General features: G+C 50.4%; 1 long non-coding RNA gene across 1 annotated transcript; it reads left to right on the top strand.

Moving 5' to 3' along the window:
* Positions 1-19,699: 19,699 nt before the first annotated feature.
* Positions 19,700-47,159, top strand: LOC140456822 (uncharacterized). The gene is made up of 3 exons (XR_011953159.1): positions 19,700-19,905; positions 20,301-20,411; positions 46,458-47,159. It is a non-coding gene; the product is annotated as an uncharacterized lncRNA (long non-coding RNA).
* The last annotated feature ends 24,930 nt before the right edge of the window (positions 47,160-72,089 follow it).

Genomic DNA, 72,089 nt, shown 5'->3' with positions numbered 1-72,089 from the left:
CCCATCTCCTTCCCCCTTCTTCCCCCATCCACTTCACCCCTATCTCCTTCCCCCTTCCTTCTGCCCCAATCTCCTTCCCCCCATCTCCTTCCCCCTTCCTTTCCCACCTATCTCCTTCCCCCTCGATCTCCTTCCACCATCTCCTTCCCCCTTCCTTCCCCCACTCTCTTTCCCCCATATCTCTTTCCACCTTCCTTCCCCTCCTATCTCCTTCTCCCTCATCACCTTCCCCCTTCCTTCCCCTATCACCTTTCCCCTTCCTTCCCCTCCTATCTCCTTCTCCCCTATCTCCTTCCCCCTCTCCTTCCCCCCATCTCCTTCCCCCATCTCCTTCCCCCTTCCTTCCCCCTTCTCTTTCCCCCATCTCCTTTCCCCTTCCTTCCCTCCCATCTCCTTCCTTATCCCCCATCTCCTTCTCCCCATCTCCTACCCCCTTAACTCCTTCCCCCTATCTCCTTCCAACTATCTCCTTCCCCCTTCCTTCCCCCCTGATTTCCTTCCCCCCATCTCCTTCCCCCTTCCTCCCCCCTCTACTTCCTCCCCATCTCCTTCCCGCTTCCTTCCCTCCCATCTCCTGACCCCTTCCTACCCCCCATCTCCTCCCCCCCATCTCTTTCCCCCCATCTCCTGCCCCCTTCCATCCCCCATCTCCTTCTACCCTATCTCCTTCCTCCCTCTCCTTCCCCTATCTCCTTGCCCCCTCCTTCCCCCAATCTCCTTCCCCCATCTCCTTCCCCCTTCTTTCCCCCCACCTCCTTCCCCCTATCTCCTTCCCCCTTCTTTCCCCCTCTCCTTGCCCAATCTCCTTCCCCCTTCATTCCCCCATCTCCTTCCCCCTTCCTTCCCCCCTATCACCTTCCCCCTTCCTTCCCCCAACTCCTTCTCCCCTATCTCCTTCCCCCTTCCTTCACTCCCATTTCCTTCCCCCCATCTCCTTCCCCCTTCCTTCCCCCTCTCCTTCCCCCATCTCCTTTCCCCTTCCTTCCCTCCCATCACCTTCCCCCTTCCTACACCCCATCTCCTTCCCCCTTCCTTCCCTCCCATCACCTTCCCCCTTCCTACACCCCATCTCCTTCCCCCTTCCTTCCCCCTATCTCCTTCCCCCTTCCTTCACCCCTGTCTCCTTCTCCCCTATCTCCTTCCATCCCTCTCCTTCCCCATCTCCTTCCCCTTTCCTTTCCCCCCTTATCTCCTCCTCCCCTATCTCCTTCCCCCTTCCTTCCCCCTATCTCCTTCCCCCCATCTCCTTCCCCCTTCCTTCCCCATCTCCTTCCCTCCTATCTCCTTCCTCCCTCTCCTTTCCCCATCTCCTTCCCCTCTCCTTTCCCCCATTTCCTTTCCCCATATCTCCTTTCCCCATTCCTTCCCCCATCTCCTTCCCCCCATCTACTTCCCCCTTCTTCCCCCCATCTACTTCCCCCCTATCTCCTACCACCTTCCTTCCACCCCAATCTCCTTTCCCCCATCTCCTTCCCCCTTCCTTCCCCTCCTATCTCCTTCCCCCTTCCTTCCTTCCCCCCCATCTCCTTCCCCCTACCTTCCTCACCTATCTTCTTCCCCCTCAATCTCCTTCCACCATCTCCTTCCCCCTTCCTTCCCCCACTCTCCTTCCCCAATCTCCTTCCTTCCCCCTCCTTCCCTCCCCCCTCCTTCCCTCACCTCCTCTCCTTCCTCCCCCTCTCCTTCTTTCCCCCCCTCCTTCCCCATCTCCTTCCTTCCCCCCCTCCTTCCCCCTCCACCCCCAATCTCCTTCCCCCCTCCTTCCCCCCAATGTCCTTCCTTCCCCGCCTCTCCTTCCCCCTTTCCTCCCTCCTTCCCCACCTACTTCCTTCACCCCCTCCTTCCCCCCTCTCTTTCCCCCCTCTCCTTACCCGCCATCACATTCCTTTCGACTCCCCCGTCCTTCCCCCCCTCCTTCCACCATCTCCATCCTTCCCCCTCTACTTCCCCTTCCCCCAATCTCCTTCCTTCCCCCCTCTCCTTCTCCCCTCCTTCCCCACCTCTCATTCCCCACCTCCATCCTTCCCCACCTCCTTCTCCCCCTCCTTCCCTCTCATTACCTTCCTTCCCCCCATCTCCTTCCTTCCCCCACATCTCCTTCCTTCCCCCACATCTCCTTTCCACCCTCCTTCCCCCCCTTCCCCCATCTCCTTCTCCCCTTCCCCCCATCTTCCTTCCCCCCATCCCCTTCGCTCCCTCCTTCCCCCCTCCCCTTTCCCCATCTACTTCCACCCTCTCCTTCCCCCTTCCTTCCCCCTTCCTTCCCCCCTCCTTTCCCTTCCTTCCACACCTCTCCTTCCCCTCTCTCTTCTTCCCCCCTCTCCTTCCCCCTTCCTTCCCCCCCTCCTTCTCCCCTCTTTCCTTCCCCCTTCCTCCCCCCTCTCCTTCTCCCCTCTCTCCTTCCCCGTTCCTTCCCCACTCTCCTTCCCCCCTCTCACCTTCCCCCTTCCTTCCCCCCTCCCTTCCCCCCTCACTCCTTCCCCCTTCCTTCCCCCCTCTCCTTTCCACCTCTCTCCTTCCCCCTTCCACCCCCCTCCTTCCCCTCTCTCTTTCCCTCTTCCTTCCCCCCTTCCCCCTTCCTTCCCCCCTTCTCCTTCCCCCTTCCTTCCACCTTCCTTCCCCCCCATCTCCTTCTCCCTTCCTCCCCCCTCCTTCCCCCATCTCCTTACCCCCATCTCCTTCCCCCATCTCCTTCCTCCCCGATCCCCTTCCCCCATCTCCGTTCCCCCCTCCATCCCCCATCTCCTTCCCCCCATTTCCTTCCCCCTTATCCCCTTCCCTCGTCTCCTTCCCCCTTATCTCCTTCAACCCCCCTCTCCTTCCCCCTCTCTCCTTCCCCTTCCATCCCCCTTCCCCTCTCTCTATTCCCCCTTCCTTCCCCCTTCTCCTTCCCCTTCCTTCCTCCTTCCTTCCCCCCATCTCCTTCCCCATTCCTTCCCCCCTATCTCCTTCCCCATTCCCTCCCCCATCCTTCCCCCATCTCCTTCTCCCTTCCTTCCCCCCTCTCCTTTCTCCCACTCCTTTCCCCCTCTCTCTTTCACCCTTCCATCCCCCCTTCCCCTCTCTTTATTCCCCCTTCCTTCCCCCTTCTCCTTCCCCTTCCTTCCTCCTTCCTTCCCCTCCATCTCCTTCCCCCCCTCCTTCCCCCCATCTCCTTCCCCCTTCCTTCCCCCCTCCTTCCCCATCTCCTTCCCCCCATCTCCTTCCCACCCATCTCCTTCCCCCCATCTCCTTCCCCCCTCACTTTCCCTCTTATCTCCTTCCCCCCTCTCCTTCCACCTATCTCCTTACCCCCTCTCCTTCCCCTATCTCCTTCCCCCTTCCTTCCCCCCATCTCATTACCCCCCTATCTCCTTCCCGCCTCCTTCTCCCCCATGTCCTTCCTCCTTCCTCCCCCCTTCCTTTCCCCCCTTCCCCCTATCTCCTTCCCCCTTCCTTCCCCCCTCCTTCCCCCCATCTACTTCCCCCTTCCTTTCCCCCCCTCCTTCCCCCTCTCCTTCCCCCCCTCCTTCTCCCCTATCTCCTTCCCCCTTCCTTTCCCCTCTCTCCTTCTCTCCTCTCTCCTTCCCCCTTCCTTCCCCCCCTTCTCCCCTCTCTCCTTCCTTTTCCTTCCACCCCTCCTTCTCCCCTCTCTTCTTCCCCCACTCCTCCCCCTCTCCTTCTCCCTTCTCTCCTTCTCCCCTCTCTCCTTCTACCTTCCTCACCCTCTCTCCTTCTCCCCTCTCTCCTTCTCCCTTCCTTCCCCGCTCTCCGTCAGCCCTCTCTTCTTCCCCCTGCCTTTCCTCCCCTCTATCCTTCCCCCCTCTCCTCCCCCTTCCTTTCCCCTCTCTCCTTCTTCCCTGTCTCCTTTCCTTCATTTACGCCCCCACCCCACCCCCCCCCCCGCCTTCTCCCTTCTCTCGTTGCCCCTCTCCTTCTCCTCTCTCCTTCCCCGGTTCTTCCCCTTTGTCCTTTCTCTCTCCCTCCTTCCCACCTCTCTCTTTCTCCACCTCTCCTTCCCACTTCCTTCCCCTCTCTCCTACCCCCTTCCTTTACGCCCCTCCTTCTTCCCTCTCTCCTTCACCCTTCCTTCCCCTCTCTCCTACCCCCCTTCCTTTAACCCCTCTCCTTCTCCCCTCTCTCCTTCCCCCTTCCTTCCCCTCTCTCCTTTTCCCCTTTCTCCTTTCCCCTTTCTTCTGCTCTCTCTTTCTCCCCCCTTCCTTTCCCCTCTCATTCTCCCCTCTCTCATTCTCCCCTTTCTCCTTCCCCCCCTTTCTTTCTCCCGTCTCTCCTTCTCCTCTCTCTCCTTCCACCTCCCCTTCCCCTCCCTCCTCCCCACTTCCTTGCTCCTTCTTCCCGCCTCTCTCCTTCTCCCTCTCGTTCTCCACTCTTACTTCTCGTCTCTCTCCTTTCCTCTTCCTTACCCCCTCTCCTTCTCCCCCTCTCCTTCCCCCTTCCTTGCCCCTCTCCTTCTCCCCATCTCCTTCCCCCCCCTCTCCTTCTCCCCATCTCCTTCCCCCTTCCTTCCCCCTCTCCTTCTCCACTGTCTCCTTCTCCCGTCTCACCTCGGCCCTTCCTTCCCCTCTCTCCTTTACCCCCTCTCTCCTTCCCCCTCTCCTTCCCTCTTCCTTCTCCCTCTCTCTTTCCCCATTCCTTATCCTCTCTATTTCCCCCCTCTCCTTCCCCCCTCTCCTTCCCCCGTGTCCTTCTCCCCTCTCTCCTTCCCCCTTCCTTCCCTCTCTCCTTCTCCCCTCTCTCCTTCCCCCTTCCTTCCCTCTCTCCTTCCCTTCTCCCCTTCCCCTCCTCTCATTTGACCCTGTCTCCTTCCCCCCTTGCTCCTCCCACTCCTCTGTCCTTCCCCACTCTCTACTTGCCCCCTCTCTCCTTCCCCCTCCTTCCCTCTTCCTTTTCCCTCTTTCTTTCCCCATTCCTTATCCTCTCTCCTTCCCCCCTCTCCTTCGCCCTCTCCTTCCCCGCCGTCTCCTTCTCCCCTCTCTCCTTCCCCCTTCCTTCCCTCTCTCCTTCTCCCCTCTCTCCTTCCCCCTTCCTTCCCTCTCTCCTTCCCCTCTCCCCTTCCCTCCCCTCTCTTTCGCCCCCATCTCCTTCCCCACTCTCTACTTCTCCCCCTCTCCTTCCGCCCTCTCCTTCCCCACCTCTATGTTTCGCCCTCTCCTTCGCCCCCCTTCACTCTATCTCCTTCTGACAACCCTCCTCCCCCTCTCTTTCACTCCCTGTCCATTCGCCCTTCCCCCCTCTCCTTCCACCCTTCCCCTCTCTCCTTACCACACTCTTTCCCTCACTCTTTCCCCCTCTCTCCTTCCCCCCCTCATCCCCTCCCTCCCTTCCCGCTCCTTCCCCCTCTCTCCTTCCCCCAACTCATTCTGACATCTCTCCTCTCCACTCTCTGCCTCCGTCTCTTTGCCCCTCTCCTTCCCCCTCTACTTCCCCCCTTTCCCCTACTCACCTTTGCCCCCTTCCCCCTCTTCTTCCCCCCTCTCCTTCCCCCGGTCTCCTTCCCCCGACTCTCAAACCCCTTTCTCTCCCCCCCTCTCCTTCCCATCTATTCTTCCCCCTCTCCTTACCCTGTCTCTACTTTCACCCACGCTCTGTCCGCCCCCTTCCCCCACTCTCCTTCCCCCCTCTCCTTCCCCCCTTTCCCTCCCCACTTTCCCTCCCCCCTTTCCCTCCCTCTCCTTCCCCCTCACCTTACTCCGTCTCTACTTTCATCCCCTCTCCTTTCCTTTTCCTTGCCCCCCTCTCCTCACCCCCTCTCTCCTTCCCCCCTTCCCCAAATCTCCTTGCTCCCTCTCTCCTTCCCCACCTCGCATTACACCCCTTCCCCCCTTCCTTTCCACCATCCCACCTCCCCCTCCTTCCCCCCTCCCTCCCCCCCTCCTTCCCTGCTCCTCCCCCCCCCAATCTTATCCCTCTATCACTCCCTCCTTCCCCCACTCTCTCTCTGTGTATCTTGTGTTCTTTTACCTCTTTGTCTCAAAAATCACCTTATGCTGCAAAATATTTCCTTCTCCCCCACTTCAAATACCCACGAGTCTCATTGCTGTGTGTGGGACGGTTTTATTTGTTTAAAATATCAACAAAAGAAGCTGGAGAGGGTTTGAGAGAGGGGACAGAGAGAGAGAGAGAGAGAGAGAGAGAGAGAAAGAGAGATCCCCTCCCAGATACTCAGGGATTGGGCCAACCTGGGTCTTATTTATGGGATTATCACATTTGGTCACCCTTCTTGCAATGTAGGCCACTCTGCAGGTGGTTTGAGACACAGCAAGATCCCACAAGTAGTATAACTCTGATATTAGAACAAGTCTTTGGGTAGAGTTTCTCATTTAAGGTTTTAATTCCCTCTTTGGGGGAGTCCTGTCTGTCAGACACTCACTGGGGATTGATGTGTTGGTGTCAAATCCCAGGGCCCCAGTTATTTTAACCCCACTCTTCAAACCTGTTTTAAAACCAACAGGGCCACAATCTGACAGGAGCCAATTAACCAGAGGCCCCTAAAACCCGGGGTCCCCAAAAGGAGATTAATCCTTGAGGTAAATAAACACAGAATCCTGCCCACACAGTGCAGCTTATCAACCAGGCCTCAGGCCTCAGACCGTGTCCCCTCTGGAGAAAGCTGTTGTTCAAAGGTCTCCTGATCCTAAAGTTTCTCTCTTTGAATCTTCAAGTGGCCCGTGGGAGGAAAGAGACAGCATTAGTTGAAAGGAGGAAAATCATTACAGAATGATTGCATAGCAAGATCCCAGATTTTCCTCTCTCAGTGACACAGACAAACTCTCAGCAACATCCAAACACAAATATATCGGGCGATGAGCTGCATTTTTATGCTAAAGCCTTGGAAAAACTTTGAAATGATGGATTAGCTGATTAAAACACTCACTGCCTGCAATGGTAGCATTGGGGGAGCTGGTGCACAGCAAGATCCCACATGCTACAATGCAGCAGCAGCTAATGACTCTGACCATTTCCCCCCTCTGTGATGCTGCTTCAGTTTAATTATTTCCTGTCACCTCAGAATCAAACATTGCAGCAACTTCACAATCTCAAAATGCCTCTCCCTCTCTCTCCCCTTCTGTTTCCCCTGCTCTCTCAATTTTTTAAACGTTTCTCTCACTCTCTTTCTCTCACTGTTGAATTTTCTCATCGTACCCTCTCGACAACCCACATCACTCTGACTTTATGAGAAGTCTTCAGAGAGGGTCACAGCATTTGGGTTTTAATTCCCCCCTAGGGCAGTCCTGCCTCTCAGATCCTGGGAATTGACATACTTCAGTCCCAGGCTTCAAACCTGTTTTAAAAATGACAGGACCACAATCTGACAGGAGCCAGTTACCCAGAGGCCCCTAAAACCCAGGGTCCCCCAGAGGAGATTAAACCTCGGGGTAAATAAACACACAACTCACGTGGGCCCCCACGGGGTGCAGCCTGTCAACCAGGCCTCAGGCCCGTGCTCCCCCTCTGGATGTTGTTCTTTCCTGGCCTTGAACCTTTTGGATCTTCATGTTGCAGATTTCCAAACAAAAGTTCCTCAGGATAAAAGAGAGAAAAGATCACGTGAAAGGGGAGCGAGAGCATTTTGAAGGCAAGCTTAAAATCTCAGGTTTAAAATCAACCTATCCCCAATGCACCAAAATATCTAACACAGTCAACAGTGGAACATGGTGTGGGAGCAGAACTTCCCAGGGATTGGAGGAGGATAGTGAGGGAAAGGCATCAGATTCTCACACTCTGCAGTGACCTGGGATCAATTGCCTTTTACTGAAAACAGTTCCCAACTTGTATGTGCCTGTAGCTCCCTCCAGTCTGAAACCCTCATTCCCCTCTATCCTGTCTCCTGTCTCTGAGCCAATGGGGTCTTCATTCTGTTACTGACCCTTCAGTCCCACTGGGATCATTTTTTCTCACCTTCTCTCATCCACGTGAAGGAATTGGACCCTGACAATTCCATTTACACTGTCTCCCATCAATCTTCATAGGATCTATATCACAGAGGTTAGACAGTGTTCCCAGCAAACACTCCCAGGGCAGAGGGAGCACAGGGTTCCAGACAAAATAAAGCTCCCATTAAACTGTCCCCATTTAAATCCCCAGGGCAGGTAGAGAATGGGGTCAGATACAGAGTAAATCTCCCTCTACACTGCAGCATTTCAAATTCCCAGGCCATTTTGAGCTCGGCGTTAGGTACTGATTAAATCTCCCACTTCCCCCATCCTGTTCACATCAAACTCAATCAGGATAGCTCCATCACTGGGTTAGATACGGAGGATGTGTCTGTTTGGATTTCAGCCCCAATCCAGTTGGTGATGATCACGACCTTGTTAAGTGTGTTTGGGAATGGGGATGGAGCTGCTGGCAGGGTGATGGTGGGATAGTGGGGAGCAGAGCTGTCTTCCAAGCAATTGACCTAGGTTCGATTCCCGGCCATCACAGTGTCACGATTGGTAAATAGTCTTTAAAAGGAAAAGCACTGGAATGAAATGAGGAAATAAATCTTTCATTCTGTGGTAAACCGGATCTGTCAGATTGCTCCTTGTTTTTCCTGGCGATGGTTCCTGTGAATTGCAGTGTGGAACCGGGCAGCATTGCTCGGCATCTCGAAAGCTTTCCCCTCTGCTGCTTCCCATTTCTTATTGAAATATTGGTTGCAGCACAAAGATGGGTTTGTTTTGTTCGAAAAGTGAGAGACTGCTCCCGTCAGGAACCTGAAATAATTACAGAAGCCGCAGGAAACACTGAACAGTTCCAACAGCTTCTGTAGTGGTGGGGAGGGAGTGTTAATGTGTCAAACCTACACAAGGATAAAATAAACTCCAGCCACAAAACAATCAGAAATCCTGACTCTGCAAACATCCTTGTAAATCTTTTCTGAATCTTTACAAGTTTCACCCCATTCTCCCGATAGCAGAAAGACCAGAATTGTGTGGTTTATGGAATGTTACTATATCCGAACAGTTGCTGTTTATAGTTAAATAATGTTCATTTCGTTCAGGTTTCCAATCGAGTTCGGTTTGTCCAATCTTTCTTCCTTATGTTTGTGTCCCAACGATAGTGTGGAGTAAAGTGTGTTTTGATTCAGGCCTGGCAGTTTGACCAATCACATTGGAACGCCTTACACTTCCCTTCAGGAAATCAGGAAAAGGGGTCGAGACCATTTCCTTAAGGCAGAGGAGTTTGGTCTGGTTCATAACATCCTCAATGTCATCAATCCATGTCCCTCCAACCCTGAGCAATGATGTTTACAGATTAATGGAGGATACACAGACACATTAATCGGGATTATCTTGGACAGGAGTCATTTGGGAATGATATTCCTCAGACCATCAACTCTCAGCTCGGCCAAGGATAAAGGCCAGGAATCCGGCACAATTGGGAAACAGCCCATTTCCCGGGAGACTGAGAGGTCACTAACAGAGTGGGAGCTGGAGAGTCAGGAACAGAATAACAGGGACAGTCCGCTCTGTTCACTGAACCTTCACCCCTCAGTGAATCCAGTGTCAGGAATGACTGCTATTAGTCAGACTGACAGAATGTGATCAGATACACACACTGTCCTTCCACATCATCAATATCTCCCAGCTCCCACCCTGTCTCAGCTCATCTGTCCCTCTGACATCTTCAATATTTTAATCGGGGCAGCATGAAGTGCCGTGCTTTGAGCTGAGCTGTCTTACCTTCTGTACTCTCTCTCTAAACGGCTCCAATTCCCCCCTGATCCCTCTCCCGTTTAAGATGCTCCTTGGCATCTGCCCCAATGAATGAGGTAGACCCTCACCTGACCCAATATCCCCTTCGTTGGGTCCACATCTACTGTATTTAATACAATGAACTGCAGATCCTGGAGAGCTGACAGATAACACAGAAATTACTGGTGGGATTTAGTGGGAGTGGCCTCATTTCTGGGAGAAATCCGAGTGAACCTCTAGAGTCCAGGGATTGTCCTTCAGAGCTGAAGGGATCTGATGCTGATGCTGTCAGACCTGCTGAGCTCCCCCAGCAGTTTCTGTTTGGATTTCAGTCCCAATCCAATTGGTCCTGATCACGGCCTCGGGAATACCTTGCCAATTACTGGGAAAGGGTTGGACATGTCTCCTTCCCAGCAGTTAACCCGGGCTCGAACCCCTGCCATCTCACTGTTGCACTTTGAAAGCAATCTTAAACGGGGAAAAACGCCGAGATGGAATGAATGAGATTGGACTCTCCGAGGTTTCCCAAACATGGTCACATTAGGGGGGACAGGGTGGGTCCCACCTGCTATTACATTCTCAGAGCTGGATTACAGGATTAGGGCTCAGGTGCCTGACTGGGATAGTTCAGCTGAGACAAGATGTTCTGTAGAAATTCCCCAAGGTTCCTTCCAGAGCAGCTTCCAGACCCACGGCACTATCATGTGGAATGCTGAACACAGCAGATACACGGGAACACCACCAGGTGACAATTCCACATCAAGACACTCCCCACCCTGGCTTGGAAAAACATCTCAGTCCCACAAGTGCCATTGGTTGGAAATCCTGGAACTCCCTCCCTTACATCATTGTGGGTTTATCTGCCCCAAATAAATGGCAGCAGTTCAAGGCAATAACTCACCGTCACCTTCACCAGAGCAATTATATCTGAGCAATCCTTGGGGACCCAGCGGCAATGACCCAAACACATTAATGAATCACAAAATAAAGCTCAGTATTTGGGAACCGTGTACTCCAGGGCTGAGTATCTGAATAAATTGGGTCTATATTCTAGAAAATTGAAAGGTGATTTCATTTGAATATCTCAGATTGTGAAGAGGCTTGAGAGGGGAGATGCTTAGAAATTAATCCTGTGGGTCTGGGAATCTGAAACACAATAACACTGTCTCAGGGGTTACTGGAAAAGCTCAGCAGGTCAGGCAGCATCTGTGCAGAGAAATCAGCGTTAATGTTACAGCATCTGCAGGTCATTCGGGTTTGATTCCCACCCTCTCAGGGTAAGGGGCAGGTTATTTGGGACTGAGATGAGGAGACAGCGCTTCACTCTAAGGCTCTGTCAGACCTGCTGAGATTCCCCAGCAATTTCTTGTTTGGATTTCAGCCCCAATCCAGTTGGTGATGATCACGGCCTTGTTAAGTGTGTTTGGGAATGGGGAGGGAACTGGGAGCTGGGAGCAGGGTGATGGTGGGATAGTGGGGAGCAGAGCTGCTTTCCAAGCAGTTGACCCGGGTTCGATTCCCGGCCATCGCAGTGTCGCGGCTTTTAAATCAGTTTCTAAAGGAAAGGCCCCGGGATATAACCGGATCTGTCAGATTGCTCCTTGCTTTTCCTGGCGATGGTTCCTGTGAATTGCAGTGTGGAAACGGGCAGCATTGCTCGGCATCTCGGAAGCTTTCCCCTCTGCTGCTTCCCATTTCTTATTGAAATATTGGGTACAGCACAAGGATGGGTTTGTTTTGTTCGAAAAGGGAGGGACTGCTCCCATCAGGAACCTGAAATAATTACAGAAGCTGCTAGAAACACTGAACAGTTCCAACAGCTTCTGTAGTGGTGGGGAGGGAGGGTTAATGTGTCAAATCTATAAAAGGATAAAATAAACTCCAGCCTCAAAACAATCAGAGTTCCTAAGTTTTACAAACATCCGTATAACATTTTTCTGAGCCATCAATTCCCCTTAAACCCTTCCAATGTGGAATACCATCTTTCTGACTCTCACTTTGAGAGATGTCCCTCACTGAGCTCCTCCACCATTCTTTCCATTTCACTGGGGACCCACTATCCACAGTCTCCAATCAAATGACCTGAACTCAGACACACAGAGATCTTAAAGAGTGACACAATGCAGATAGGAAGTTGATTTCATTTCTGTTTCTGAGTCCAATCTTCACTCAGTGAGACAGAGTCAGGTATTCAAGGCTCCAACAAGAGCTGGATTCTGTTTCTGGTGATTGTCTTCATTCAGTGAGAAGGAGGGCCGTGGGCCAGAAGGAGCTCATCATTGTGCTTCGGGTTGTCTGCTCAGTCTGCAGCATTGCAGGCCATGGGAGCAGGGCAGTGGGAAAGGTACCTCGTGTGGACTGCAATAGGACTTTCAACACATTGTTCCAGGTCAGTTACAGAGCTGCAGGAATTCTGAATGAGGATCGGAAAAATGCATTGATTGAAGGAGGAGGATTAAGGAAACAGGATAAAGCTGATGGGATCAGCAGGATTTCTCGGTCTAACTCTGTACCATACTTTATTTTCTGCTTCATAAATCTACAATCAGGAGCTCAACCCACTCAGAGCAATATAAACTCGGAAACAAATCATTCAGTCCAACACATCCATGCTGAACTGATATCCGATGTCAATCTCATCCTATTTGTCAGAATTTGGCCCATGTTCCTCTGAACCCTTTTTAATTCCTACACCCACCCAGATACCTTTTAAATGTTGTAATTGTACCAGCCTCCACTACTTCCTCTGGCAGCTCATGCACACAGTGCCCTCTGTGTGAAAAATGTTCCCCTTAGGTCCCTTTTATGTTTCCCCTCTCAACGTTAACATGTACCATCTGCTTCTGGTCTCACACACCACAGGGAAATCACCTTGACTTTTTACCCTATTGAGGGTCCTTCATGATTTTGTGAACCTCTATAAGGTTACCCCTCAGCCACTGACACTCCAGGGATAATAGCCCCAACCTATACAGTCTTACCCTCCAGCACACACCCTCCAACCTTGGCAACATCCTTGTAAAACTTTTCTCAACACTTTAAAGTTTCACAACATCCCTCTTACAGGATGGAGTCCAGAATTGCACATTATATACCAAAGGTGGTCGAACCAATACCACAACATGACCTCCCAACCCCTTTACACAATTAACTGAGCAATAAAGACAAAAATGCCAAACGCCTTCTTCACCATCCTATCGAAATGTTAGTCCACCTTCAACAGTCTATGAAAAAGCACTCCAGGTCTATTTGTTTCACAACATCCCTCATACCTTGTCATTCAGTGTGTAAGTCCTGCTCTCTTTTGCTTCTCCAAAATGCAGCACTTCAGACTTATCTAAATTAATCTTCATCTGCCACTCCTCAGCCCAGTGGCCCATCTGATCGAGATCCTGTTGTAATCTGAGATAATCATCTTCACTGTCCTCGACACCTCCAATTTTACTGTCATCTGCAAACTTACTAACCATTCGTCCTATGGTTACATCCAAATCATTTATATAAATGACAAAACAACAGTGGACCCAGCACCGATCCTTGTGACACACCACTGGTCACAGGCCTCCAGTCTGAAAAGCAACCCTCCCCCACCACCCTCTGTCTTCTACCTTTAGAAAAAAGAAGTGTTGCAAGTATCAGTTAACTGGAGATTCAGATCAGTGCGTCACGAAATGAAAAAAAAATGCAGGGAATCATTAATTGGAGAATTCATGCAGGTGCCATTTAAATTCGAAGTGGGAGAATTGGTGCAGTTCCAGGATGTGTGCAGGATACGGAAATGGGGGAAATAGCCATAAATAGAGTCATACAATCATAGAGATTTACAACACAGAAACAGATCCTTCGGTCCAACTTGTCCATGCCACAATTAAAGAATTCTGGCAGCGCTCAAATAAATTGGAGAATCATTGCAAGGAAGTACTTACTGGGAGAATTGGGGAAGGGCTGATCGAAATGTGAGAAATGTAACAGGGCATCAGTTAATGGGAGAATTGGGGCAGTGTAACACGAAATGGGAGAATTCGGGCAGGACAATACTTGATGGGAGATTGAGAGTTGGACACCCCTAAATTGTTCGAGGATATCAGTCAGGATGAGGAGTGGTGTAAGGCAACACTGTGAGGAGAACTTGTTCCAGACTTCAGTAATTGGGGAAAGTGGTGCTCAGCAACACTGAATTGGAGAATTGGTGTGGGGCATCAGTAAATGATAGACCTGGTGCAGGGTGCTGATAACTTCGAGAATTGGAGCAAATGGGAGAACACGGGCAGTGAATCAGTAAATAGGACAAATGTTGCAAAGGATTAGTGGTCCAGATGCAATACAGTGCACCACGAAATGGGGGAGTTGGTGCAGTTCACCACTAAAGGGAAGATATGTGTAGGATCGGTAATTTGGAGATTTCATGCAAGAATCGCAAGATTAGAGAATTCTGGCAGCAGACTACTAAATGAGAGAATTTTTGCAGGGAAATACTGAATGGAAGACCTGGTGCACAGTGGAGCTCAATTAGAGAATGGGTGCATGGCACCAGGAAATGGGAGAATTAGGGTAGCGCACCCTTAAATGGTAGAATCAGCTCGGGCATCAGTCAATGGAAGGATTAGTACAGGGGTATGAGTAAATGGGAGATTTGGTGGGAATCAATAAATGGGATATTCCGTGCACAGTGCCATTACATTAGAAAATTGGTGGGAGTGTCAATATATTAGAAAACTGGAGCACAGTTTGTCTAAATTGGGGAATAGGGGCCAGAGAATCAATAAAAAGAAGAAATGTTGCAAGCATCGGGAAATTGGAGATTCAGTTCAGTGCATTACTGAATGAAAACAATTCAGCAAGACATCCGTATGTGGAAGAAGTGTATCAGGGAACAATTAAATGGAAGGAATTGATACAGGATAACAATAATTGGAGAATTCATGCAGATGCTATTAAATTCTAAATGGGAGGACTGGGGCAGGATAACGTCAATGGGAGAGTTGGTGAAATTCCCGAATTAGTGCAGGATTGGGAAATGGGAGAATTGGTGCAGGGAAGTAGAGCACTAATTACAGCCTTAGAGATGTACAGCACGGAAACAGATTCCTCAGTCCAACTTGTCCACGCCCAAATTTAAGAATTCTGGCAGAGCTCCACGAAATTGGAGAATCATTGCAAGAAACTACTAAATGAAAAAAAAACTGGGAAAGTGATTATGGAAATGTGAGAATTTGCAACTGGGCTTCAGATAATGGTTAATTAGTGCAGTTCAGCACTGAATGGGTGAGTCGTGCTGTGTTGCACTAAATGGGAGAATTGGGGCAGGACATTACCTCTTGGGAGATTTAGAGTAGCGCACCCCTAAATTGGGCGAGGGCATCAGTCAGTATGTGGATTGGTTTAAGGCAACACTGAATGGAGAACTTGTCCAGGACGTCAGTAATTGGGGGAAATGGTGCTCAGCAACACGGGATTGGAGAATTGGTGTGGGACCTCAGTAAATGAGAGACCTGGTGCACAGTGGAGCTAAATTAGAGAATTGGTGCATGGCGACAGTAAATGGGAGAATTAGAGTAGTGCACCCTTAAATGGTAGAATCGGGCTCGGGCATCAGTAAAAGGGAGAATTAGTACAGGGGTATGAGTAAATGGGAGATTTGGTGGAAACAATAAATGGGAGATTGGTGCACAGTGCCATTACATTAGAAAATTGGTGGGAGTGCCAATATATTGGAAAATTGGAGTAGAGCCTGTCGAAATTGGGGAATAGGGGTCAGGGATTCAATAAAAATAAGAAATGTTGCAAGCATCGGGAAATGAAAAAATATCAGCAGGGCATCCGTACGTGGAAGATGTGTATCAGGGAATAACTAAATGGAAGGAATTGATGTAGGGCAACAATAATTGGAGAATTCATGCAGGTGCCATTAAATTCTAAGTGGGAGACCTGGGCCTTGTGACTCCACCTCACAAGGACTTCAGTTGCTATGAAGCACATTCAGAAATCCTGAATGTGTGAAAATACATTTATAAATACAAATCAAGCCTTAGTAATGAATAAAGGACCCAAGAACAGGGAAGGAAATGGACATCTATCGGTCTCATCTCACGGGAGAGAAATCAGTGGGTAAAAACTGTGTTTTTGATGTGATTGCTACCTGAATAATTAAACACCAGTTCAATTAAAAAGACAATTCACATCCAATGAAGTGAACCACTGCCGACAGAATGAACACAGTCCAATTCTGGATACAATAACAGCAGAATACGATCACATGTTACCCCACTGGAATGTGTGTGTGTGTCACCATAGTCTTCCCAGACCATAGGGGCTGATCTCTTCATTACAGAGAGAAGCAACTCATGGTGATTTGACCAGAGGGCCCTCAGACCTCAGGCAAGGGAAGAATTTGAGAACGAGTGTCCTTCATGGTAATCTTAAACTGGCAATGGGAACCGAACCCACGCTGTTCACATCACACTGCTCTGTAAACCAACAATACAACCAACTCAGCTAAACTGGACTGTCACGTGTGGGGATGAATAATTGAATCCCTCGCTACACACAGTGCAGGTGAACGGCTTCTTCCCACAATGTGTTTGTTGGTGTTTCATCAAATCATTACTACTCATAAAGCTCTTCTCACAGTCAGCGCATTGACATGTTCTCTCATTGATGTGAACAAAGCCATAGCTGCTGAGATTGGAGAACCGAGAGAACCCCTTCCCACACAAGGAGCAGGGAAAAGGTGGGAATGTGTTGGTGCTCACTGAGTCCAGATGACTAAGTGAGTCCCTTCCTACACTCAGTGCAGGCGGACAGTCTCTCTCTCTCTCTCTCTCTCTCTCTCTCTCTAGTATGGCCACACTTGTGTATTTGAGGCTTTGCTGATTTAATAAATCCCTTCTCACACACAGAGCAGATGATTAGTCTCTCTCCAGAGTCAACTCAACAGTTGACATTAGGCTGAATTGGGAAGTTTATTCATTCCCAAACAGAGCAGACAACGCTTCTCTCCCGATGATGAAGACGTTTGTCTGACATTAGGCTGGATCCCCAAGTGAATACCTTCCCACACGTGGAACAGCTGAATACCTTCTCCCCCATGGGAACAGGTTGATGTTAAATTATGACCATTAAATTTAAGACCTTTACACATCTTAAAGTTTCTTTTTTTCCCACAATCAGGGGAAGGTTCTCTTGTCAGTGTGAACCCACTGGTGTTACATGAAGCTGGATGACAGAGTAAATCCCTCCCAACACATAGAGCAGGTGAACAGTCTCTCCCCAGAATGTCTGTGTCGATGAGTCTCCAGCTGGTCTGGGATTTGCAATCCTTCTCACAATCCAGACATTTCCATGGTGCTGATCTCCTCAGATATCTCCAAGTTGGATGATCTGTTGAATCCTTTTCCATAAACACAACATATTTATGGCTTCTCTGTCTGTGGATTTTTAAAGAATGTTAACTCGATAATGTTAAATAATTTCTGCAGTCAGTTCAGTGGAACACTCACACTCTTGTGTGTGTGTGTGTGTGTGTGTCTCTTTACCACTCACAATGTTTTTGTGAAATCTTTGCTGACAGACATACCAGATAAACACATTCCTTTTATGTCCAAATGAATTAAGTGACTCTGTTGGATCTTTATTTCATGTTTGATTTGACTCACTCATCTTCAATTCTTTCAGTCTTTTTCTCTGTGAAATTATCTTCAAACATTATCACAGTCCATACAGGGTAAAATCTCAGAACAAACAAATCCAATTTCAAAAAGACATTGTTCCTCTATTCTATACCGCACCCAAACAAATGATCCAGTCACATCAAAAGATGCAAAAATCCCCATCAAAAGCAAAAAGGAACCTTCCTGAATAAATCAGGTTGTTGTTACAACATACATGAGACAATGTGTGTCCTGAGGTGCAAACATGTTGTGGGATGTACCTCGCCAACTGATGGACAGCACAGCCCCCTATCCAGAAGAATATTACACAAGAGATTTGCTGCGACTGTATATCAATGGGGAAGAAAGGGAATGGGGAAGGTTGTTGGCAATCAAGAGTGCTGTTTTGTCCCACCTGTTGATGAGCTTCTTGTGTTGTTGAAGCATCATTCAACCAGGCAAGTGGAGAGGATTCTGTATCACACCTGACTTATGTCTTGTAAGGTGGGCAGGCAGGAGGTGAGTTGAGCGCTGTAAGATTGTTTTGCCTCTGCCCTGATCTTGTATCAATTGCATGGCTACTCCTGTTCAGTTTCTCATCAATATTACACCCCCGGAATGCTGTTCATGGAGGATTCAACAATGATATTGCTGTGGAATATCAACAAGGGATACTCAGATATTCTCTTGTTGAAGATGGGCTTTGCCAGGCAGGGATGTGATACAGCTGTAACTTACCATTTGTGCAGATTCTAGATGCTGGCCAGGTCTTGCTACATATGGATGTGTTGTGTTTGAGAAAATGTTTAGCTCAGGTTGAGGTTCAGGTTGTAAGATTGTTTTCAATGAGAACAAACCTACCAGCTCAGCGAGCAAACTTACAACCTGAACATATGGATATGCGCTACATCAGTATCGGAGCAGTTGAAATTGATGCTGAATATTGTCCAATCGTCAACCAACATCGCCACTTCTGAAGGGGAAGTGATTGACGAAGCAGCTGAAGATAGTTGACCCTGAGACTCCACCCTGAGGGACTCCCCTCGAACTAACAAGGCCTGGATTCTCAAGGTCCACCTCCTTCACAAGTGGGACATGACACGTCTGAACAGGTTGGTTAAAAATGTCACCTGCAGAAAACTCCAGGGATTCAAGTAGACTGCTGTTTGTTTCAGAGATCACCTGAGGGTGAAGCTGTTATAAAGCTAATGCCCAGGACACTGCACCACCCGGGCAATGGGTTCTGAAGAAGATGCACACAGGACTGGAATGGTTTGCTCTGTTTCTCTGTCCACATCTCCTGCCAGACCCACTGACTTCCTCCAGCACTTTCTGATTTGATTTGGATGTGAGGCACAGTTAGTAAGTTTGCAGATGACACCAAAATTGGAGGTGTAGAGGACAGAGAAGAAGGTTACCTCAGATTACAACAGGATCTTGACCAGATGGACCAATGGGCTGAGAAATGGCAGATGGAGTTTAATTCGGATAAATGCAAGGTTCTGGATTTTGGGAAAGCAAATCTTAGCAGGACTTATATACTTAATGGTAAGGTCCAAGGGAGTGTTGATGAACAAAGAGACCTTGGAGTGCAGGTTCATAGCTCCTTGAAAGTGGAGTCGCAGATTAATAGGATAGTGAAGAAGGCGTTTGGTATGCTTTCCTTTATTGGTCAGAGTATTGATTACAGGAGTTGGGAGGTTATGTTGTGGCTGTATATGACATCAGTTAGGCCACTGTTGGAATATTGTGTTCAATTCTGGTCTCCTTCCTATTGGAAAGATGTTATGAAACTTGAAAGCGTTCACAAAAGATTTACAAGGCTGTTGCCAGGATTGGAGGATTTGAACAAGAGGGAGAAGCTGAACAGGCTGGGGCTGTTTTCCCTGGAGTGGCGGAGGTTGAGGGATGACCTGACAGAGGTTTACAAAATCATTAGGGGCATGGATAGGATAAACAGACAAAGATTTTTCCCTGGGGTGGGGGTATCCAGAACTCGAGGGCATAGGTTTAGGGTGAGAGGGGAAAGATATAAAAGAGACCTAAGGGGCAATATTTTCATGCACAGAGTGGTACGGGTATGGAATGAGCTGCCAGAGGAAGTGGTGGAGGCTGGTACAATTGCAACATTTAAAAGGAATTTGGATGGGTATATGAATAGGAAGGTTTGGAGGGATATGGGCCGGGTGCTGGTAGGTGGGACTAGATTGGGTTGGGATATCTGGTCGGTATGGACGGGTTGGACCGAAGGGTCTGTTTCCATGTTGGACATTTCTGTGACTCCAGTCTCAGATTTTCAGCATCTGCATGAATCACCCTCAGGCCCCGCCCCGTGACGTCACACATCAGTGTGCGCATGCGTCCACGGTCCCGGCCAAGATGGCGGATTTTCACCTCGAAATTGCAAAACATTTAACCACACGTTATTTTTCAAGGTGCTCGCTTCTCTCTGGAAGGGTTTATTCTCGGTCCGAATCCCTCTGTCCAGCTCCTGCAGCCTTGCCGTCTGGAAAAGCGCGTCTCTTCCCGTTTCCCACGGAGACAGACCCGGCACTGCGGCTGCGCCGCCCTCGCCTGTAGTGAGTATAGAGGGTATTCACCATCGCGGGGAATGCTGGGTAGGTACTCCGCCATTGAGGAGATTAACACAGAAGATTAATTCTGTTCATTAATAAGTTTCTCTTTCCTGTATTCCAATCTTCTGCTATCCAAATAATCTTTGGAAGAACACAATTAGCGGTTAGATAAATATCTTAAAATTTGAAGCATCTATCAAATCTCCCAAGTCATCTCTACAACATAACCTTGTCATTAAAATACTAATTCTCTCAAATCATTTGATCAATTCCCGTCCTCAACTGATGGTGGTAGATTTTGGAAACTCCTTCAATAGGTGGATATTTAACACTCAAGCCAAGGGCTGGTTTATTCTGAATGTCTCTCAACATGTTTCTTTTGTCATCTCATTTTACAGAGAAGTGGAATTCATGAAAACGAAGTGTTTGATGCCAGTCCTGTGCTAACTTCTCAGCTACAAGCTTCAGCCAGGGAGTTTACATTGAAGTACAATCACATTGATTCAGAGGTGAATGTTTTTGAACATTCATCTATAATTCAATTGTAAACTTGTTTTGCTGTGGTTCATTGGATAGGCCCTGGTATGATCCCCTTACTGTGGATCTGAATGCATACCCATGCATTATTCTGTTTCATCCCTTTCCTTCATGACAATCTCTTTGCCATTGTCCAACCTGCACTACCTTTAATAATGAGTGTTTTGACTTTCTGTGACAGTTTACTGTTATTCTTCCAGTCATGTTCAAATGAGGGTTTCATCACTGCAGGTCCCTGAGGTATGTGCTGTTAATTTATTCCACTCGTATGTGTGGCCTCCCTCACAAACATCACTCAGACTCACTTTATGCTCCCTCTCACACGCACTATTCCCTTCCCTGCTCGTACCACCCAGCCTCCTCCAGAGGCTTTCATATTCTACTGTCTGAACAGCCCTCCCTATGTATATCACCTTGGGGGAACATCACAGCCGTCCCGATCAGTTTAAACTCCACCAGCCACTCCAACCCTCCCTATCACTGTCACTTCCTCCAAACACTCCAACCATCCCTATCACTGTCACCTCCCCCAGACACTCCAACCCTCCCTATCACTGTCACTACATCCAAACACTCCAACCCTCCCTACCACTGTCACCTCCTCCGGACACTCAAAACCCACTATCACTGTCACTTCCTCCAAACACTCCAACCCTCCCTCTCACTGTCACCTCCTCCAACCACGCCAACCCTCCCTGCCACTATCACCTCCTCCAAATACTACAACCCTCCCTATCACTGTCACCTCCTCCAACCACGCCAACCCTCCCTGCCACTATCACCTCCTCCAAATACTACAACCCTCCCTATCACTGTCACCTCCTCCAAACACTCCAACCCTCCCTATCACTGTCACCTCCTCCAAACACTCCAACCCTCCCTATCACTGTCACCTCCCCCAGACACTCCAACCTTCCCTATCACTGTCACTACATCCAAACACTCCAACCCTCCCTACCACTGTCACCTCCTCCGGACACTCAAACCCCACTATCACTGTCACTTCCTCCAAACACTCCAACCCTCCCTATCACTGTCACCTCCTCCAAACAGTCCAACCCTCCCTATCACTGTCACCTCCTCCAAATACTACAACCCTTCCTATCACTGTCACCTCCTCCAACCACTTCAACCCTCCCTACAACTGTCACCTACTCCAACCACTCCAACTCTCCCGATCACTGTCCACTACTCCAGTAACATCAACCCTCCCTCTCACTGTAACCTCCTCCATATACTCCAACCCTCCTTATCACTGTCACCTCCTCGAATCACTCCATCCCTCCCTATCACTGGCACCTCCTCCAGATACTCCATCCCCCCATGACTGTCACCTCCACCAAACACTCCAACCCTCCCTATCACTGTCACCTCCACCAAACACTCCAACCCTCCCTATCACTGTCACCTCCAACAAACACTCCAACCCTCCCTATCACTGTCACCTCCTCCAGTAGCATCAACCCACCCTCTCACTGTAATCTCCTCAATATACTCAACCCTCCCTATCACTGTCACCTCCTCCGGACACTCCAACCCTCCCTATCACTGTCACCTCCTCCGGACAGTCAAACCCCACTATCACTGTCACCTCCTCCAAACACTCCAACACTCCCTACCACTGTCACTTCCTCCAGTCACTACAACCCTCCCTATCACTGTCACCTCCTCCAAACACTCCAACCCTCCCTATCACTGTCACCTACTCCAACCACTCCAAACTTCCCTATCACTGTCACCTCCTCCAAACACTCCAACCCTCCCTATCACTGTCACCTCCTCCAACCACTCCAACCCTCCCTACCACTGTCACCTCCTCCAACCACTCCAACCCTCCCTACCACTGTCACTTCCTCCAGTCACTACAACCCTCCCTATCACTATCACCTCCTCCAAACACTCCAACCCTCCCTATCACTGTCACCTACTCCAACCACTCCAAACTTCCCTATCACTGTCACCTCCTCCAAACACTCCAACCCTCCCTATCACTGTCACCTCCTCCAACCACTCCAACCCTCCCTACCACTGTCACCTCCTCCAACCACTCCAACCCTCCCTACCACTGTCACCTCCTCCAGACACTCCAACCCTCCCTATCACTGTCACCTCCTCCAAACACTCCAACCCTCCCTATCACTGTCACCTCCTCCAAACACTACAACCCTCCCTACAACTGTCACCTACTCCAACCCTCTCTATCACTCTCCACTCCTCCAGTAACATCAACCCTGCCTCTCACTGTAACCTCCTCCATATATTCCAACCCTCCCTATCACTGTCACCTCCTCCACACACTCCAACCCTCCCTATCACTGTCCACTCCTCCAGTAATATCAACCCTGCCTCTCACTGTAACCTCCTCCAAATACTCCAACACTCCATATCTCTGTCACCTCCTTGAATCACTCCATCCCTCCCTATCACTGGCACCTCCTCCAAACGCTCCAACCCTCCCCATCACTGTCACCTCCTCCGGACACTCAAACCCCACGATCACTGTCACTTCCTCCAACCCTCCCTATCACTGTCACCTCCTCCAGTAGCATCAACCCACCCTCTCACTGTAACCTCCTCAATATACTCAAACCCTCCGTATCGCTGTCACCTCCTCGAATCACTCCAACCCTCCCGATCACTGTCACATCCTCCAGACACTGTAACCTTCCCTATCACTGTTGGCACCTCCAAACAGTCCAACCCTCCCAACCACTGTCACCTCCTCCAAACACTCCAATCCTCCCTACCACTGTCACCTCCTCCAGAGACTCCAACCCTCCCTATCACTGTCACCTCCTGCAATCACTCCATCACTCCCTATAACTGTCACCTCCTCCAACAACTCCAACCCTCCCTATCACTGTCACCTCTTCCACACACTCCAATCCTCCCTACCACTGTCACCTCCTCCAGACACTCCAATCCTCCCGATCACTGTCTCCTTCTCCAAACACTCCAACCATCCTTATCACTGTCACCTTCTCGAAACACTCGAACCGTTTCTATCACTGTCACCTCCTCCAAATACTACAACCCTCCCTATCACTGTCACCTCCCTCAGACACTCCTACCCTCCCTATCACTGTCACCTCCTCCAGACACTCCTACCCTCCCTATTACTGTCACCTCCTCCAAACAGTCCAACCCTCCCTATCACTGTCACCTCCTCCAGACACTCTAACCCTTTCAATCACTGTCACCTCCTCCAAACAGTCCAACCCTCCCTATCACTGTCGCCCCCTCCAAACACTCCTACCCTCCCTATCACTGTCACCTCCTCCAAACACTCCAACCCTCACTTTCAGTGTCACCTCCTCCAGACACTGCAACCCTCCCTATCACTGTCACCTCCTCCAAACACTCGAACCCTTTCTATCACTGTCACCTCCTCCAAATACGCCAACCGTCCCTTTCACTGTCACCTACTCCAACCACTCCAAAACCTCCCTATCACTGTCACTTCCTCCAAACACTCCAACCCTCCCTATCACTGTCACCTACTCCAACCACTCCAAAACCTCCCTATCACTGTCACTTCCTCCAAACAGGCCAACCCTCCCTATCACTGTCACCTCCTCCAAACACTCCATCACTCCCTATCACTGTCACCTCCTCCAACCACTTCAACCCTCCCTATCACTGTCACCTCCTCCAACCCTCCCTAACACTGTCACCTCCTCCGGACCCTCAAACCCCAATATTACTGTCACCTCCTCCAAACACTCCAACCCTCCCTATCACTGTCACCTTCTCCAGACACCGTAACCTTCCCTATCACTGTCACCTCCTCCAGATGCTCCAACCCTCCCTATCACTGTCACTTCCTAAAAACACTCCATCCCTCCCTACCACTGTCACCTCCTCCAGTCACTCCTTTCCTCCCTATCACTATCACCTCCTCCAAACACTCCATCCCTCCCATCACTGTCACCTCCTCCAACCACTCCATCCCTCCCATCACTGTCACCTCCTCCAACCACTCCAACCCTCCCTATCACTGTCACCTCCTCTGGACCCTCAAACCCCACTATTAATGTCACCTCCTCCAAACACGCCAACCCTCCCTATCACTGTCACCTCCTCCAACCACTTCAACCCTCCCTATTACTGTCAATTCCTCGAGTAACTTCAACCCTCCCTCTCACTGTAACATCCTCAATATACTCCAACCCTCTGTATCGCTGTCACCTCCTCGAATCACTCTATCCCTCCCTATCACTGTCACCTCCCCCAGACACTCTAACCTTCTCTATTGCTGTCACCACCTCCAAACACTCCAACCCTCCCTACCACTGTCAGCTACTCCAACCACTCCAACCCTCCCTATCACTGTCCACTCCTCCAGTAATATCAACCCTGCCTCTCACTGTAACCTCCTCCATATACTCCAACACTCCGTATCTCTGTCACCTCCTTGAATCACTCCAACCCTCCCTATCACTGTCACCTCCTCCAACCACGCCAACCCTCCCTGCCACTATCACCTCCTCCAGACACTCAAACCCCACTATCACTGTCACCACCTCCAAACAGTCCAACCCTCCCTATCACTGTCACCTCCTCCAAATACTACAATCCTCCCTATCACTGTCACCTCCTCCAAACACGACAAAACTCCCTACAACTGTCACCTACTCCAACCACTCCAACTCTCCCGATCACTGTCACCTCCTCCAGTAACATCAACCCTCCCTCTCACTGTAACCTCCTCCATATACTCCAACCCTCCTTATCACTGTCACCTCCTCGAATCATTCCATCCCTCCCTATCACTGGCACCTCCTCCAGATACTCCATCCCCTCATGACTGTCACCTCCACCAAACACTCCAACCCTCCCTATCACTGTCACCTCCTCCAGTAGCATCAACCCACCCTCTCACTGTAATCTCCTCAATATACTCCATCCCTCCCTATCACTGTCACCTCCTCCGGACACTCCAACCCTCCCTATCACTGTCACCTCCTCCAAACACTCCAACCCTCCCTATCACTGTCACCTCCTCCAGTCACTCCAACACTCCCTACCACTGTCACTTCCTCCAGTCACTACAACCCTCCCTATCACTGTCACCTCCTCCAAACACTCCAACCCTCCCTATCACTGTCACCTCCTCCAAACACTCCATCCCTCCCTATCACTGGCACCTCCTCCAAACACTCCATCCCTCCCTATCACTGGCACCTCCTCCAGATACTCCAGCCCCCCATGACTGTCACCTCCACCAAACACTCCAACCCTCCCTATCACTGTCACCTCCTCCAAACACTCCAACCCTCCCTATCACTGTCACCTCCTCCAAACACTCCAACCCTCCCTATCACTGTCACCTCCTCCAAACACTCCAACCCTCCCTATCACTGTCACCTCCTCCAGACGGTCCATCCCTCCCTATCACTGTCACCTCCTCCAAACACTCCAACCCTCCCTATCACTGTCACCTCCTCCAAACACTCCAACCCTCCCTATCAATGTCACCTCCTCCAAACACTCCAACCCTCTCTCTCACTGTCACCTCCTCCAAACACTCCAACTTCCCTATCACTGTCACCACCTCCAAACACTCCAACCCTCCCTATCACTGTCACCTCCTCCAAACACTACAACCCTCCCTATCACTGTCACCTCCTCCAAACACTACAACCCTCCCTACAACTGTCACCTACTCCAACCCTCTCTATCACTCTCCACTCCTCCAGTAACATCAACCCTGCCTCTCACTGTCACCTCCTCCATATATTCCAACCCTCCCTATCACTGTCACCTCCTCCACACACTCCTACCCTCCCTATCACTGTCCACTCCTCCAGTAATATCAACCCTGCCTCTCACTGTAACCTTCTCCATATACTCCAACACTCCATATCTCTGTCACCTCCTTGAATCACTCCATCCCTCCCTATCACTGGCACCTCCTCCAGTAGCATCAACCCACCCTCTCACTGTAACCTCCTCAATATACTCCAACCCTCCGTATCGCTGTCACCTCCTCGAATCACTCCAACCCTCCCGATCACTGTCACATCCTCCAGACACTGTAACCTTCCCTATCACTGTTGGCACCTCCAAACATTCCAACCCTCCCAACCACTGTCACCTCCTCCAAACACTCCAACCCTCCCTATCACTGTCACCTCCTCCAAACACTCCAACCCTCCCTACCACTGTCACCTCCTCCAGAGACTCCAACCCTCCCTATCACTGTCACCTCCTGCAATCACTCCATCCCTCCCTATCACTGTCACCTCTTCCACACACTCCAATCCTCCCGATCACTGTCTCCTTCTCCAAACACTCGAACCGTTTCTATCACTGTCACCTCCTCCAAATACTACAACCCTCCCAATCACTGTCACCTCCCCCAGACACTCCAACCCTCCCTATCACTGTCACCTCCTCCAAATACTACAACCCTCCCTATCACTGTCACCTCCTCCAGACACTCCAACCCTCCCTATCACTGTCACCTCCTCCAAATACTACAACCCTCCCTATCACTGTCACCTCCACCAAATACTACAACCCTCCCTATCACTGTCACCTCCTCCAAATACTCCAACCCTCCCTATCACTGTCACCTCCTCCAGACACTCTAACCCTTTCAATCACTGTCACCTCCTCCAAACAGTCCAACCCTCCCTACCACTGTCACCTCCACCAAACACTCCAACCCTCCCTATCACTGTCACCTCCCCCAGACACTCCATCCCTCCCTATCACTGTCACCTCCCCAGACACTCCAACCCTCCCTATCAATGTCACCTCCTCCAAAAACTCTAAACCTCTCTATCACTGTCACCTCTTCCAGTCACTCTAAACCTTCCCTCCCAAACCTGCCTCTTCCTGTAGTTTGTTCAGTCATTCCAAACCGCCCCATCCCGCCCTAATCTCTCCCCCCGTCTCCTGCCCCCCGTCTCCTTCCCCCCCGTCTCCTTTCCCCCCCCGTCTCCTTTCCCCCCCCGTCTCCTTTCCCCCCCCGTCTCCTTCCCCCCCCGTCTCCTTCCCCCCCGTCTCCTTCCCCCCCGTCTCCTTTCCCCCCCCGTCTCCTTTCCCCCCCCGTCTCCTTTCCCCCCCCGTCTCCTTTCCCCCCCCGTCTCCTTTCCCCCCCCGTCTCCTTCCCCCCCCCGTCTCCTTCCCCCCCCCGTCTCCTTCCCCCCCCCGTCTCCTTCCCCCCCCCGGTCTCCTTCCCCCCCCCCGTCTCCTTCCCCCCCCGTCTCCTTCCCCCCCCGTCTCCTTTCCCCCCCGTCTCCTTTCCCCCCCCCGTCTCCTTTCCCCCCCCCCGTCTCCTTTCCCCCCCTTCTCCTTTCCCCCCCCCTTCTCCTTCCCCCCCCCGTCTCCTTCCCCCTCCCGTCTCCTTTCCCCCCCACGTCTCCTTCCCCCCCGTCTCCTTCCCCCCGTCTCCTTTCCCCCCGTCTCCTTCCCCCCCGTCTCCTTTCCCCCCGTCTCCTTTCCCCCCCGTCTCTGTTCAGCCCGTCTCCTTCCCCCCCCCGTCTCCTTTCCCCCCCGTCTCCTTCCCCCCCGTCTCCTTTCCCCCCCGTCTCCTTCCACCCCGTCTCCTTCCCGCCCCGTCTCCTTTCCCACCCGTCTCCTTCCCCCCCATCTCCTTTCCCCCCCGTCTCCTTTCCCCCGTCTCCTTTCCCCCCCCGTCTCCTTTCCCCCCGTCTCCTTTCCCCCCCGTCTCCTTTCCCCCCGCCTCCTGCCCCCCGCCTCCTGCCCCCGTCTCCTTTCCCCCCCGTCTCCTTTCCCCCCCCGTCTCCTTCCCCCCCCGTCTCCTTCCCCCCCGTCTCCTTCCCCCCCCGTCTCCTTCCCCCCCCGTCTCCTTCCCCCCCGTCTCCTTCCCCCCCCGTCTCCTTCCCCCCCCGTCTCCTTCCCCCCCGTCTCCTTCCCCCCCGTCTCCTTCCCCCCCGTCTCTTTTTCCCCCCCGTCGTCTCCTGCCCCCCCGCTGTCTCCTCCCCCCCCGTCTTTCCCCCCTCTCCCTCCCCATCACTTTCCCTCCCCCCTCGTCTTACCCCCCTTCGCCTTCCCACTCGCCTCGTCGTCTTGCCCCCGTCTCCTTCGCCCCCCCCGTCGCCTTCCCACCCCTGTAGCCGTCCCACCCCTGTCTCCTTTCCCCACCCCCGTCACCTTCCCCCCCATCGCCTTCCCCCCCCGTCGCCCCCCCCATTATCTGCCCCTCCCAATCATCCCCTCGCTCCCCATCATTCCTCAGCCTCCATTGTTCCCCCTCCCCTAATTGTCCCCCCCATCATCACCCCTCCTCCCACCGTCTCCCCCGCCCCCATCGAACCCCCCACCCCTCACCTGCCCCCTTCTGTCCCCACCCGTCCCCATCAGTCCCCAGCAGACCTCATCTGTTCAATTCAGTCCCCACCCAGTACCGTCCATCCCTGCCAGAACCCCTCTTTCCACACTCGTCCCCACCAGTCCCCACCAGTCCGCCTCTGTCACCATTAGTCATCATCTCACCACCAGTAGCCAACTGAATCATCAGTCCCCTCTGTCCCCATTGGTCCCCACTTGTCCCCATCAGAATCATCTGTCCCCACCTGTCCCCACCAGTTCCCACCTGTCCCCCTCTGTCCCCACCCGTCCCGACCCGTCCCGACCCATTCCCATCAAATCCTGAGGGTTCTCCCTGAATATAACTGGAATAACCCGAACACTGAGATAACAACCTGAACCAGGTGAATGGGGAGGATTCTGCAGTGAGCATCTCCCTAGCCCCTGTCCCAATGTCAAAACACACCCCCCTGCCCTGGTCAGTGTTATAATCCAGGACCAGAGCTCGGAATCAATGGGACCATTTGTTTTGGGATCAGGAATTTGCTTTCCCACCAAGACCCTCTTCCCCTCCCCCACCCCTCTCTGCCTTCCACAAGGACCGTTCCCTTTGACACTCCTTGGGTTTGTATCACTCTCACCCCCCAAACCCCCAGGTACCTTCCCCTGTCACTGGAAAAGATACAAACCCTGCTGTTACACCCCCAGCCCCCTCAGCTCCATCCCGGGCCCCCAACCCCTTCTTCCAGGGGAGACAGAGGTTCACCTGCCTCTCCTCCAACCGTGTTTCCAGCATCAGGTGCTCCCGGTGTGGGCTTCTCTCCATCAGGAAGACCCAATGGAAACTTAGGAAACGGTTCACTGAGCATCACACCGGGCCCAGAGGGGCTGACCAGACCCCCCAGTCACCGCCCAGTTCACTTCCCCCCCAACATGACCATCCTCGACCTCCTGCATTACCACAACGAACCACACCTCAAATTGGAGGAACAACATCTCATCCCCCTCCTGGGAAACCTCCAGTCTGGAGGACTCAACACGGAGTTCTCCAATTTCAAGTAACCTCCTTCCCCCTCCCTTCCCCTGCTCTCTCCCACCAACTGGATTCATTCCTCCCATTGTCCAACCAGGTGGGACCCTCTACCTGTCCTCACCCCCTTCGCCCTCATTTCACCCACCCTGGCCTGTTCCACCCCTTCGTCCTCCCTCCCCCTCACCCTCCCACCCTATCCTCCTTCCCCCTCACCCTCACTCCCCCTCCCACCCCATCCTCCCTCCCCTCCTCCCCCTCCGACCCCATCCTCCCTCTCCCTCCTCCCCCTCCCACCCCATCCTCGCTCCCCTCCCCCTCCTCCCCCTCCCACCCCATGCTCCCTCCCACTTCCACCCAATCCTTCCTCCCCCTCCCTCCCCCCTTCGTCCTCCCTCCCCCTCCCTCCCCCTCCCTCCCCTCTTCGTCCTCCCTCACCCTTCGTCCTCCTTCCCCCTCGTCCTCTCTCCCCCCTTGGTCTTCCCTCACCCTCCCTTTCCCTCCCCATCCTCCCATTCCCTCATCCTCCCTCCCCATTCCCTCTACCTCCCTCCCCACTCCCTCTACCTCCCTCCCCACTCCCTCTACCTCTCTCCCCACTCCCTCCCTCCCCCTTCCTCCCTCTCCTGTCGGTCCCTCTCTCCGTTGTTCCACTCCCTTTCCATTCTGTTTTATCATCCATCCGTCTTTTCTCTGGCCCCCTCCCTCCTTGTTCCTGCCCTCTGAACGTCCCCCTACGTATATAAAAGCCCCTCTGTGTCCGATATACCCTCCTCATGGACCTCCCCCAATACCCGTCCAGGGGGTACAGGAGCCTGTGGGGACTGACTGAGACCAGAATCCCTGACACCTCACAGTCCAGGAGGAGGATATTCAGCCCATCGTGTCTATCCCCCCTTCTATTAACGGCCCAATGTCCTGCCCCCCTGGGATTTGCCCCTGAATGGCCCCTGACTGAATCCCCGTTCTGGCAGAGACCGCTCCTCACTGATAGCCCACCGCCTCCCCACACAGTGAGCATGTGCAGACATTCACTGGCCTTTTGACTGACCGTGGATGGGCACAGCAAGATCCCACTCTCCAGCAATTTCGTCACTTCCCCCCCCCCCACCCCATGCCCCAATCTCACTCAAAGGGGTTTTACCTGACACCCCCTGCTCCCTAGTTTTCCATATGGATTCCCCCTAATTATTTGCCCTCCCAAAGTTTTGTCCCCACCCCTGGATGTTACGTCTGTTCCTAATTTGGCAGCACCCCCTCCCCCACCCACCCCTTTATGTTGGGGGGACACAGTGAGCACGTGCAGACACTCAGTGACCTTTTGAGGGACTGCTTCACTGCCCCTCACTCCCTGAGACAGGGACTTTACATAAACCTCCCCCCCATCACATTTTCACTCTATTGTGCTGCCCCCCCCCCCCGCCAATTATATTCCTGACCACAATTCCCAATCCCCCCATGTTCAGTCTCTCCCCCACTTCGGGGGGGGGGTTTCCAGCCCATCCCCATTTATTTCCCTTTCCAATCCACACCCCCACCAAATATTGCCCCCCAATATTCTGTTCCCCCTACATTTACCATCCCCTTCCTCTGTAACCCCAAAGCCCCCCATCTTCGGCTAATTTGTGACCCCACCCATAATTTTCCACTCCCCTGGAATTTTCCAGCCCCCCCTATTTTCCCCTCCTTCCCCAATCTAATTGCCCCTCTCCCCGGTGTACCTTCATTTACCCCCTACCCACCCCACTGTCCCCTCTGCCCATACTCCCCTATCTCTGTATAAAAGCCCCCTCTGTGTCTCCATTGTGTACAATTCCCCCACCCTCCCTCACCACCCCCACCCCTCACTGTGTCCCTGGCCCTGGGCTGGGGGGGGGGGGCACAGGGAGTATGTGCAGAGACTTACCGGCCATTCGACTGTGTGTGTCTTCATGCACAGCAAGATCCCAGTCCCCAGGCTTCCCCCCTGCCCCACTCCACCCTGAGAAAGGGGCGTTATTTCCCCCCACCCACACCCACACCCACACCCACAGTTTGGACAACAACAGGAGTCCCAGGGAACAGCAAGATCCCACTGTGTTAATGATATGTGCAATACCACACAATACTGAGTCCAAATCTCCCTTAGGGACAGGAGGACAGGGAGGGAGGGCTGGGGGCATACAGACAGATAGAGAGAGGGACAGAGACCGAGGTGGGGAGAGAACACAAACAAGATTAGGGACAGAGAAATGGAGACAGACACAGAAAGAGAGAAAATCCCAGGGTTGGCAGTGTGAGGGAGGGAGAGAGGGAGATGGAAGTTGATTAAATCAGAGCCAAGATCTTTTGAATCAAAAAACAAGAAAAACAAACAAAATCCCATCACTGAGTGACTTCCCAAAGCTCCCGATTTTATCAGCACTTCCCCCTGGTTTTAAACCCAGAGAATGGGAACAGATTTCACTGGGACCCAGGGGGTCAATGCTTTCTGACTGAGACCCCCAACCCCACCCCAAGGGTTTATATTCTGAGACTCGATGGAAGGGAGTTGGTCTCAGAGCCTGGATCTTGTCCCTCCCTCCGTGTTTAACCTGCCCCCTCCAGCTGCTTCTCTCCCTCTCTCCCACCTTCCCTCACACTGTCTCTCTTTCTCCTTCACTCCTTCCCATCTGTTTCCCTCTCTCATTCTCTCTCTTCTCCCCCACCTCTCTCTCCCTGTCCCTATCCCCCTCTCCATCTCTCCGCTCAGCTTCCTCCTGTTCTCGAGAATGGATTGTTCTCTCTCTCTCTCTCTCTCTCTCTCTCTCTCTCCATTCCCCTCCGTTCTGATTGAAATGCCCTCCCCTCCCTCCCTCCCATTTAAAGTGTGTTCCCATCTCCCCGCCCTGTCCTGTAGACATTAGCCCCCTCACTATCACATTGTGGAGGGAGGGGGAAGAGAGGTGGTGGGGGGTCTGGGCTGGGGAAAGGAGGGATGATACACCCCACCCACTATCAGACCATCAGCAAACGGAGCCCGGGCCCTGTCGACAGACTCCTGTGATGTGTAAGGGGCAACCTGCAGGCTGAGGGGCACACAGCAAGATCCAACAGGCAGCTGGGTGTGGCATACCTGGGTATTTCCTCATCTTTACCCCCTGCGAGAACTAGTGCCATCCCCCAGCAACAACCCCTCCCCATATCAACCACTCCACAAGCAAAATGCCCCCCCATGTAATTTTCACACAACAAGATCCCAATAATACCAGCACTTTCCAAATCCAGTTTCTGATCATGAGTCTCTCTCTGTCTGTCTCTCCCTGCCTGGAATCCCACATCCTGTCCTCCACACCCCACCCCATTAAAATGACGACAAGTCACAGGGTGGGCTATTGATGCACAGTGCAATCCCACAGGGTAGTCCCCTTCGTGCTCCACAATGTGCTCAAATCCCACTTTACATCCAACAGGAGGCTGTGGATTTCTGTGTGTGGGACGGTTTTATTTGTTTGAAAAATCAACCAAAGAAAGACCGAGAGAGAGAGAGATCCCCTCCCAGATACCTGGGGAATTGGCGAACCTGTGTCTTTTCTGTGCGATTATCACATTTGGTCACCCTGGTTGCAACGTAGGCCACTCTGCAGGTAGTTTGAGACACAGCAAGATCCCACATGTAGCATTATTCTGATATTAGAAGAAGTCTTTGGAGAAAGTTTCTCATTTAAGGTTTTACTTCCCTCCTTGGGGAGTCCTGTCTGTCAGACACTCACTGGGGATTGATGTGTTTGTGTCAAATCCCAGGGCCCCAGTTACTTTAACTCCAGGCTTCAAATCTGTTTAAAAACGACAGGGCTGCAATCTGACAGGAGCCAGTTACCCAGAGGCCCCTAAAACCCAGGGTCCCCCAGAGGAGATTAAACCTCGGGGTAAATTAACACACAACTCACGTGGGCCCCCACGGGGTGCAGCCTATCGACCAGGCCTCAGGCCTCAGGCCGGTGTCCCCTCTGGAGAAAGCTCTTGTTCAAAGGTCTCCTGATCCCAAAGTTTCTCTCTTTGAATCTTCAAGTGGCCAGCAAGATCCCTTGGGAGGAAAGAGACAGCATTCATTGAAAAGCAAAGGAGGAAAATTATTACAGAGAGATAGCACAGCAAGATCCCAGGTTTCCCCCTCTCTCTGTGACACAGACAATTTCCCAGCGACATCCAAACACAAACATATCGGGTGATGAGCTGAGTTTTCATTCCAAAGCTTTGGAGAAACTTTGAGATACCAGGTTACCTGATTAAAACACTCACTGGTTGCAATGACGGCATTGGGGCAGCTGGTGCACAGCAAGATCCCACATGCAACAATGCAGCAGCAGCTAATGACTCTGATCATTTCTCCCCTCTGTGATGCTGCTTCAGTTTAATTATTTCCTGTCACCCCAGAATCAAACATTGCAGAATTTCACAATCTCAACACACCTCTCCCTCTCTCTCCCCTTCTGTTTCCCCTGCTCTCTCAATTTTTCAAATCTCTCTCTCACTCTCTTTCTCTCACTGTTGTATTTTCTCACCCTACCCTCTCTGTAACCAATATTACTCTGACATTATGACAAGTCTTTAGAGAGTGTCACATCATTTGGGTTTTAATTCCCCCTCTCAGATCCTGGGGATGGACATAGAGTCAAAGAGATGTACAGAATGGAAACAGACCCTTCGGTCCAACCCGTCCATACCGACCAGATATCCCAACCCAATCTCGTCCCACCTGCCAGCACCCGGCCCATATCCCTCCAAACCCTTCCTATTCATATACCCATCCAAATGCCTCTTAAATGTTGCAATTGTACCAGCCTCCACCACATCCTCTGGCAGCTCATTCCATACACGTACCACCCTCTGCGTGAAAATGTTGCCCCTTAGGTCTCTTTTATATCTTTCCCCTCTCACCCTAAACCTATGCCCTCTAGTTTTGGACTCCCCGACCCCAGGGAAAATACTATGTCTATTTATCCTATCCATGCTCCTCATAATTTTGTAAACCTCTATAAGGTCATCCCTCAGCCTCCGATGCTCCAGGGAAAACAGCCCCAGCCTGTTCAGCCTCTCCCTGTAGCTCAAATCTTCCAACTCTGGCAACATCCTTGTAAATCTTTCAACCCTTTCAAGTTTCACAACATCTTTCCGATTGGAAGGAGACCAGAACTGCACGCAATATTCCAACAGTGGCCTAACCAATGTCCTGTACAGCTGCAACATGACCTCCCAACTCCTGTACTCAATACTCTGACCAATAAAGGAAAGCATACCAAACACCTTCTTCACTATTCTACCTACCTGCGACTTCACTTTCAAGGAGGTATGCACCTGGACTCCAAGGTCTCTTTGTTCAGCAACACTCCCTAGGACCTTACCATTAAGTATATAAGTCCTGCTAAGATTTGCTTTCCCAAAATGTAGCGCCTCACATTTATCTGAATTAATCTCCATCTGCCACTTCTCAGCCCATTGGCCCATCTGGTCCAGATCCTGTTGTAATCTGAGGTAACCCTGTTCACTGTTCACTACACCTCCAATTTTGGTGTCATCTGCACTAACTGTACCTCTTATGCTCGCATCCAAATCATTTATGTAAATGACATACTTTAACACCAGGCTTCAAACCTGTTTAAAAATGACAGGGCCGCAATCTGACAGTAGCCAGTTAAGCAGAGGCCCCTAAAGCCCAGGAACCCCAGAGGAGATTAAACCTCGGGGTAAATAAACACACAATCCATGTCGGCCCCCACGGGGTGCAGCCTGTCGACCAGGCCTCAGGCCTCAGAACCACGTCTCCCTCTGGAGCTTGGCCAAGGCTTCCCTCGGCCTGAACATTTTGGATCTTCACGTTGCAGCTTTCCCAACAAAAGTTCATCGGGATAAAAGAAGGAAAAGATTACTTGAAAGGGAATGTGAGAGCATTTTGAAGGCAAGTTACACAGCAAGATCCCAGGTTTAAAATCACCCCCGTCCATCCCCAATGTATTAATGTATCGAACACAGTCAGCAGTTAGGATGGAACATGGTGTGGGAGCAGATCTTCCCAGGGATTGGAGGAGGATAGTGAGGGAAAGGCATCAGATTCTTACACTCAGCAGTGACCTGGGATCAATTGCCTTTTACTGAAAACATTTCCCAACTTGTATGTGCCTGGAGCTCCCTCCAGTCTGAAAGTCTCATTCATCTCTATCATGTCTCCTGTCTCTGACCCAATGGTATATTCATTCCCAGGATAGGGACAACATGGGGCTAGATACAGAGTAAATCTCCCTCCACACTGTCTGCATCGAATACTCCCAGCACATGTGCAGCATGGGGTTAGATACAGAGTATAGATCCCTCTGCACTGTTCCTATCAAACACACACAGGATCGGGACAGCATGGGGTGAGATACAAAGTTAGGCAGCATTGTAGACAGTGCAGATGGTACCTTAACATTACAAAGGGATATCGATAGATTGGGTGAATGGGCAAAGCTGTGTTAGATGGAGTTCAGTGTCAGCAAGTGTGTGGGTATCAGGTTGGAGTACAGAGAGGGAGGTTTACAAGAATGATCCTGGAGCTCAGGGATTACATTCTGAGGGGAGACTGGACAAATGAGGCCGTTTTCCTCCAGAATTGAGAAAGCTAAGGGGTGATCTGATCAAAGCCTTCAAGGAATAAACAGAATGAGACAGGATCAATCAAGATCAACGATTCCCACAGGTTGGAGATTCTAGACCAAGAGGGAACAGAGTCTGAGAATGAGGGCCCAGAGTGTTCAGGAGAGATGGTAGGAAGCACTTTAACACACACAGGGTGGGAGAGGTTTGGGACTCTCTTCCACAAACAGCAGTGGATGCTGGATCAGTCGTTGAGGTTAAATCAGAGAGAGATACATGTTTATTCAGTGAAGATATTGAGGGATATGGGCCAAAGGAAGGAATGTGGAGTTAGGCCACAGATTAGTCATGATCCCATTGAATGATGGAACAGGCTCGAGGGGCTGAATGGCCTCCTCCTGTTCCTATGTTCCAAAATAACGATCCTCCTGCACTTTCCCTATCAACCCCTCCCAGGGCAGGGACAGGATGGGGTTAGATACACAGTAAAGCTCCCTTTTCTGTATCACCATCAACCCTTCCCAGGGTAGGGTCGGAACAGGGTTAGATACAGAGTAAAGCTCCCCCTACACTGTCCCCATCAACCCATCCCAGGATTGTTTAATGGAGCTTTAATATTTGAAAATGCTTCTATTATTCTGTCATTCACTGTCCCTCAGTAACTGTGTGCGCGTTCGTGCGTGCATATGTGAGAGACTGAGAGAGAGAAACGGAGACAGAGACCAGGGCCCTGCATTACTGGGTCAGGTAGTGTTGTGGAGAAACTATAGAGAACCACCAGGAGACGCAGAGAGTTCTTCAAGAAATAAGTCTTTTATTTGCAAACAAAAAACTGTGACACTGAGAAAGCAGATTCTCGAATGCCCCCGAACCTCAGGGTCCGTGGATTTTTATATCATTTTTGATCATGTTTCTGTGAGCTTGTCAGCATGACCAACTATCTTAATCAAAGTATCTCACTCCAGCTCCACAATAAACCAGTGATGTTAGTTCCCATTACCTCTTTAGTTGTACATTCTACTTGATGTTATTCTAATGTCATGATTAGATATTTATTGCGAACTCTGCTGCAGTGATCTTCCATTGCAGACTAACCTGTCATGATAGATATTTAGCTATTCCATCTATTACAATAGTCTCCTGTCTCAAGCTGACTCGACTAACTATTAGTTAGATATTTTAATGTCATGTCCCAAATATTTCCGGTCCCAATCCTGTCATAATAACACTTACCAGAGAAACTTGCTTTATTCCTAGTGTTATCTCATCTGGCCATAGTGACCCTTCAGCCTTAACCTTACTCTGCTAATGGGTGTCAGAATGTTCCACTATGGTTATCCCATCCTGCCCCTGCATTCCACAGACCACAGATTCCCAGTGGTCTTCATGCTTTAACCCTTCCTATGCTTTCATGGTCTTTATTTTCCATTGACCTCACTCCAACAACAATACCATTTATTAGTTAAACAGGATGGAAGACAGCATCAATTCTCAGGAAGTGTTTTACTGTTTCTGTTTTTGTTAAAACACTTGGGCGGTGTGCTGGCTCAGTCAGGAGACTGTCTGTGTGGTGTTTGCACATTCACCCTGTGTCTGCGTGGGTTTCCTCCGGGTGCTCCGGTTTCCTCCCACAGTCCAAAGATGTGTAGGTCAGGTGGATTGGTCATGCTCAATTGCCCGTAGTGTTCGGTACATTAGTCAGAGGGAAATTGGCCTGGGTGGGTTACTCTCCGGAGGGTCGGTGTGGATTGTTTCCACACTGTCGGGAATCTAATCTATTTATGACATAACATCATACATAGTAATCTGAGATTGACCAGGTTCTGAATTTATTGTTACAATGGTTAAAGACTGTCACCTATATGCCCATCTCTCGTCAACTGGTCTGTTGAATTTCCCTCATGTTTTGCTCGATATACCAAGTGGGAAGTTGCTCAGTGACATCTTAATTAGGTTACTCCGAAGTCCAAGCCCTCAAACAATAAAGTGCTCCTTTGAGATTAAATTTAAAGGTGTTTCTCTGCAAATGGCCAGACTCAAAATGATCACAGCAGATTCAGCCTTCACTTCACAGCAAAGTATCATCTTCCTTTAAATGGGAATATACATCATCTTAAAAGCTAAGGAAATAATTGTGACTTTAAATAAATACTTCCAGTAACTAACATAATCCAATAAATATTGATACCTTTTGATATTTTTTACTGGAACTGTTAAGCTCAGACTATTATAAAGTTGTTTAAAACATAAGGAACTACAACTACATTAACATTGAAATGACTAATGTGGACTATTAGACCACTCACAACATTCTTAAGCAGGCAGCCCAGAGCATAACATTGCAGTTTGTTTCGATAAGTGTACAGTGAAAATTACCTGGAATAAAATAGCTCGGTTGCTGACTAGATTTTAAACAGGCACAATCATTACTCACAAAATTACACAAAGAACAAAGAACCCCTACAGAACCCCACCTATCCAGCTCGACGTAATTATGCTGTTCCGAGTACATCAGTTCCAATGTTAAACACCAGTATCAATGCTTCAAGTTGAAGTTGGAGGGCAGAAAAGAGAGTTTCTACACAACTCCCTGTTGAACTTTGCAAACCTGTTCAGCTTAGCTCAGCTAAAGAGCTGACCACTGCCCTTTGATTATGTCGGTGAGTTGTCAAGCACGATCACTTTGGCCTGAAGGCTCATCTGTTTACATGTAAACAAAAGGCCTCTTCAAATCCTTTTTATCTCTGTACCACACCAGACTGATCGGAACCTGCACCCCCCCCCCCCCCCCCCCTCCACCTCCAACAAAAAATCAAGGACAGAGTCTCCTTGAGCCAAGGAACAGCTTTCAGATAAAAATGGACGAGTTTTGTGACACTAAAGAAAGTCCACATTTTTGTTTCAAATGCAATCCCACTGTCTCTGATTACAGATAGTAGCTTTAATTTGGACCCTTGCCAAGTCTAACCTCAATCCTCCAATGTGTAGTCAGCAAACAATCAAACTGCAAGGTCTTGCTTCTTTCAGCAGAAGGACTGCAGTAGTTATTGGGGAGACAGACAGAGGAAGCCGAATCCAGACTGATTAATTCACCAGACTTGGTGCAGTTAATATACTGGTGCAATTATTTTCTGCTCACAACATTTAAAATTCAGTCCTCAGTTATAACTATGTGATCTTTGTTCAGTCTCATTCAACGATGCATGGTTCATCGCAGCTTCTCCCAAGAATTGGGATACAATGTCAGGACAATAAACTTTCCCAAAGTTATTAAGGTTCGAGGGAATGCAGTGAATTGTCACTTTGTTTCAGCACCTGTCAACACAAGTTGTCACCTGCTCCTTTTTCAAATGCACACACTTTTGTTCCACACACAAATCTCTTCACATCACCAAAATCATTTTTCTTGTTTCATATTATCTATTTTTTAAAAATATTACACATTCTGGACAAGATGGATTTTGGCCTGCATTGATGCAGCAATATTCTATAATTTAAAACCAGCTTTCAGGGGAATATCAATACTGGTTTGAACTCACACCAAGCATAGCACAATAGTGTCTGCTGTTCAAATTTTTTTAAAAATCCTGCGCTAACATGCCTCAGCAATGTGTAACTTTTCCACTGTCTTGTGGACTCTAGTGAGACCGTCAATCAAGGAGTATACAGTGGGATTTAGGTAAAGTATTGTTACTTCTGCAATCATAATTACTTGAGCAAGGTAAATACACTCACACCAGTGGAGAATTGTTTCAACCAAGAGCTGAGTTCACAAGAATGAAAACTATGTGAAGGAAATATATAATTGTTTTTGTATTATCTCAGATGTGCATACAAGAATGAAACATGCCTGTAAACAATGGTAGATGTTATAGACAAATAGATAAGGTGCTGTGAGGGTGGAGGTTAAGCCAGATATGCCTGTACAAACAGTAGTTCGAAGCATCTGTTTCCCACTTCTGTAAAAATAAAAACAAACCCCAATTATAGGGTCATAGAGCTCAATATGGATGAGGAATGGGAGGGAATGTTACAAGGGAAACAGATGGCAGTGAAGGAGGATATACCTAACAATGGGCCGCAGCAGGATGTGGTGAAATAGCCAAGCAAGACTTCTACTTTGTTATCTACAAGGCTGGATACGGCAAGAGATAAACAACAGTAATGGGCACCGGGTTGGGAGGAGTGAATCCTATATAAGATATGGACTTGCTAAACTCTGGGTGCCTTACGGCAGGCACCACGCTTGCAAGTGTATCATAAACAATACTGATTGCTTCAGATCTTGTCTCTGACTGAAATTATTGAAGTGCATGAGCTTTGTTTCTCAAAACTGGGGGTTCATCCGGGATATTCTTCCATTGCTGGGGGGAGTGGCTGGCCCTGGACACTGGGAAGACATGTCCCGTTCCCGATTGAGGAGCGGTCTCCTGTCCCAGTTTGGTCCGCTCCCTTGGGTGACTGGTATGAATCCCACAAGAGAGACATCTGAATCAGACAGTGAACGGAGGTCGATAGAAAATACAGCAGAAAGGGGCAAGGCAACTCTGTGCACAGACCAAGGTAAGAAACCTGACTTTTAAGTATTGCCTTGGTGGCTGAGAAAAGGGGTATTTAATCGCTGAGGGACTGGCGAGGGTCCTGAGAAATGGAGGGTAGGCAGAGTAAGTCAAACTGTGACAAAGTAAAGGAAGAAAAAGTCCCTGCTAACATTCCTCCAGAAAGTCCGTTGGGGAGGATGTTGCGGGAATGGACAAGTAAGACTTGTACAAGGGAAAAAGATAAAAAGAAAATGATGAAATATTGTTGTTTATTATGGACCAAAGAACCAATCCTTCGTCCGGCTGTCTTCTGGCCAAAGTACAGTTCGGACGAGGATTGGGTCTGTCAGTATTTAGATTTGTATGTGAATGAAAAACAACATTTTAGTCAAGAGGAGGCGGACTATGCGTCTTGTTGGAAGGGCAGTTTGGGAATGATGGCAGTAAAGACAAAGGATTCCCCCTCTGCCCCACCCAGTCTCTGGGATCCTTTTGGCTGCTTCCCCCCGCTCCCCCCCCCCCGTACCATAAAATCAGATTAGGTGGAAATGGAGGAGGAGGAGGAGAGACAGATAGATGGGGACAGGGAACGGATGACCCACAAGAGGAGGAAGAAGGGGCGGTGGATGGGGATGTTTTTGTCCCAGACCCTCAATCCTCATCGAAAGAAAAGGAAGATAAAGTAGATGTTGAGGAGACCTCCGGAGTATCTAAACGAAAGCCTAGGGGAGGAAAATAAAAAAAGGGGAAGAACGTAAAGAGTTATCCCCTTCGGGAGGTACCAGTAGGGGACAAAGAGATTGGGTTTGTAAGTGCCCCCCTCACCAGTGGGGAGGTCAGAACATTTAAAAAGGAGATGAAGGTCCTGGTTGAGGATCCGGTAGGGTTGACTGAACAAATTGATCAATTCTTGGGGCCCAGTCTGTACACATGGACTGAGTTAATGTCTATTTTGAATATCCTATTTACTGGGAAAGAAAGGGGACTTATTCGAGGAGCATCCATTAAAATATGGGACAGGGAATATCCCACTGGGGATGGGGATGCTGGACAGGGAGAGGTGAAGTTTCCCCTCAGAGACCCCCAGTGGGAAAACCAAAACCCGGATCATAGAGAAACAATGAGGGAATTGAAAGACCTGATTCTAAAAGGAATAAGAGAGGCAGTTCCAAAGTCGCAGAATTTGACTAAAGCCTTTGAAGTTAGACAGGAGAAAGATGAGACTCCCTCAGCTTTCTTGAAAAGATTATGAGACTCAATGCGGAAATATTCTGGAATGAACCCTGAGGACCCAGTGGCACAGGGTCTTTTGAAAGTACATTTTGTGACAAAGGCATGGCCAGACATACAGAGAAAGATACAGAAGATAGAAGGGTGGAGTGAAAAACCATGAGATGAATTATTAAGAGAGGCACAGAAAGTGTTTGTAAAGAGAGAGGATGAGAGACAGAAACAGAAGGTGAAAATGATGGGAGCTACGGTTGGTGAGGTAGTTCAGAAAAGAATGGAACCAATAGTGAGCAACTGGAGGGTGGGTGGCAGCATGTAGGATAGAGAGGAAGAGGGAGAGGGAGAGGGAGAGGACAAGGGGGAGAGGGAGAGGGAGAGGACAAGGGGGAGAGGGAGAGGACAAGGGGGAGAGGGAGAGGACAAGGGGGAGAGGGAGAGGACAAGGGGTAGAGGGAGAGGGAGAGGGAGAGGACAAGGGGGAGAGGACAAGGGGGAGAGGGAGAGGGAGAGGACAAGGGGGAGAGGGAGAGGACAAGGGGGAGAGGGAGAGGGAGAGGACAAGGGGGAGAGGGAGAGGGAGAGGACAAGGGGGAGAGGGAGAGGACAAGGGGGAGAGGGAGAGGGAGAGGACAAGGGGGAGAGGGAGAGGGAGAGGGAGAGGACAAGGGGGAGAGGGAGAGGACAAGGGGGAGAGGGAGAGGACAAGGGGGAGAGGGAGAGGACAAGGGGTAGAGGGAGAGGGAGAGGGAGAGGACAAGGGGGAGAGGACAAGGGGGAGAGGGAGAGGGAGAGGACAAGGGGGAGAGGGAGAGGACAAGGGGGAGAGGGAGAGGGAGAGGACAAGGGGGAGAGGGAGAGGGAGAGGACAAGGGGGAGAGGGAGAGGACAAGGGGGAGAGGGAGAGGACAAGGGGGAGAGGGAGAGGACAAGAGGGAGAGGGAGAGGACCAGAGGGAGAGGGAGAGGGAGAGGGGGAGAGGGAGAGGGAGAGGACAAGGGGGAGAGGGAGAGGACAAGGGGGAGAGGGAGAGGACAAGGGGGAGAGGGAGAGGACAAGAGGGAGAGGACAAGAGGGAGAGGGAGAGGACAAGGGGGAGAGGGAGAGGACAAGGGGGAGAGGGAGAGGGAGAGGGAGAGGACAAGAGGGAGAGGGAGAGGACAAGAGGGAGAGGGAGAGGGAGAGGACAAGGGGGAGAGGGAGAGGACAAGGGGGAGAGGGAGAGGACAAGAGGGAGAGGACAAGAGGGAGAGGGAGAGGGCAAGAGGGAGAGGGAGAGGACAAGGGGGAGAGGGAGAGGGAGAGGACAAGGGGGAGAGGGAGAGGACAAGAGGGAGAGGACAAGAGGGAGAGGGAGAGGGAGATGGAGAGGATAAGGGGGAGAGGACAAGGGGGAGAGGGAGAGGGAGAGGACAAGGGGGAGAGGGAGAGGACAAGGGGGAGAGGGAGAGGACAAGAGGGAGAGGGAGAGGACAAGAGGGAGAGGGAGAGGACAAGGGGAGAGGGAGAGGGAGAGGACAAGGGGGAGAGGGAGAGGACAAGGGGGAGAGGGAGAGGGAGAGGACAAGGGGGAGAGGGAGAGGGAGAGGACAAGGGGGAGAGGGAGAGGACAAGGGGGAGAGGGAGAGGGAGAGGACAAAGGGGAGAGGGAGAGGACAAGGGGGAGAGGGAGAGGGAGAGGACAAGAGGGAGAGGGAGAGGACAAGGGGGAGAGGGAGAGGGAGAGGGAGAGGACAAGGGGGAGAGGGAGAGGACAAGGGGGAGCATTTGATAGAGGGTTCGAGCGACAGGGACAGAGATGGAGGTCTCCACAGGCAGGATGCTATTATTGTGGAAAGATAATAGTCACAAATGGTTTAGTGTGATAGATTTAAAGGATGCCTTTTGGGCTTGTCTCTTGGCGGAGGAAAGGAGGAATTTGTTTACCTTTGAGTGGGAAGATCCCAAGACAGGACGGAAACAGCAATACCGGTGGGCTGTGCACCCCCAGGAGTTTACGGTCTCCCTGAGTTTATTTAGATAGCTGTTAGAACAAATATTAGAGAAATTTAGCAGCCCCAAGGGGACTACCCTGTTGCAGGATGTAGACGAAATCTTAGTAACAGGAAAAAGAAGAGAAAAATCAGTAGAAGCCACTAACAAATTATTGAATTTCCTGGGTCAGCAGGGACTGAGGGTATCTAAGAACAAACTACAATATGTGGAGTGAGAAGTGAAATACTTGGGACATTTAGTTAGTGAGGGAAAGCGAAAGATAAGCCCGGAACAGATAGAGGGAATAGTGGGAATGCCACTGCCCAGGACTTAACGGGAGTTACGTACATTTTTGGGTCTAACGGGATATTGCAGATTGTGGATTGATTCCTATGGACAGAAGACTAAGAAATTATATCTCAAACTATTAGAGGGGGAACCAAAATGTCTAAGTTGGGATGATCGGGAAAAAGAACGAGTTGAGGAACTCAAAAGAGATCTGATCCATGCCCCCGAGTCAGCCTTACCTTCTCTAGATAAACCTTTCCACCTCTTTGTTACCGTAGATAAGGGAGCGGCTCTGGGAGTATTGACCCAGAGGTGGGGAGGAATGAGACAACCAGGAGCATATCTTTCGAAGCTATTGGATCCAGTATCCCGGGGGTGGCCTGAGTGTGTGCAGGCTGTGGCTGCCACTGCACTGTTGGTGGAGGAAAGCAGGAAGCTTACATTTGGGGGAGCCCTAATAGTAAGCACCCCACACCAAGTGAGAACGATCCTACACAAAAAAGCTGGGCGATGGTTGGCAGACTCGCGGATTCTGAAATATGAGGCAATATTAATAGAAAAGGATGATCTAGTGTTGGTCACGGACAATTCTTTAAATCCAGCTGCCTTTCTTTGGAAAGGGGAAGGAGAATCTCCTTAGAATCCAGGGCACGACTGCCTTGACATTATAGAATACCAAACTAAGGTCCGCATGGACCTGAGAGATGTTCCACTTCATGCAGGAGCCCCACAATTTATAGACAGATCATCCCGGGTGACTGAAGGGAAAAGACATAATGGGTATGCAGTCGTAGACGGGATGGAAGGTAGTGTGGTGGAGGCAGGAAGGTTGCCAAATGGGTGGTCAGCTCAGACCTGCGAACTCTATGCATTGGAAAGAGCCCTTAGGGCGTTAGAAAATAAAGAGGGAACAGTATACACTGACTCTAAATATGTATTTGGTGTTGGCACGTTCGGAAAGATATGGCAGGAAAAAGGACTGATCAATACCCGGGGGAAAGAATTAGTACACGAGGAGTTGATTAAACGGGTCTTGGAGTCCCTATTACTCCCCCGAGAAATAGCAGTAGTGCATGTAAATGGTCATCAGAAAGGAAATGAACCTGAAGTTAGGGGAAATAGATTAGCCGATGAAGTGGCTAAGGAAGCAGCCCTGAACCCACAAGAAGTGGTGATCCATTCCCTAATACCTACTGTCCCAGGTCCTAGGGAAGCTCCTATATTTACTGAAAGAGAGGAAAATAATTGAGAGATTTAGGGGCTGTAAAAACAGCAGATGGGCATTGGAGGTTACCTGATGGAAGGGAAATGTTAAACAAAATGATGATGGGAGAGATTATGGCTGTCCTACATCAAGGCAGGCATTGGGGAGTACAAGCAATGTGTGATTTAGTTCTTAGGGAATATGGATGTAAAGGAATGTATACAATTGTTAAACAAATATGTGAGGGATGTATAATATGCAGAAAGGTAAATCAGAAAGTCTTGAGAAAACAGACCCCAGGAGGAAGAGACCCAGGATTGAGTTCTTTCCAGAGTATACAAGTAGATTATACTGAACTCCCCAGAGTAGGGAGACTAAAGTATATGTTGGTTATAGTAGATCATCGATCTGGTTGGGTTGAAGCATACTCCCGAGCTACTGCCACTGCGAGTGGGGTGTCTAAAACAATATTAGAGAACATAATTCCCCGATATGGGCTAGTGAACCGTATAGATTCCGACCAAGGAACTTATTTTACCTCTAAAGTGTTACAGGGGGTAATGAAAGGGTTGGGAATTTCCTGGGAGTTCCATACTCCATGGCACCCGCCATCATTGGGAAGGGTTGAGAGAATGAACCAAACACTCAAACGACAGCTCGCTAAACTGATAATAGAAACCAGACTCCCTTGGATCAAATGTTTACCTATAACTCTCTTGTGAGTACGAACAGCCCCAAGGAAAGATTTGGGACTATCCCCCTATGAAATCTTATTTGGATTACCTTATCTGGGAACAAATGGGGAATTGCCACTTCCCGAAACTAAAGACTTGTTCTTAAAGAAGTATATACTGGGTTTGTCCTCCTCTTTGTCTTTCCTCAGGGAACAGGGTTTATTGGCACAGACTCCACCCCTTGAATTCACCGTTCATCCCATCCGGCCGGGAGATTGGGTCTCAGTAAAATCATGGACAGAGACTAAATTACAGCCGGGCTGGGAAGGGCCGTACCAGGCTCTTTTGACGACCGAAACGGCAATAAGGACAGCGGAGAAAGGCTGGACTCACTACACTCGGATCAAAGGGCCAGTGGAAGCTGCAGTTGAGGAAGAAGTCTGGACAGTCAAATCAACGCAAGACCCACTGAAACTCAGACTAAAGAGACTTTGAGTAACTGATTATACAGTGGTGACACGAGCGCGGGATTATTTCTGTAAGATTGTATATTAAGTCGTTTTGTGCTTCCCCATCATGTTTAGAATGCTGGAGATGCTTAGAGTTATGATGCTAGCTCTCTTCGTATTGGGATTTTGTCAAACACCATTTTCATATGTATTATTAACAGTCCCTGAGTCTGATAATCCACAAGTAATAGACGCTGATGTATGCAGCTTAAATTGTGGGGATGTAGATAATCAGACACAGTCCCACAGCTCTGAGATACATCTTAATCCTATGGGGATGGCCTTGGGGATGGTACTTGGTATAATGGTCTCGTCACAGTACACCGGGCCCCCGTCCGACCAGCTCTCGATTGTCCTGATAAAAAGTGTAACCCAATATACTTAATGATAAAAAAAAACACATGGCACAGAGCAATTCTGGGGGTGGGGGGTAGGGGGGGCACCTATGAGATACAATTAAATGAAACATTTGGGATAGAAATGAAAGCAAATGGGAAGGATTTCTTGGGCTGTTGTTTTTGAATTAGCGTAGGACAGGGAAAACGGGCAGAACTACTGCGTCACCCCTCCCAATGACCCTAAAGTAGAAAAAATTACACTGGAAAAGGACTTAAAACAGACCATCGAAATAGAAACTGGGTACGGGGTTGAATGGGTAAAGTATCCTGTAAAAAGTCTGAACAAGACCAATTGTTATGTATGTGCCTCTGGTCGGACAGTGACCCAGGGGGTTCCCTTTCCACTCGGGTGGAAGGGAGACAGGAAGGGCATGGAATGTATGATAGCCCTGTATCAGGATGAGACTGCATGGAATGATCGGAACTGTACCTCCCTATCTCTGATGTTCCCTCCCTTGGAGAAGAAAGACTCAAAAGCCCCCCCACCCCCCCACGTTTCCAGCCGCAGTCAGAAATCACACGTGGTGTGTGTGTAGACGAGGTACAAATCGGTCTGGAGACTTGGGGGGAGCTGAAATTATGTACAGAGATTAAGGATGTTACTGAAACGGAGAAGGGAGGGAACTACTCAGCACTGAAGGTTCCCCGAGTGGATCTGTGGTGGGACTGTGGAGGCAAAATATAGAGACCCACCCTCCCTCTGGATTGGAGAGGGATATGTGGAATTGTACAGTTGGCAATTCCATTTACCCTGGCATTTGAGAAGGAAAAGCTAGTAGGGAAAAAGGGAAGGGGTAAGAGATTACTGTTAGACACTTCTTTCGATGACAGGATTTATCTCGATTCTGTAGGAGTCCCTGGGGCGGGGGGGTACCTGACGAGTTCAAGGCTCGTAACCAGATTGCAGCAGGCTTTGAGTCAGCTCTCTTCTGGTGGGTAACATATAATAAAAATATAGATTGGATAAATTACATTTTCTATAATCAACAGTAATTTATAAATTATACAAGAGATGTGGTTAAAGGAATATCAGACCAGCTTGATGTGACAAGTGGGATGGCATGGGAAAATAGAATGGCCCTTGAGATGATTCTAGCGGGAAAAGGGTGTGTGTGTGATGTTAGGAGGAAGCTGGTGTACCTTTATTCCTAATAACACTGCACCTGATGGTTCAATCACTCGGGCCTTAAGGGGATTGACTCCCTTAGCAGATGAACAGGCTGAGAATTCGGGAGTAGACACATCTCTCACGGGATGGCTTGAATCCTGGTTTGGAAAATGGAAGGGGGGTGGTGGTTTCTATCCTTCCTTCCCTGACAGTAGTAGCCGGGGTGTTGGTAGCCACTGGCTGTTGTATCATACCCTGTATACGAGGACTCACCCAAAGACTGATTGAGACAGCCTTAATGAAACAGATGCCCCTAAAAGGGAATCAGGCAGGGGAACTTTATCGACTAAATAATGAGGGGATGAGTGAGACCAAGATGGATGAAATCTCCGGAATGATGCTTGTGAATTTCGGGGGCGATGCTTAAAAGAAAAATTGCAGAAGGTAACAAATGGTAATTAAAGAAAATGGGGAAATTGTGGGATGTGGGAAAACTAGTGTTACTTCTGCAATTCCATTTACTTGTACAAGGCAAAAAAAACTCACACCAGTGTGTAATTGTTTTAGCCAAGAGCTGAGTCAACAAGAATGGAAACGATGTGGAGGAAATACATAATTGTTTTTGTATTAGCTAAAATTGTATGCAAGAATGAAACGTGACTGCAAAACAATGGTAGATATTACAGGCGAATAGATAAGATGCTGTGAGGGGAGGAAGTTCAGCTAGGTACGCCTGTACAAACAGGAGGTATAAACATCTGTTTCCCACTTTTACAGAGACACAGGAACAAACCCCAATTAAAAGGGTCATAGGGATCAGGGGAAGGTACAGATGGAGGGAGTAGATAATGGTGAAGAAAGAATATGCCGAACAATGACCTACAGCAGGATGAGGTCAAATGGCCTTGTGAGGCCAGAAATAAGCATTTTGTCACAGACAAGGCCGGATAAGGCAAGAGACAAACAGGGGTAATGGGGGTCGGTCTTAGGGAAGTGGACGATGTAAACAGGGGAGGAGCAATGAAAAACAAAAGAAACCAAATTATATAAATATTGTGTATGAATTGAATTTGGGGTGTGTATGTCCCTTGCCTTGTAGACACTGGACATCACACCCTCTTGCAAGAGTAAAATAAAGGACACTACTGATTCAGATTTTGTCTCGGACTGCAATTATTGAAGTGTGTGAGCTTTGTTTCTCATAGTTCCAGACCCTAACCCCTGGATTAATCCGGCCTATCCCACTCTCTCAGACACTGTATTCCAGACCCTAACCACTGGATTAACCCGGCCAACCCCACATTCTCTGACACTGTATTCCAGACACTAAACTCTGGATTAATCCAACCTATCCCACTCTCTCAGACACTGTATTCCAGACCCTAACCACTGGATTAACCCGGCCAACCCCACATTCTCTGACACTGTATTCCAGACACTAAACCCTGGATTAATCCAACCTATCCCACTCTCTCAGGCACTGTCTTCTCAAACCTAACCATTGGATTAATCCAGCACACCCACACTCGCAGACACCGCATTCCAGAACCTACGTCCTGGATTAATCCGGCCTATCCCAAACATTCTCGGACACTGGGTTCTAGACCCTAATCCCTGGATTAATCCGAACAATCCCACACTCTCAGACATTATGTTCCAGAACGTAACTCGTTGATAAAATGGGCCGATCCTACACTCTCAGACACTGTGTTCCAGACCCTAGCCCCTGGATTAATCCGGCCTATCCCACACTCTCAGACACTGTGTTCCAGACCCTAACCCCTGGATTAATCCGACCAAATCCACATTCTCAAGCACTATGTTCCAGATCCTAACACCTGGATTAATCCGACCTATCCCACTCTCTCAGGAACTGTGTTCCAGACACTAACTGCTGGATTAGTCCGACCTATCCCACTCTCTCAGGAACTGTGTTCCAGTCCCTAACTCATGGATTAGTCCGGCCTATCCCACTCTCTCAGGCACTGTGTTCCAGACTCTATTCCCTGTATTAATCCTGCCTATCCTACTCTCTCAGGCACTTTGTTGCAGACACTAAACTCTGGATTAATCTGGCCTATCCAACAATGTCAGACACTGTGTTCCAGTCCCTAACCCCTGGATTAATCCAGCCTATCCAACTCTCTCAGGCACTGTGTTCCAGACCCTAACCACTGGATTGACCCTGCCTATCCCACACCCTCGGGCACTGTGTACTGACCCTAACCCCTGGATTAATTTAGCCTAACCCACACTCTCTAAAAGTGTATTCCAGACAACAAAGCCTGGATTAATCCGACCTATCCTACTCTCTCAAGCACTGCTTTCCAGACCCTAAATCCTGGAATATTCCGGCCTATCCCACACTCACACACTGTGTTCCAGACCCTAACGCATGGATTAATCCAGTCTATCCCATAAACTCAGACATTGTATTCCCGACCCTAACCCATGGATTGACCCGGCCTCCCCAAACTCTCTGACACTGTGTTCCAGACCCTAACCCATGGATTAATCCCGCCTATTCCACACTCTCAGATACTGTATTCCAGAGCCTAGCCCTTGGATAAATCTGGCCTATCCCACACCCTCAGACCCGTGTTCCAGACACTAATCCCTGGATTATTCCGACCTACACCACTCTCACAAGTACTATAATCCAGACACAAACCCCTGGATTAATCCGGCCTAGCCCACATTCTCAGGCACTGTGTTCCCGACCCTAACCCCGGATTAATCTGGCCTATCCCACACTCTCAGGCACAGTGTTCCAGACCCTATTTCCTGTATTAATCCGACCTATCCCACTCTCTCAGACACTGTTTTCCAGAACCTAACCCTTGGATTAATCCGGCCTATCCCACTCTCTCAGGCACTGTGTTCCAGACTCTAACCCCTTGATTAATCCGACCAATCACACACTCTCAGACATTTTGTTCCAGAATGTAAACCCTGGATTGACCGGGCCTATCCCACACTCTCAGACATTGTATTCCAGACCCTAACCCCTGGATTAATCTGGCCTATCCCACACTCTCAGACACTGTGTTCTAGGACCTAACCCCTGGATTAATCTGGCCTATCCCACACTCTCAGACACTGTGTTCTACGACCTAACCCCTGGATTAATCTGGCCTATCACACACTGTCAGACACTGTTCCAGACCCTAACCCCTGGATTGACCCGGCCTCCAACACACTCTTAGACACTGTGTTTCAGATCTAATCCCTGGATTCTCCGGCCTCCCCCAGACTCTCAGGCACTGTGTTCGAGACCCTAAACCCAGGATTAATCCAGCCCATTCCACACTCTAAGGCACTGTGATGCAGACTCTAACCCCCGGATTAATCCGGCCTATCCCACACTCTCAGGGACTGTGTTCCAGACCCGAAATCCTGGATTATTCCGGCCACCCCCACATTCTCAGGCTCTTTGTTCCAGAGCCTAGCCCCTGGATTAATCCGGCCTATCCCACACTCTCAGACACTGTGTTCCAGACCCTAATGCCTTGATTAATCTGGCCTATCCCACAATCCCAGGTACTTTGTTCCAGACTCTAACCCCGGGATTGAATCGGCCTTCTCCACACTTTCCGGAACTTTGTACCAGACCCTAACCCCTGGATTAATCCTGCCTATCCTACTCCCTCACTGTATTCCAGACCCAAACCGCTGGATTAATCCGGCCTATCCCTCACGCTAAGACACTGTGTTCCAGACCCTAACCCCTGGATAGACCCGGTGTCCCCACACTCTCAGGCACTGAATTCCAGACCCTAACTCCTGCATTAATCCAGCCTATCCCACACTCTCAAACGTTGTGTCCCAGACCTTAACACCTGGATTAATCCGGCCTACCCCTCACGCTCAGACACTGTGTTCCATACCCTAACCCATGGATTAATCCAGTCAATACACACTCTCAGGCACTGTGTTTCAGACACTAACCCCTGGATTAATCCGACCTATCCCACTCTCTCAAGCACTGCATTCCAGACCCTAACTCCTGAAATATTCCGGTCTATCCCACACTCACACACTGTGTTCCAGACCCTAACTCCTGGATTAATCTGGTCTATCCCATAAACTCAGACAATGTATTCCAGATCCTAACCCCTGGATTGACCCGGCCACCCCAAACTCTCTGACATTGTCTTCCAGACCCTAACCCCTGGATTGACCCGGCCACACCAAACTCTCTGACACTGTGTTCCAGACCCTAACCCCTGGATTGATCCGGCCTCCCCAAACTCTCTGACACTGTGTTCCAGACCCTAACCCATGGATTAATCCGGCCTATCCCACTCTCTCGAGCACTGCATTCCAGACCCTAACTCCTGGAATATTCCGGCCTATCCCACACTCACACACTGTGTTCCAGGCCCTAACCCCTGGATTAATCCGGCCTACCCCACACTCTCAGACAATGTGTTCCAGACCCTAACCCCTGGAATATTCCGGCCTACCCCACACTCTCAGACACTGTGTTCCAGACCATACCCCTGGATTATTCCATCCTCCCCCACACTCCCAGACACTGTGTTCCAAACACTAACCCCTGGATTAATCCAGCCTACCCCATAATCTCTGCCACTGTGTTCCAGGCACTAACCCCTGGATTGACCCGGCCTATTCCACCCTCTCAGACACTGTGTTCCAGACCCTAACCCCTGGATTATTCCGGCCTCCCCACGCTCTCATGCACTTTGTTCCAGACCCTAATCCCTGGATTAATCCGGCGTACCCACACTCTCAGACACCCTGTGTTCCAGACTCTAAACCCGGGATTGAATCGGCCTTCCCCACACGTTCCGGCACTTTGTACCAGACCCTAATCCCTGGATTAATCCGGCCTATCCTACTCCCGCAGACACTGAATTCCAGACCCACACTGCTGGATTAATCCCGCCTATCCCACACTCTCAGACACTGTGTTCCAGACCCTAACCCCTGGATTGACCTGGCCTATCCCATACTCTCAGGCACAGTGTTCCAGACCGTAACTCCTGCATTAATTCAGTCTATCCCACACTCTCAAATGCTGTGTCCCAGACCTCAACACCTGGATTAATCCGACCGATCCCACACTCTCAGAAATTGTGTTCCAGATCCTAACCCCTGGATAGACCGGGCCTATCCTACACTCTCAGACACTGTGTTCCAGGCCCTAACCCCTGGATTAATCCGGCCTCTCCCACACTCTCAGGTTCTTTGTTCCCGACCCTAATCCCTGGAATCTTCCGGCCTACCCCACACTCTCAGACACTGTGTTCCAGACCCGAACCTATGGATTATTCCGGCCCATCCCACACTCTCAGACACTGTGTTAGACACTAACCCCTGGACTATTCCGGCCGACTCCACACCCTCAGCCACTGTGTTCCAGACACTAACCCCTGGACTATTCCGGCCAACTCCACACCCTCAGCCACTGTGTTCCAGACACTAACCCCTGGATTGTTCCGGCCTATCCCACACCCTCAGCCACTGTGTTCCATACGCGAACCCATGCATTAATCCGGCCTATCCCACACTTACCAGCACTTTGGTCCAGACCCTAAACCCTGGATTATTCCGGCCTATCCCACACTCTCAGGCACTTTGTTCCAGATCCTAACCCCTGGATTAGTCCGGCCAATCCCTCACTCTCAGACACTGTGTTCCACACCGTAATGCATGGATTAATCCGGCCTATCCAACACTCCCAGATACTTTATTCCAGTCACTAACCCAGGGATTCACCCGGCCACACCAAACTCTCTGACACTGTGTTCGAGACCCTAAATTCTGGATTGAACCGGCCATCAGTTCATCTCTTGGATCATCTCCTCGAGCCTGTGTGAGTTAGATTGTCAGAGTGGGGTCAGTCTGCTCTTCCCTGGGTGTGTTACATAGACAGAGTGGGGTCAGTCTGCTCTTCCCTGGGTGTGTTACATTGACAGAGTGGGGTCAGTCTGCTCTTCCCTGGGTGTGTTACATTGACAAAGTGGGGTCAGTCTGCTCTTCCCTGGGTGTGTTACATTGACAGAGTGAGGTCAGTCTGATCTTCCCTGGGTGTGTTACATTGACAGAGTGAGGTCAGTCTGATCTTCCCTGGGTGTGTTACATTGACAGAGTGGGGTCAGTCAGCCCTTCCCTGGGTGGGCTACATTGACAGAGTGGGGTCAGTGTGCTCTTCCCTGGGTGGGCTACATTGACAGAGTGGGGTCCGTCTGCTCTTCCCTGGGTGTGTTACATTGACAGAGTGGGGTCAGTCTGCTCTTCCCTGGGTTTGTTACATTGACAGAGTGGGGTCAGTCTGCTCTTCCCTGGGTGTGTTACATTGACAGAGTGAGGTCAGTCTGATCTTCCCTGGGTGTGTTACATTGACAGAGTGGGGTCAGTCAGCCCTTCCCTGGGTGGGCTACATTGACAGAGTGGGGTCAGTGTGCTCTTCCCTGGGTGGGCTACATTGACAGAGTGGGGTCCGTCTGCTCTTCCCTGGGTGTGTTACATTGACAGAGTGGGGTCAGTCTGCTCTTCCCTGGGTGTGTTACATTGACAGAGTGGGGTCAGTCTGCTCTTCCCTGGGTGGGCTACACCGACAGAGTGGGGTTAGTCTGCTCTTCCCTGGGTGTGTTACATTGACAGAGTGGGGTGAGTCTGCTCTTCCCTGGGTGTGTTATATCGACAGAGTGGAATCAGTTTGCTCTTCCCTGGGTGGGTTACATTGACAGAGTGGGGTCAGTCTGCTCTTCCCCGGGTGTGTTACATTAACAGAGTGGGGTCTATCTGCTCTTCCTTGTGTGGGTTACATTGACAGAGTGGGGTCAGTCTGCTCTTCCCTGGGTGTGTTACTTTGACAGAATGGGGTATGTCTGTTCTTGCCTTGGTGTGTTACATTGACAGAGTGAGTTCATTCTGCTCTTCCCTGGTTGGGTTACATTAACAGACTTGGGTCAGACTGCTCAACCCTGGGTGGGTTACATTGGCAGAGTGAGGTCTGTCTTCTCTTCCCTGGGTGTGTTACATTGAAAGAGTGAGGTCATTCTGCGATTCCCTGGGTGTTTTACATTGACAGAGTGGGGTCAGTCTGCTCTTCCCTGGGTGTGTTACATTGTCAGAGTGGGGTCAGTCTGCGCTTCCCTCGGTGTGTTACATTGACAGAGTGGGGTCAGTCTGCTCTTCCCTGGGTGTGTTACATTGACAGAGTGGGGTGATTCTGCTCTTCCCTGGGTGTGTTACATTGACAGAGTGGTGTCATTCTGCTCTTCCCTTTGTGAGATTCATTGACAGAGTGAGGTCAGTCTGCTCTTCACTGGGTGTGTTACATTGACAGAGTGGTGTCAGTCTGCTCTTCCCTGGGTGTGTTACGTTGATAGAATGGGGTCAGTCTGCTCTTCCCGGGGTGTGTTATATTGACAGAGTTGGGTCAGTCTGCTCTTCTCTGGGGGTGTTACATCGACAGAGCGGGGTCAGTCTGCTCTTGCCTGGAGGTGTTGTATTGAAAGAGTGTGGCCAGTCTGCTATTCCCTGGGTGTGTTGTATTGACAGAGTGGGGTCAGTCTGCTCTTCCCTGGGTGTGTTACATTGACAGAGTGGCGTCAGTCTGCTCTTCCCTGTGTGTGTTACATTGACAGAGTGGGGTCAGTCTGCTCTTTCCTGGGTGGGTTACAGTGACAGAGTGGGGTCAGTGTGCTCAAACCTGGGTCTGTTACATTGACAAAGTGGGGTCAGTCTGCTCTTTACAAGGTGTGTTACATTGACAGAGTTAGGTTGGTCTGTCCTTCCCTGTGTGTGTTACGTTGACAGAGTGGGGTCAGTGTGCTCAAACCTGGGTGCGTTAAATTGACAAAGTGGGCTCAATCAGCTCTTCCCTGTGTGTGTTACATTGACAGAGTGGGGTCAGTCTGCTCTTTACAGGGTGTGTTACATTGACATAGTGGGGTCAGTCTGTTCTTCCATGGGTGTGTTACATTGACAGAGTTGTGTCAGTCTGTTCTTCCCTGGGTGTGTTACATTGACAGAGTGGGGTCAGTCTGCTATTCCCTGTGTGTAACATTGACAGAGTGGGGTCAGTCTGCTCTTCCCTGTGTGTGTTAGATTGACAGAATGCGGTCAGTCTGCCCTTCCCTGGATGTGTTACATTGACAGAGTGGGCTCAGTCTGCACTTCCCTGTGGGTGTTACATTGAAAGAGTGGGGTCAGTCTGCTCTTTAATCGGGGTGTTAAATTAACAGAATGCGGTCAGTCTGCTCTTCCCTGGGTGTGTTACATTGTCAGAGTGGGGTCGGTCTGCCCTTCCCTGTGTGTTTTACATTGACAGAGTGGGGTCAGTCTGCTCTTTACAGAGTGTGTTACATTGACAGAGTGGGGTCAGTCTGTTCTTCCCTAAGTGTGTTACATTGACAGAGTTGGGTCCGTCTGCTCTTCCCTGGGTGTGTTCCATTGACAGAGTGCGGTCTGTTTGCTTTTCCCTGGGAAGGTTACATTGACTGAGTGGGGTCAGTCTGCTCTTAACTGAGTGGGTTACATTGACAGAGTTGGGTCAGTCTGCTCTTCCCTGTGTGTGTTACATTGACAGAGTGGGGTCAGTCTGCTCTTTCCTGGGTGGGCTACATTGACAGAGTGGGGTCAGTGTGCTCAAACCTGGGTGCGTTAAATTGACAGAGTGGGGTCCGTCAGCTATTCCCTGGGTGTGTTGCATTGGCAGAGTGGGGTCGGTCTGCTCTTCACAGGGTGTGTTACATTGACAGAGTGGGGTCAGTCTGCTCTTTCCAGGGTGGGTTACATTGACAGAGTGGGGTCAGTCTGCTCTTCCCTGGGTGTGTTACATTGACAGAGTGGGGTCGGTCTGCTCTTCCCTGGGTGTGTTACATTGACAGAGTGGGGTCGGTCTGCTCTTCCCTGGGTGTGTTACATTGACAGAGGGGGGTCAGTCTGCCCTTCCCTGGGTGTGTTACACTGACAGATAGGGGTCAGTCTGCTCTTCCCTGGGTCTGTTACATTGACAGAGTGGGGTCAGTCTGCTCTTCCCTGGGGGTCTTACATTGACAGAGTGGAGTCAGTCTGCTCTTCCCTGGGGGTGTTACATTGAAAGAGTGCGGTCAGTCTGCTCTTCCCTGCGGGTGTTAAATTGCCAGAGTGAGGTCAGTCTGCTCTTCCGTGGGTGTGTTACTTTGCTAGAATGGGGTCAGTCTGCTCTTCCCTGGGTGTGTTATATTGACAGAGTTGGGTCAGTCTGCTCTTCCCTGGGGGTGTTACATCGACAGAGTGGGGTGAGTCTGCTCTTCCCTGGGGGTGTTTTATTGACAGAGTGGGGCCAGTCTGCTCTTCCCTGGGTGTGTTATATTGACAGAGTGGGGTCAGTCTGCTCTTCCCTGGGTGTGTTACATTGACAGAGTGGGGTCAGTCTGCTCTTCCCTGTGTGTGTTACATTGACAGAGTGGGGTCAGTCTGCTCTTTCCTGGGTGGGTTACGTTGACAGAGTGGGGTCAGTGTGCTCAAACCTGGGTCTGTTACATTGACAGACTGGGGTCAGTCTGCTCTTTACAGGGTGTGTTACATTGACAGAGTTTGGTTGGTCGGCCCTTCCCTGTGTGTGTTACGTTGACAGAGTGGGGTCAGTGTGCTCAAACCTGGGTGCTTAAATTGACAGAGTGGGGTCAGTCAGCTCTTCCCTGTGTGTGTTACATTGACAGAGTGGGGTCAGTCTGCTCTTTACAGGGTGTGTTACATTGACATAGTGGGGTCAGTCTGTTCTTCCATGGGTGTGTTACATTGACAGAGTTGTGTCAGTCTGCTCTTCCCTGGGTGAGTTACATTAACAGAGTGGGGTCAGTCTGCACTTCCCTGTGTGTGTTACATTGAAAGAGTGGGGTCAGTCTGCTCTTCCCTGGGGGTGTTAAATTAACAGAATGGGGTCAGTCTGCCCTTCCCTGGATGTGTTGCATTCACAGAGAAGGGTCAGTCTGCTCTTCCCAGGGTGTGTTACATTGTCAGAGTAGGGTCGGTCTGCCCTTCCCTGTGTGTTTTACATTGACAGAGTGGGGTCAGTCTGCTCTTTACAGAGTGTGTTACATTGACAGAGTGGGGTCAGTCTGTTCTTCCATGTGTGTGTGACATTGACTGAGTTGGGTCAGTCTGCTCTTCCCTGGGTGTGTTACATTGACAGAGTGGAGTCAGTCTGCTCTTCCCTGTGTGTTACATTGACAGAGTGGGGTCAGTCTGCTCTTCCCTGGGGGTGTTACTTTGATAGAATGGGGTCAGTCTGCTCTTCCCTGGGTGTGATACATTGACAGAGAAGGGTCAGTCTGCTCTTCCCTGGGTTGGTTACATTGACAGAGTGGGGTGAGTCTGCTCTTCCCTGGGTGTGTTATATCGACAGAGTGGAATCAGTTTGCTCTTCCCTGGGTGTGTTACATTAACAGAGTGGGGTCAGTCTGCTCTTCCCTTTGTGAGTTTCATTGACAGAGTGGGGTCAGTCTGCTCTTCCCTGGGTGTGTTACATTGACACAGTGGGGTCAGTCTGCTCTTTCCTGGTAGTGTTACATTGACAGAGTGGGGTCAGTCTGCTCTTTCCAGGGTGGGTTACCTTGACAGAGTGGGGTCAGTCTGCTCTTCCCTGGGTGTGTTACATTGACAGAGTGGGGTCGGTCTGCTCTTCCCTGGGTGTGTTACATTGACAGAGGGGGGTCAGTCTGCCCTTCCCTGGGTGTGTTACACTGACAGATAGGGGTCAGTCTGCTCTTCCCTGGGTCTGTTACATTGACAGAGTGGGGTCAGTCTGCTCTTCCCTGGGGGTCTGACATTGACAGAGTGGAGTCAGTCTGCTCTTCCCTGGGGGTGTTACATTGAAAGAGTGCGGTCAGTCTGCTCTTCCCTGGGGGTGTTAAATTGACAGAGTGAGGTCAGTCTGCTCTTCCGTGGGTGTGTTACAGTGACAGAGTGGGGTCAGTCTGCTCTTCCCTGGGTGTGTTACTTTGCTAGAATGGGGTCAGTCTGCTCTTCCCTGGGTGTGTTATATTGACAGAGTTGGGTCAGTCTGCTCTTCCCTGGGGGTGTTACATCGACAGAGTGGGGTGAGTCTGCTCTTCCCTGGGGGTGTTTTATTGACAGAGTGGGGCCAGTCTGCTCTTCCCTGGGTGTGTTATATTGACAGAGTGGGGTCAGTCTGCTCTTCCCTGGGTGTGTTACATTGACAGAGTGGGGTCAGTCTGCTCTTCCCTGTGTGTGTTACATTGACAGAGTGGGGTCAGTCTGCTCTTTCCTGGGTGGGTTACATTGACAGAGTGGGGTCAGTGTGCTCAAACCTGGGTGTGTTACATTGACAGAGTGGGGTCAGTCTGCTCTTTGCAGGGTGTGTTACATTGACAGAGTTAGGTTGGTCTGCTCTTCCCTGTGTGTGTTACGTTGACAGAGTGGGGTCAGTGTGCTCAAACCTGGGTGCGTTAAATTGACAGAGTGGGGTCAGTCAGCTCTTCCCTGTGTGTGTTACATTGACAGAGTGGGGTCAGTCTGCAATTTACAGGGCGTGTTACATTGACATAGTGGGGTCAGTCTGTTCTTCCATGGGTGTGTTACATTGACAGAGTTGTGTCAGTCTGCTCTTCCCTGGGTGAGTTACATTAACAGAGTGGCGTCAGTCTGCACTTCCCTGTGTGTGTTACATTGAAAGAGAGGGGTCAGTCTGCTCTTCCCTGTGTGTTTTACATTGACAGAGTGGGGTCAGTCTGCTCTTTACAGAGTGTGTTACATTGACAGAGTGGGGTCAGTCTGCTCTTCCCTGGGGGTGTTACTTTGATAGAATGGGGTCAGTCTGCTCTTCCCTGGGTGTGTTATATTGACAGAGTTGGGTCAGTCTGCTCTTCCCTGGGGGTGTTACATCGACAGAGTGGGGTGAGTCTGCTCTTCCCTGGGGGTGTTTTATTGACAGAGTGGGGCCAGTCTGCTCTTCCCTGGGTGTGTTACATTGACAGAGTTCGGTCAGTCTGCTCTTCCCTGGGTGTGTTACATTGACACAGTGGGGTCAGTCTGCTATTCCCTGGGTGTGTGACATTGACAGAGTGGGGCCAGTCTGCTCTTCCCTGGGTGTGTTATATTGACAGAGTGGGGTCAGTCTGCTCTTCACTGGGTGTGTTACATTGACAGAGTGGGGTCAGTCTGCTCTTCCCTGGGTGTGTTACAATGACACAGTGGGGTCAGTCTGCTCTTTCCTGGTAGTGTTACATTGACAGAGTGGGGTCAGTCTGCTCTTTCCTGGGTGGGTTACATTGACAGAGAGGGGTCAGTGTGCTATTCCCTGGGTGTCTTAAATTGACAGAGTGGGGTCAGTCTGCTCTTCCCTGGGTGTGTTACATTGACAGAGTGGGGTCAGTCTGCTCTTCCCTTTTTGAGTTACATTGACAGATTGGGGTCAGTCTGCTCTTCCCTGGGTGTGTTACATTGACAGTGTGGGGTCAGTCTGATCTTCCCTGGGTGTGTTACATTGACACAGCGGGGTCAGTCTGCTCTTCCCTGGGTGTGTTACATTGATAGAGTGGGGTCAGTCTGCTCTTTCCTGGGTGGGTTACGTTGACAGAGTGGGGTCAGTCTGCTCATCCCTGGGTGTGTTACATTGACACAGTGGGGTCAGTCTGCTCTTTCATGGTAGTGTTACATTGACAGAGTGGGGTCAGTCTGCTCATTCCAGGGTGGGTTACATTGACAGAGTGGGGTCGGTCTGCTCTTCCCTGGGCGTGTTACATTGACAGAGGGGGGTCAGTCTGCCCTTCCCTGGGTGTGTTACACTGACAGATTGGGGTCAGTCTGCTCTTCCCTGGGTCTGTTACATTGACAGAGTGGGGTCAGTCTGCTCTTCCCTGGGTGTGTTACATTGACAGAGTGTGCTCAGTCTGCTCTTCCCTGGGGGTCTTACATTGACAGAGTGGAGTCAGTCTGCTCTTCCCTGGGGGTGTTACATTGAAAGAGTGCGGTCAGTCTGCTCTTCCCTGGGGGTGTTAAATTGACAGAGTGAGGTCAGTCTGCTCTTCCGTGGGTGTGTTACAGTGACAGAGTAGGGTCAGTCTGCTCTTCCCTGGGTGTGTTACTTTGCTAGAATGGGGTCAGTCTGCTCTTCCCTGGGTGTGTTATATTGACAGAGTGGGGTCAGTCTGCTCTTCCCTGGGTGTGTTACATTGACAGAGTGGTGTCAGTCTGCTCTTTACAGAGTGTGTTACATTGACAGAGTGGGGTCAGTCTGTTCTTCCATGTGTGTGTTACATTGACAGAGTTGGGTCAGTCTGCTCTTCCCTGGGTGTATTACATTGACAGAGTGGAGTCAGTCTGCTCTTCCCTGTGTGTTACATTGACAGAGTGGGGTCAGTCTGCTCTTTCCTGGGGGTGTTACTTTGATAGAATGGGGTCAGTCTGCTCTTCCCTGGGTGTGATACATTGACAGAGAAGGGTCAGTCTGCTCTTCCCTGGGTGGGTTACATTGACAGAGTGGGGTGAGTCTGCTCTTCTCTGGGTGTTTTATATCGACAGAGTGGAATCAGTTTGCTCTTCCCTGGGTGTGTTACATTAACAGAGTGGAGTCAGTCTGCTCTTCCCTTTGTGAGTTTCATTGACAGAGTGGGGTCAGACTGCTCTTCCCTGGGTGTGTTACATTGACACAGTGGGGTCAGTCTGCTCTTTCCTGGTAGTGTTACATTGACAGAGTGGGGTCAGTCTGCTCCTTCCAGGGTGGGTTACATTGACAGAGTGGGGTCAGTCTGCTATTCCCTGGGTGTGTTACATTGACAGAGTGGGGTCGGTCTGCTCTTCCCTGGGTGTGTTACATTGACAGAGGGGGGTCAGTCTGCCCTTCCCTGGGTGTGTTACACTGACAGATTGGGGTCAGTCTGCTCTTCCCTGGGTCTGTTACATTGACAGAGTGGTGTCAGCCTGCTCTTCCCTGGGTGTGTTACATTGACAGAGTGGAGTCAGTCTGCTCTTCCCTGGGGGTGTTACATTGAAAGAGTGCGGTCAGTCTGCTCTTCCCTGGGGGTGTTAAATTGACAGAGTGAGGTCAGTCTGCTCTTCCGTGGGTGTGTTACAGTGACAGAGTGGGGTCAGTCTGCTCTTCCCTGGGTGTGTTACTTTGCTAGAATGGGGTCAGTCTGCTCTTCCCTGGGTGTGTTATATTGACAGAGTTGGGTCAGTCTGCTATTCCCTGGAGGTGTTACATCGACAGAGTGGGGTGAGTCTGCTCTTCCCTGGGGGTGTTTTATTGACAGAGTGGGGCCAGTCTGCTCTTCCCTGGGTGTGTTATATTGACAGAGTTGGGTCAGTCTGCTCTTCCCTGGGTGTGTTACATTGACAGAGTGGGGTCAGTCTGCTCTTCCCTGTGTGTGTTACGTTGACAGAGTGGGGTCAGTGTGCTCAAACCTGGGTGCGTTAAATTGACAGAGTGGGTTCAGTCAGCTCTTCCCTGTGTGTGTTACATTGACAGAGTGGGGTCAGTCTGCTCTTTACAGGGTGTGTTACATTGACATAGTGGGGTCAGTCTGTTCTTCCATGGGTGTGTTACATTGACAGAGTTGTGTCAGTCTGCTCTTCCCTGGGTGTGTTACATTGACAGAGTGGGGTCAGTCTGCTATTCCCTGTGTGTAACATTGACAGAGTGGGGTCAGTCTGCTCTTCCCTGTGTGTGTTAGATTGACAGAATGGGGTCAGTCTGTTATTCCAGGTGTGTGTTACATTGACAGAGTTGGGTCAGTCTGTTCTTCCATGGGTGTGTTACATTGACAGAGTGGGGTCAGTCTGCTATTCCCTGTGTGTAACATTGACAGAGTGGGGTCAGTCTGGTCTTCCCTGTGTGTGTTAGATTGACAGAATGGGGTCAGTCTGACCTTCCCTGGATTTGTTACATTGACAGAGTGGGGTCAGTTGGATCTGCCCTGGGTGAGTTACATTAACAGAGTGGGGTCAGTCTGCACTTCACTGTGGGTGTTACATTGAAAGAGTGGGGTCAGTCTGCTCTTCCCTGGGGGTGTTAAATTAACAGAATGGGGTCAGTATGCCCGTCCCTGGATGTGTTGCATTCACAGAGAAGGGTCAGTCTGCTCTTCCCTGGGTGTGTTACATTGACAGAGTGGGGTCAGTCTGCTCTTCCCTGGGTGTGTTCCATTGTCAGAGTGGGGTCGGTCTGCCCTTCCCTGTGTGTTTTACATTGACAGAGTGGGGTCAGTCTGCTCTTTACAGAGTATGTTACATTGACAGAGTGGGGTCAGTCTGTTCTTCCTTGAGTGAGTTACATTGACAGAGTTGGGTCAGTCTGCTCTTCCCTGCGTGTGTTACTTTGCTAGAATGGGGTCAGTCTGCTCTTCCCTGGGTGTGTTATATTGACAGAGTTGGGTCAGTCTGCTCTTCCCTGGGGGTATTACATTGACAGAGTGGGGTCAGTCTGCTCTTTACAGGGTGTGTTACATTGACAGAGTTAGGTTGGTCTGCTCTTCCCTGGGTGTGTTATATTGACAGAGTGGGGTCAGTCTGCTCTTCCCTGGGTGTGTTACATTGACAGAGTGGGGTCAGTCTGCTCTTCCCTGTATGTGTTACATTGACAGAGTGGGGTCAGTCTGCTCTTTCCTGGGTGGGTTACATTGACAGAGTGGGGTCAGTGTGCTCAAACCTGGGTCTGTTACATTGACAGAGTGGGGTCAGTCTGCTCTTTACAGGGTGTGTTACATTGACAGAGTTTGGTTGGTCGGCCCTTCCCTGTGTGTGTTACGTTGACAGAGTGGGGTCAGTGTGCTCAAACCTGGCTGCGTTAAATTGACAGAGTGGGGTCAGTCAGCTCTTCCCTGTGTGTGTTACATTGACAGAGTTGCGTCAGTCTGCTCTTTACAGGGTGTGTTACATTGACATAGTGGGGTCAGTCTGTTCTTCCATGGGTGTGTTACATTGACAGAGTTGTGTCTGTCTGCTCTTCCCTGGGTGAGTTACATTAACAGAGTGGGGTCAGTCTGCACTTCCCTGTGTGTGTTACATTGAAAGAGTGGGGTCAGTCTGCTCTTCCCTGGGGGTGTTAAATTAACAGAATGGGGTCAGTCTGCCCTTCCCTGGATGTGTTGCATTCACAGAGAAGGGTCAGTCTTCTCTTCCCTGGGTGTGTTACATTGTCAGAGTAGGGTCGGTCTGCCCTTCCCTGTGTGTTTTACATTGACAGAGTGGGGTCAGTCTGCTCTTTACAGAGTGTGTTACATTGACAGAGTGGGGTCAGTCTGTTCTTCCATGTGTGTGTTACATTGACTGAGTTGGGTCAGTCTGCTCTTCCCTGGGTGTGTTACATTGACAGAGTGGAGTCAGTCTGCTCTTCCCTGTGTGTTACATTGACAGAGTGGGGTCAGTCTGCTCTTCCCTGTGTGTTACATTGACAGAGTGGGGTCAGTCTGCTCTTCCCTGGGGGTGTTACTTTGATAGAATGGGGTCAGTCTGCTCTTCCCTGGGTGTGATACATTGACAGAGAAGGGTCAGTCTGCTCTTCCCTGGGTGGGTTACATTGACAGAGTGGGGTGAGTCTGCTCTTCCCTGGGTGTGTTATATCGACAGAGTGGAATCAGTTTGCTCTTGCCTGGGTGTGTTACATTAACAGAGTGGGGTCAGTCTGCTCTTCCCTTTGTGAGTTTCATTGACAGAGGGTGGTCAGTCTACCCTTCCCTGGGTGTGTTACACTGACAGATAGGGGTCAGTCTGCTCTTCCCTGGGTCTGTTTCATTGACAGAGGGGGGTCAGTCTGCTCTTCCCTGGGGGTCTGACATTGACAGAGTGGAGTCAGTCTGCTCTTCCCTGGGGGTGTTACATTGAAAGAGTGCGGTCAGTCTGCTCTTCCCTGGGGGTGTTAAATTGCCAGAGTGAGGTCAGTCTGCTCTTCCGTGGGTGTGTTACAGTGACAGAGTGGGGTCAGTCTGCTCTTCCCTGGGTGTGTTACTTTGCTAGAATGGGGTCAGTCTGCTCTTCCCTGGGTGTGTTATATTGACAGAGTTGGGTCAGTCTGCTCTTCCCTGGGTGTGTTACATTGACAGAGTGGGGTCAGTCTGCTCTTCCCTGTGTGTGTTACATTGACAGAGTGTGGTCAGTCTGCTCTTTCCTGGGTGGGTTACATTGACAGAGTGGGGTCAGTGTGCTCAAACCTGGGTGTGTTACATTGACAGGGTGGGGTCAGTCTGCTCTTTGCAGGGTGTGTTACAATGACAGAGTTAGATTGGTCTGCCCTTCCCTGTGTGTGTTACGTTGACAGAGTGGGGTCAGTGTGCTCAAACCTGGGTGCGTTAAATTGACAGAGTGGGGTCAGTCAGCTCTTCCCTGGGTGTGTTACTTTGACAGAGTGGGGTCAGTCTACTCTTTACAGGGTGTGTTACATTGACAGAGTGGGGTCAGTCTGCTCTTCCCTGGGTGTGTTACATTGACAGAGTGGGGTCAGTCTGCTCTTCCCTGTGTGTTACATTAACAGAGTGGGGTCAGTCTGCTCTTCCCTGTGTGTGTTACATTGAAAGAGTGCGGTCAGTCTGCTCTTCCCTGGGGGTGTTAAATTGACAGAGTGAGGTCAGTCTGCTCTTCCCTTTGTGAGTTTCATTGACAGAGTGGGGTCAGTCTGCTCTTCCCTGGGTGTGTTACATTGATACAGTGGGGTCAGTCTGCTCTTTCCTGGTAGTGTTACATTGACAGAGTGGGGTCAGTCTGCTCTTTCCAGGGTGGGTTACCTTGACAGAGTGGGGTCAGTCTGCTCTTCCCTGGGTGTGTTACATTGACAGAGTGGGGTCGGTCTGCTCTTCCCTGGGTGTGTTACATTGACAGAGGGGGGTCAGTCTGCCCTTCCCTGGGTGTGTTACACTGACAGATAGGGGTCAGTCTGCTCTTCCCTGGGTCTGTTACATTGACAGATTGGGGTCAGTCTGCTCTTCCCTGGGGGTCTGACATTGACAGAGTGGAGTCAGTCTGCTCTTCCCTGGGGGTGTTACATTGAAAGAGTGCGGTCAGTCTGCTCTTCCCTGGGGGTGTTAAATTGACAGAGTGAGGTCAGTCTGCTCTTCCGTGGGTGTGTTACAGTGACAGAGTGGGGTCAGTCTGCTCTTCCCTGGGTGTGTTACTTTGCTAGAATGGGGTCAGTCTGCTCTTCCCTGGGTGTGTTATATTGACAGAGTTGGGTCAGTCTGCTCTTCCCTGGGGGTGTTAACATCGACAGAGTGGGGTGAGTCTGCTCTTCCCTGGGAGTGTTTTATTGACAGAGTGGGGCCAGTCTGCTCTTCCCTGGGTGTGTTATATTGACAGAGTGGGGTCAGTCTGCTCTTCCCTGGGTGTGTTACATTGACAGAGTGGGGTCAGTCTGCTCTTCCCTGTGTGTGTTACATTGACAGAGTGGGGTCAGTCTGCTCTTTCCTGGGTGGGTTACATTGACAGAGTGGGGTCAGTGTGCTCAAACCTGGGTGTGTTACATTGACAGAATGGGGTCAGTCTGCTCTTTGCAGGGTGTGTTACATTGACAGAGTTAGGTTGGTCTGCCCTTCCCTGTGTGTGTTACGTTGACAGAGTGGGGTCAGTGTGCTCAAACCTGGGTGCGTTAAATTGACAGAGTGGGGTCAGTCAGCTCTTCCCTGTGTGTGTTACATTGACAGAGTGGGGTCAGTCTGCAATTTACAGGGCGTGTTACATTGACATAGTGGGGTCAGTCTGTTCTTCCATGGGTGTGTTACATTGACAGAGTTGTGTCAGTCTGCTCTTCCCTGGGTGAGTTACATTAACAGAGTGGGGTCAGTCTGCACTTCCCTGTGTGTGTTACATTGAAAGAGTGGGGTCAGTCTGCTCTTCCCTGTGTGTTTTACATTGACAGAGTGGGGTCAGTCTGCTCTTTACAGAGTGTGTAACATTGACAGAGTTGGGTCAGTCTGCTCTTCCCTGGGGGTGTTACTTTGATAGAATGGGGTCAGTCTGCTCTTCCCTGGGTGTGTTATATTGACAGAGTTGGGTCAGTCTGCTCTTCCCTGGGGGTGTTACATCGACAGAGTGGGGTGAGTCTGCTCTTCCCTGGGGGTGTTTTATTGACAGAGTGGGGCCAGTCTGCTCTTCCCTGGGTGTGTTACATTGACAGAGTTCGGTCAGTCTGCTCTTCCCTGGGTGTGTTACATTGACAGAGTGGGGTCAGTCTGCTCTTCCCTGTGTGTGTTACATTGACAGAGTGGGGTCAGTCTGCTCTTCCCTGGGTGTGTTACATTGACAGAGTGAGGTCAGTCTGCTCTTCCGTGGGTGTGTTACAGTGACAGAGTAGGGTCAGTCTGCTCTTCCCTGGGTGTGTTACTTTGCTAGAATGGGATTCAGTCTGCTCTTCCCTGGGTGTGTTATATTGACAGAGTGGGGTCAGTCTGCTCTTCCCTGGGTGTGTTACATTGACAGAGTGGTGTCAGTCTGCTCTTTACAGAGTGTGTTACATTGACAGAGTGGGGTCAGTCTGTTCTTCCATGTGTGTGTTACATTGACAGAGTTGGGTCAGTCTGCTCTTCCCTGGGTGTATTACATTGACAGAGTGGAGTCAGTCTGCTCTTCCCTGTGTGTTACATTGACAGAGTGGGGTCAGTCTGCTCTTTCCTGGGGGTGTTACTTTGATAGAATGGGGTCAGTCTGCTCTTCCCTGGGTGTGATACATTGACAGAGAAGGGTCAGTCTGCTCTTCCCTGGGTGGGTTACATTGACAGAGTGGGGTGAGTCTGCTCTTCTCTGGGTGTTTTATATCGACAGAGTGGAATCAGTTTGCTCTTCCCTGGGTGTGTTACATTAACAGAGTGGAGTCAGTCTGCTCTTCCCTTTGTGAGTTTCATTGACAGAGTGGGGTCAGTCTGCTCTTCCCTGGGTGTGTTACATTGACACAGTGGGGTCAGTCTGCTCTTTCCTGGTAGTGTTACATTGACAGAGTGGGGTCAGTCTGCTCCTTCCAGGGTGGGTTACATTGACAGAGTGGGGTCAGTCTGCTATTCCCTGGGTGTGTTACATTGACAGAGTGGGGTCGGTCTGCTCTTCCCTGGGTGTGTTACATTGACAGAGGGGGGTCAGTCTGCCCTTCCCTGGGTGTGTTACACTGACAGATTGGGGTCAGTCTGCTCTTCCCTGGGTCTGTTACATTGACAGAGTGGTGTCAGCCTGCTCTTCCCTGGGTGTGTTACATTGACAGAGTGGAGTCAGTCTGCTCTTCCCTGGGGGTGTTACATTGAAAGAGTGCGGTCAGTCTGCTCTTCCCTGGGGGTGTTAAATTGACAGAGTGAGGTCAGTCTGCTCTTCCGTGGGTGTGTTACAGTGACAGAGTGGGGTCAGTCTGCTCTTCCCTGGGTGTGTTACTTTGCTAGAATGGGGTCAGTCTGCTCTTCCCTGGGTGTGTTATATTGACAGAGTTGGGTCAGTCTGCTATTCCCTGGAGGTGTTACATCGACAGAGTGGGGTGAGTCTGCTCTTCCCTGGGGGTGTTTTATTGACAGAGTGGGGCCAGTCTGCTCTTCCCTGGGTGTGTTATATTGACAGAGTGGGGTCAGTCTGCTCTTCCCTGGGTGTGTTACATTGACAGAGTGGGGTCAGTCTGCTCTTCCCTGTGTGTGTTACGTTGACAGAGTGGGGTCAGTGTGCTCAAACCTGGGTGCGTTAAATTGACAGAGTGGGTTCAGTCAGCTCTTCCCTGTGTGTGTTACATTGACAGAGTGGGGTCAGTCTGCTCTTTACAGGGTGTGTTACATTGACATAGTGGGGTCAGTCTGTTCTTCCATGGGTGTGTTACATTGACAGAGTTGTGTCAGTCTGCTCTTCCCTGGGTGTGTTACATTGACAGAGTGGGGTCAGTCTGCTATTCCCTGTGTGTAACATTGACAGAGTGGGGTCAGTCTGCTCTTCCCTGTGTGTGTTAGATTGACAGAGTGGGGTCAGTCTGTTCTTCCATGTGTGTGTTACATTGACAGAGTTGGGTCAGTCTGTTCTTCCATGGGTGTGTTACATTGACAGAGTGGGGTCAGTCTGCTATTCCCTGTGTGTAACATTGACAGAGTGGGGTCAGTCTGGTCTTCCCTGTGTGTGTTAGATTGACAGAATGGGGTCAGTCTGACCTTCCCTGGATGTGTTACATTGACAGAGTGGGGTCAGTTGGATCTTCCCTGGGTGAGTTACATTAACAGAGTGGGGTCAGTCTGCACTTCACTGTGGGTGTTACATTGAAAGAGTGGGGTCAGTCTGCTCTTCCCTGGGGGTGTTAAATTAACAGAATGGGGTCAGTATGCCCTTCCCTGGATGTGTTGCATTCACAGAGAAGGGTCAGTCTGCTCTTCCCTGGTTTGTTACATTGACAGAGTGGGGTCAGTCTGCTCTTCCCTGGGTGTGTTCCATTGTCAGAGTGGGGTCGGTCTGCCCTTCCCTGTGTGTTTTACATTGACAGAGTGGGGTCAGTCTGCTCTTTACAGAGTATGTTACATTGACAGAGTGGGGTCAGTCTGTTCTTCCTTGAGTGAGTTACATTGACAGAGTTGGGTCAGTCTGCTCTTCCCTGCGTGTGTTACTTTGCTAGAATGGGGTCAGTCTGCTCTTCCCTGGGTGTGTTATATTGACAGAGTTGGGTCAGTCTGCTCTTCCCTGGGGGTATTACATTGACAGAGTGGGGTCAGTCTGCTCTTTACAGGGTGTGTTACATTGACAGAGTTAGGTTGGTCTGCTCTTCCCTGGGTGTGTTATATTGACAGAGTGGGGTCAGTCTGCTCTTCCCTGGGTGTGTTACATTGACAGAGTGGGGTCAGTCTGCTCTTCCCTGTATGTGTTACATTGACAGAGTGGGGTCAGTCTGCTCTTTCCTGGGTGGGTTACATTGACAGAGTGGGGTCAGTGTGCTCAAACCTGGGTCTGTTACATTGACAGAGTGGGGTCAGTCTGCTCTTTACAGGGTGTGTTACATTGACAGAGTTTGGTTGGTCGGCCCTTCCCTGTGTGTGTTACGTTGACAGAGTGGGGTCAGTGTGCTCAAACCTGGCTGCGTTAAATTGACAGAGTGGGGTCAGTCAGCTCTTCCCTGTGTGTGTTACTTTGACAGAGTTGCGTCAGTCTGCTCTTTACAGGGTGTGTTACATTGACATAGTGGGCTCAGTCTGTTCTTCCATGGGTGTGTTACATTGACAGAGTTGTGTCTGTCTGCTCTTCCCTGGGTGAGTTACATTAACAGAGTGGGGTCAGTCTGCACTTCCCTGTGTGTGTTACATTGAAAGAGTGGGGCCAGTCTGCTCTTCCCTGGGGGTGTTAAATTAACAGAATGGGGTCAGTCTGCCCTTCCCTGGATGTGTTGCATTCACAGAGAAGGGTCAGTCTGCTCTTCCCTGGGTGTGTTACATTGTCAGAGTAGGGTCGGTCTGCCCTTCCCTGTGTGTTTTACATTGACAGAGTGGGGTCAGTCTGCTCTTTACAGAGTGTGTTACATTGACAGAGTGGGGTCAGTCTGTTCTTCCATGTGTGTGTTACATTGACTGAGTTGGGTCAGTCTGCTCTTCCCTGGGTGTGTTACATTGACAGAGTGGAGTCAGTCTGCTCTTCCCTGTGTGTTACATTGACAGAGTGGGGTCAGTCTGCTCTTCCCTGTGTGTTACATTGACAGAGTGGGGTCAGTCTGCTCTTCCCTGGGGGTGTTACTTTGATAGAATGGGGTCAGTCTGCTCTTCCCTGGGTGTGATACATTGACAGAGAAGGGTCAGTCTGCTCTTCCCTGGGTGGGTTACATTGACAGAGTGGGGTGAGTCTGCTCTTCCCTGGGTGTGTTATATCGACAGAGTGGAATCAGTTTGCTCTTCCCTGGGTGTGTTACATTAACAGAGTGGGGTCAGTCTGCTCTTCCCTTTGTGAGTTTCATTGACAGAGTGGGGTCAGTCTGCTCTTCCCTGGGTGTGTTACATTGACACAGTGGGGTCAGTCTGCTCTTTCCTGGTAGTGTTACATTGACAGAGTGGGGTCAGTCTGCTCTTTCCAGGGTGGGTTACATTGACAGAGTGGGGTCAGTCTGCTCTTCCCTGGGTGTGTTACATTGACAGAGTGGGGTCGTTCTGATCTTCCCTGGGTGTGTTACATTGACAGAGGGGGGTCAGTCTACCCTTCCCTGGGTGTGTTACACTGACAGATAGGGGTCAGTCTGCTCTTCCCTGGGTCTGTTACATTGACAGAGGGGGGTCCGTCTGCTCTTCCCTGGGGGTCTGACATTGACAGAGTGGAGTCAGTCTGCTCTTCCCTGGGGGTGTTACATTGAAAGAGTGCGGTCAGTCTGCTCTTCCCTGGGGGTGTTAAATTGCCAGAGTGAGGTCAGTCTGCTCTTCCGTGGGTGTGTTACAGTGACAGAGTGGGGTCAGTCTGCTCTTCCCTGGGTGTGTTACTTTGCTAGAATGGGGTCAGTCTGCTCATCCCTGGGTGTGTTATATTGACAGAGTTGGGTCAGTCTGCTCTTCCCTGGGTGTGTTACATTGACAGAGTGGGGTCAGTCTGCTCTTCCCTGTGTGTGTTACATTGACAGAGTGTGGTCAGTCTGCTCTTTCCTGGGTGGGTTACATTGACAGAGTGGGGTCAGTGTGCTCAAACCTGGGTGTGTTACATTGACAGGGTGGGGTCAGTCTGCTCTTTGCAGGGTGTGTTACATTGACAGAGTTAGATTGGTCTGCCCTTCCCTGTGTGTGTTACGTTGACAGAGTGGGGTCAGTGTGCTCAAACCTGGGTGCGTTAAATTGACAGAGTGGGGTCAGTCAGCTCTTCCCTGGGTGTGTTACTTTGACAGAGTGGGGTCAGTCTACTCTTTACAGGGTGTGTTACATTGACAGAGTGGCGTCAGTCTGCTCTTCC

The sequence above is a fragment of the Chiloscyllium punctatum genome, chromosome 31, assembly GCF_047496795.1.
Source record: "Chiloscyllium punctatum isolate Juve2018m chromosome 31, sChiPun1.3, whole genome shotgun sequence".
NCBI classification, from domain to species: domain Eukaryota; kingdom Metazoa; phylum Chordata; class Chondrichthyes; order Orectolobiformes; family Hemiscylliidae; genus Chiloscyllium; species Chiloscyllium punctatum.
Note: the sequence above shows the minus strand (reverse complement) of the source record. Positions and strands in the feature narration are given on the sequence as shown.